This window comes from Melospiza melodia, chromosome 3, assembly GCF_035770615.1.
Source record: "Melospiza melodia melodia isolate bMelMel2 chromosome 3, bMelMel2.pri, whole genome shotgun sequence".
NCBI classification, from domain to species: Eukaryota; Metazoa; Chordata; class Aves; order Passeriformes; family Passerellidae; genus Melospiza; species Melospiza melodia.
In genome coordinates, this window is record NC_086196.1 from 91,379,203 (window position 1) to 91,450,115 (window position 70,913).

The following is a 70,913-nucleotide window of genomic DNA, read 5'->3' on the forward strand; positions in this document are numbered from 1 at the left end:
GGGGTGGTTTGATAGTACCAAGTGGCTCCTGCAATCTGCCATCAAGAAGTTGGCAGGCGAGTTTTGTTTTCCAGGGAAAAGCGCCGTTGTTTTTGTTTAGAGGCCTGTGGCTGGGAGTGGCCGCCTGTCCTCGTAGAATCTACGTTACGCAGCATGGTTCCCAGAGCCAAGGTGGCACCAGGGCCAAGTCGGGCTGGTTTGTAAGTACCAAGTGCATCCTGCAATCTGCCATCCAAAAGCGGGGCAGCTTACTTTTGTTTGCCAGGGAAACGGGCCGAGGTTTGTGTCCGGGGGCCTATGGCAGGGAGTGACCGGCTGGCTCCTGAAAAGCTACGATAGGCAGGATGTTTACCAGACCCATGGTGGCACCAGTGCCAAGTTGGGCTGATTTGATAGTACCAAGTGGCTCCTGCAATCTGCCATCCAGAATCGGGGTAACTTACTTTTGTTTTCCAGGGAAACGGGCCGAGGTTTGTGTCTGGGGGTCTATGGCTGGGAGTGACCGGCTGGCTCCTGAAAAGCTACAATAGGCAGGATGGTTCCCAGACCAGAGGTGGCACCAGTGCCAAGTTGGGCTGGTTTGATAGTACCAAGTGGCTCCTGCAATCTGCCATCAAAAAGTTGGCAGGCGAGTTTTGTTTTCCAGGGAAAAGCGCCGTTGTTTGTGTTTGGGGGCCTGTGGCTCAGAGTGGCCGGGTGGCTCCTTAGAATCCACGTTACGCAGGATGGTTCCCAGACCCAAGGTGGCACCAGTGCCAAGTCGGGCTGGTTTGACACAACCAAGTGGCTCCTGCAATCTGCCATCCAGAATCGGGGCAGCTTAATTTTGTTTGCCAGGGAAACGGTCCGAGGTTTGTGTCTGGGGGCCTATGGCTGGGAGTGACCGGCTGGCTCCTGAAATGCTACAATAGGCAGGATGGTTCCCAGACCCATAGTGGCACCAGTGCCAAGTTGGGATGATTTGATAGTACCAAGTGGCTCCTGCAATCTGCCATCAAAAAGCTGGCAGGCGAATTTTGTTTTCCAGGGAAAAGCGCCGTTGTTTGTGTTTGGGGGCCTGTGGCAGGGAGTGGCCGGCTGGCTCCTTAGAATCCACGATATGCAGGATTGTTCCCAGACCCAAGGTGGCACCAGTGCCAAGTCGGGCTGGTTTGATGGTGCAAAGTGGCTCCTGCAATCTGCCATACAGACGCGGGGCAGCGGATTTTTGTTTCCAAGAGAAATGGTCCGTGGTTTGTTTTTGGGGGTATATGGCTGGGCGTGGCCGGCTGGCTCCTTAAAAAGCTCGATATGCAGGATGGTTCCCTGACACAAGGTGGCACCAGTGCCACGTCGGGCGGTTTTCGTAGTACAAAGTGCGTCCTAAAATTTGCCATCCAGAAGAGGGGCAGTTGAGTTTTGTTTGCCAGAGAAAAGGGCCGTGGTTTGTTTTTGGGGCATATGGCTGAGAGTGGCCGGCTGGCCCCTGAAAATCCACGATAGGCAGGATGGTTCCCAGACCAGAGGTGTCACCAGTGCCAAGTCGGGTGGTTTGATAGTACTAAGTAGCTCCTGCAATCTGCCATGCAGAAGCGGGGCAGCTTACTTTTGTTTGCCAGGGAAACGGGCCGAGGTTTGTGTCTGGGGGCCTATGGCTGGGAGTGACCGGCTGGCTCCTGAAAAGCTACGATAGGCAGGATGGTGACCAGACCCATGGTGGCAGCAGTGCCAAGTTGGGCTGGTTTGATAGTACCAAGTGGCTCCTGCAATCTGCCATCAAAAAGTTGGCAGGCGAGTTTTGTTTTCCAGGGAAAAGCGCCGTTGTTTGTGTTTGGGGGCCTGTGGCTGGGAGTGGCCAGCTGGCTCCTTAGAACCCACGATACGCAGGATGGTTCCCAGACCTGAGTTGGCACCAGTGCCAAGTTGGGCTGGTTTGATAGTACCAAGTGGCTCCTGCAATCTGCCATGCAGAAGCGGGGCAGCTTACTTTTGTTTGCCAGGGAAACGGGCCGAAATATTTGTCTGGGGGCCTCTGGCTGGGGGTGGCTGGCTGGCTCCTGAAAAGCTACGATAGGCAGGATGGTGACCAGACCCATGGTGGCACCAGTGCCAAGTTGGGCTGGTTTGATAATACCAAGTGGCTCCTGCAATCTGCCATCAAATGTTTGGCAGGCGAGTTTTGTTTTCCAGGGAAAAGCACCGTTGTGTGTGTTTTGGGGCCTGTGGCTGGGAGTGGCCAGCTGGCTCCTTTGAATCCACGATACGCAGGATGGTTCCCAGACCCAAGGTGGCATCAGTGCCAAGTCGGGCTGGTTTGTTAGTACCAAGTGGTTCCTGCAATCTGCCATCCAGAAGCGGGGCAGCTGAATTTTGTTTGCCAGAGAAAAAGGCTGTTGTTTGTGTTTCGGGGCCTGTGGCTGGCAGTGGCCGGCTGGCTCCTGAAAATCCATGATACGCAGCATGGTTCCCAGACCCAAGGTGGCATCAGTGCCAAGTAGGGCTGATTTCATAGTACCCAGTGGCTCCTGCAATCTGCCATCCAGAAGAGGGGCAGTTGAGTTTTGTTTTCCAGAGAAAAGGGCCGTGGTTTGTGTTTGGGGCCTATGGCTGAGAGTGACCGGCTGGCCCCTGAAAATCCACGATAGGAAGGATGGTTCCCAGATCCAAGGTGGCAGCAGTGCCATGTTGTGCTGGTGTGATAGTCCCAAGTGGCTCCTGCAATCTGCCATCCAGAAGCGGGGCAGCTGAATTTTGTTTGCCAGACAAAAAGTCTGTGGTTTGTGTTTGGGGGCCTGTGGCTGGGAGTGGCCGGCTGGCTCCTGAAAATCCATGATACGCAGCATGGTTCCCAGACCCAAGGTGGCACCAGTGCCAAGTGGGGCTGGTTTCACAGTGTCAAGTGCCTCCTGCAATCTCCCATCCAGAAGCGGGGCAGCTGAGTTTTGTTTGCCTGTGAAACGGGCCGTTGTTTTTAATTGGGGTCTGTGGCCGAGAGTGTTCGGCTGGCTCCTGACAACCCACAATACGCAGGATGGTTCCCAGACCCAAGGTGGCACCAGTGCCAAGTCGGGCTGGTTTGATAGTACCAAGTGGCTCCTGCAATCTGCCATCCAGAAGCGGTGCAGTTGAGTTTTGTTTGCCAGAGAAAAGGGCCGTGGGTTGTGTTTGGGGGCATATGGCTGGGAGCGGCCGGCTGTCTCATTAAAAAGATCGATACGCAGGATGGTTCCCAGACCCAAGGGGGCACCAGTGCCAAGTCGGGCTGTTTTTATAGTACCAAGTGCGTCCTGCAATTTGCCATCCAGAAGAGGGGCAGTTGAGTTTTGTTTGCCAGAGAATAGCGCCGTTGTTTGTGTTTGGGGGCTTGTGGCTCGTAGTGGCCGACTGGCGCCTTAGAATCTGTGTTACGCAGCATGGTTCCCAGACCCAAGGTGGCACCAGTGCCAAGTTGGGCTGGTTTGATAGTACCAAGTGGCTCCTGCAATCTGCCATCCAGAAGCGGGGTAGCTTACTTTTGTTTGCCAGGGAAACGGGCCGAGGTTTGTGACTGGGGACCTATGGCTGGGAGTGACCGGCTGGCTCCTGGAAAGCTACAATAGGCAGGATGGTTACCAGACCCATGGTGGCACCAGTGCCAAGTTGGGCTGGTTTGATAGTACCAAGTGGCTCCTGCAATCTGCCATCAAAAAGTTGGCAGGCGAGTTTTGTTTTCCAGGGAAAAGCGCCGTTGTTTGTGTTTGGGGGCCTGTGGCTGGGAGTGGCCAGCTGGCTCCTTAGAACCCACGATACGCAGGATGGTTCCCAGACCTGAGTTGGCACCAGTGCCAAGTTGGGCTGGTTTGATAGTACCAAGTGGCTCCTGCAATCTGCCATGCAGAAGCGGGGCAGCTTACTTTTGTTTGCCAGGGAAACGGGCCGAAATATTTGTCTGGGGGCCTCTGGCTGGGGGTGGCTGGCTGGCTCCTGAAAAGCTACGATAGGCAGGATGGTGACCAGACCCATGGTGGCACCAGTGCCAAGTTGGGCTGGTTTGATAATAACAAGTGGCTCCTGCAATCTGCCATCAAAAGTTTGGCAGGCGAGTTTTGTTTTCCAGGGAAAAGCACCGTTGTGTGTGTTTTGGGGCCTGTGGCTGGGAGTGGCCAGCTGGCTCCTTTGAATCCACGATACGCAGGATGGTTCCCAGACCCAAGGTGGCATCAGTGCCAAGTCGGGCTGGTTTGTTAGTACCAAGTGGTTCCTGCAATCTGCCATCCAGAAGCGGGGCAGCTGAATTTTGTTTGCCAGAGAAAAAGGCTGTTGTTTGTGTTTCGGGGCCTGTGGCTGGCAGTGGCCGGCTGGCTCCTGAAAATCCATGATACGCAGCATGGTTCCCAGACCCAAGGTGGCATCAGTGCCAAGTAGGGCTGGTTTCATAGTACCCAGTGGCTCCTGCAATCTGCCATCCAGAAGAGGGGCAGTTGAGTTTTGTTTTCCAGAGAAAAGGGCCGTGGTTTGTGTTTGGGGCCTATGGCTGAGAGTGACCGGCTGGCCCCTGAAAATCCACGATAGGAAGGATGGTTCCCAGATCCAAGGTGGCACCAGTGCCAAGTTTTGCTGGTTTGATACTACCAAGTGGCTCCTGCAATCTGCCATCCAGAAGCGGGGCAGCTTAATTTTGTTTGCCAGGGAAACGGGCCGTGGGTTTTGTTTGGGGGCATATAGCTGAGAGTGGCCGGCTGGCTCCTGAAAATCCACGCTAGGCAGCATGGTTCCCAGATGCAATGTGGCACCAGTGCCAAGTCGGGCTGGTTTGATGGTGCAAAGTGGCTCCTGCAATCTGCCATCCAGAAGCGAGGCAGCTGATTTTTGTTTGCCAGAGGAAAATTCCGTGGATTGTTTTTGGGGGCATATTGCTGGGAGTGGCCGGCTGGCTCCTTAAAATGCTCGATACGCATGATGGTTCCCAGGCCCAAGGTGTCACCACTACCAAGTCGGCCTGCGGTTTTAGTATCAAGTTCATCCTGCAATTTGCCATCCAGAAGAGGGGCAGTTGAGTTTTGTTTGCCAGAGAAACGGGCCGAGGTTTCTGTTTGGGGACATATGGCTGAGAGTGGCCGGCTGGCCCCTGAATATCCACGATACAGAGCATGGTTCCCAGATCCAAGGTGGCACCAGTGCCAAGTCGGGCTGGTTTGATAGTACCAAGTGTCTCCTGCAATCTGCCATCCAGAAGCAGGGCAGCTTACTTTTGTTTGCCAGAGAAATAGGCCTAGGTTTTTGTTTGGGGGCCTGTGGCTAGGAGTGGCCGGCTGGCTCCTTAGAATCCACGATACGCAGGATGGTTCCCAGACCCAAGGTGGCACCAGTGCCAAGTCGGGCTGGTTTGATTACACCAAGTGCCTCCTGCAATCTCCCATCCAGAAGCGGGGCAGCTGAGTTTTGTTTGCCTGTGAAACGGGCCGTTGTTTTTAATTGGGGTCTGTGGCCGAGAGTGTTCGGCTGGCTCCTGACAACCCACAATACGCAGGATGGTTCCCAGACCCAAGGTGGCACCAGTGCCAAGTCGGGCTGGTTTGATAGTACCAAGTGGCTCCTGCAATCTGCCATCCAGAAGCGGTGCAGTTGAGTTTTGTTTGCCAGAGAAAAGGGCCGTGGGTTGTGTTTGGGGGCATATGGCTGGGAGTGGCCGGCTGTCTCAGTAAAAAGATCGATACGCAGGATGGTTCCCAGACCCAAGGGGGCACCAGTGCCAAGTCGGGCTGTTTTTATAGTACCAAGTGCGTCCTGCAATTTGCCATCCAGAAGAGGGGCAGTTGAGTTTTGTTTGCCAGAGAATAGCGCCGTTGTTTGTGTTTGGGGGCTTGTGGCTCGTAGTGGCCGACTGGCGCCTTAGAATCTGTGTTACGCAGCATGGTTCCCAGACCCAAGGTGGCACCAGTGCCAAGTTGGGCTGGTTTGATAGTACCAAGTGGCTCCTGCAATCTGCCATCCAGAAGCGGGGTAGCTTACTTTTGTTTGCCAGGGAAACGGGCCGAGGTTTGTGACTGGGGACCTATGGCTGGGAGTGACCGGCTGGCTCCTGGAAAGCTACAATAGGCAGGATGGTTACCAGACCCATGGTGGCACCAGTGCCAAGTTGGGCTGGTTTGATAGTACCAAGTGGCTCCTGCAATCTGCCATCAAAAAGTTGGCAGGCGAGTTTTGTTTTCCAGGGAAAAGCGCCGTTGTTTGTGTTTGGGGGCCTGTGGCTGGGAGTGGCCAGCTGGCTCCTTAGAACCCACGATACGCAGGATGGTTCCCAGACCTGAGTTGGCACCAGTGCCAAGTTGGGCTGGTTTGATAGTACCAAGTGGCTCCTGCAATCTGCCATCCAGAAGCGGGGCAGCTTACTTTTGTTTGCCAGGGAAACGGGCCGAAATATTTGTCTGGGGGCCTCTGGCTGGGGGTGGCTGGCTGGCTCCTGAAAAGCTACGATAGGCAGGATGGTGACCAGACCCATGGTGGCACCAGTGCCAAGTTGGGCTGGTTTGATAATAACAAGTGGCTCCTGCAATCTGCCATCAAAAGTTTGGCAGGCGAGTTTTGTTTTCCAGGGAAAATCACCGTTGTGTGTGTTTTGGGGCCTGTGGCTGGGAGTGGCCAGCTGGCTCCTTTGAATCCACGATACGCAGGATGGTTCCCAGACCCAAGGTGGCATCAGTGCCAAGTCGGGCTGGTTTGTTAGTACCAAGTGGTTCCTGCAATCTGCCATCCAGAAGCGGGGCAGCTGAATTTTGTTTGCCAGAGAAAAAGGCTGTTGTTTGTGTTTCGGGGCCTGTGGCTGGCAGTGGCCGGCTGGCTCCTGAAAATCCATGATACGCAGCATGGTTCCCAGACCCAAGGTGGCATCAGTGCCAAGTAGGGCTGGTTTCATAGTACCCAGTGGCTCCTGCAATCTGCCATCCAGAAGAGGGGCAGTTGAGTTTTGTTTTCCAGAGAAAAGGGCCGTGGTTTGTGTTTGGGGCCTATGGCTGAGAGTGACCGGCTGGCCCCTGAAAATCCACGATAGGAAGGATGGTTCCCAGATCCAAGGTGGCACCAGTGCCAAGTTTTGCTGGTTTGATACTACCAAGTGCGTCCTGCAATCTGCCATCCAGAAGCGGGGCAGCTTAATTTTGTTTGCCAGGGAAACGGGCCGTGGGTTTTGTTTGGGGGCATATAGCTGAGAGTGGCCGGCTGGCTCCTGAAAATCCACGCTAGGCAGCATGGTTCCCAGATGCAATGTGGCACCAGTGCCAAGTCGGGCTGGTTTGATGGTGCAAAGTGGCTCCTGCAATCTGCCATCCAGAAGCGAGGCAGCTGATTTTTGTTTGCCAGAGGAAAATTCCGTGGATTGTTTTTGGGGGCATATTGCTGGGAGTGGCCGGCTGGCTCCTTAAAATGCTCGATACGCATGATGGTTCCCAGGCCCAAGGTGTCACCACTACCAAGTCGGCCTGCGGTTTTAGTATCAAGTTCATCCTGCAATTTGCCATCCAGAAGAGGGGCAGTTGAGTTTTGTTTGCCAGAGAAACGGGCCGAGGTTTCTGTTTGGGGACATATGGCTGAGAGTGGCCGGCTGGCCCCTGAATATCCACGATACAGAGCATGGTTCCCAGATCCAAGGTGGCACCAGTGCCAAGTCGGGCTGGTTTGATAGTACCAAGTGTCTCCTGCAATCTGCCATCCAGAAGCAGGGCAGCTTACTTTTGTTTGCCAGAGAAATAGGCCTAGGTTTTTGTTTGGGGGCCTGTGGCTAGGAGTGGCCGGCTGGCTCCTTAGAATCCACGATACGCAGGATGGTTCCCAGACCCAAGGTGGCACCAGTGCCAAGTCGGGCTGGTTTGATTACACCAAGTGCCTCCTGCAATCTCCCATCCAGAAGCGGGGCAGCTGAGTTTTGTTTGCCTGTGAAACGGGCCGTTGTTTTTAATTGGGGTCTGTGGCCGAGAGTGTTCGGCTGGCTCCTGACAACCCACAATACGCAGGATGGTTCCCAGACCCAAGGTGGCACCAGTGCCAAGTCGGGCTGGTTTGATAGTACCAAGTGGCTCCTGCAATCTGCCATCCAGAAGCGGTGCAGTTGAGTTTTGTTTGCCAGAGAAAAGGGCCGTGGGTTGTGTTTGGGGGCATATGGCTGGGAGTGGCCGGCTGTCTCAGTAAAAAGATCGATACGCAGGATGGTTCCCAGACCCAAGGGGGCACCAGTGCCAAGTCGGGCTGTTTTTATAGTACCAAGTGCGTCCTGCAATTTGCCATCCAGAAGAGGGGCAGTTGAGTTTTGTTTTCCAGAGAATAGCGCCGTTGCTTGTGTTTGGGGGCTTGTGGCTCGTAGTGGCCGACTGGCGCCTTAGAATCTGTGTTACGCAGCATGGTTCCCAGACCCAAGGTGGCACCAGTGCCAAGTTGGGCTGGTTTGATAGTACCAAGTGGCTCCTGCAATCTGCCATCCAGAAGCGGGGTAGCTTACTTTTGTTTGCCAGGGAAACGGGCCGAGGTTTGTGACTGGGGACCTATGGCTGGGAGTGACCGGCTGGCTCCTGGAAAGCTACAATAGGCAGGATGGTTACCAGACCCATGGTGGCACCAGTGCCAAGTTGGGCTGGTTTGATAGTATCAAGTGGCTCCTGCAATCTGCCATCAAAAAGTTGGCAGGCGAGTTTTGTTTTCCAGGGAAAAGCGACATTGTTTGTATTTGGGGGCCTGTGGCTGGGAGTGACCGGCTGGCTCCTTTGAACCCACGATACGCAGGATGGTTCCCAGACCCAAGGTGGCACCAGTGCTAAGTTTTGCTGGTTTGATACTACCAAGTGCGTCCTGCAATCTGCCATCCAGAAGCGGGGCAGCTTAGTTTTGTTTGCCAGGGAAACGGGCCGTGGGTTTTGTTTGGGGGTATATAGCTGAGAGTGGCCGGCTGGCTCCTGAAAATCCACGCTAGGCAGCATGGTTCCCAGATGCAATGTGGCACCAGTGCCAAGTCGGGCTGGTTTGATGGTGCAAAGTGGCTCCTGCAATCTGCCATCCAGAAGCGAGGCAGCTGATTTTTGTTTGCCAGAGGAAAATTCCGTGGATTGTTTTTGGGGGCATATTGCTGGGAGTGGCCGGCTGGCTCCTTAAAATGCTCGATACGCATGATGGTTCCCAGGCCCAAGGTGTCACCACTACCAAGTCGGCCTGCGGTTTTAGTATCAAGTTCATCCTGCAATTTGCCATCCAGAAGAGGGGCAGTTGAGTTTTGTTTGCCAGAGAAACGGGCCGAGGTTTCTGTTTGGGGACATATGGCTGAGAGTGGCCGGCTGGCCCCTGAATATCCACGATACAGAGCATGGTTCCCAGATCCAAGGTGGCACCAGTGCCAAGTCGGGCTGGTTTGATAGTACCAAGTGTCTCCTGCAATCTGCCATCCAGAAGCAGGGCAGCTTACTTTTGTTTGCCAGAGAAATAGGCCTAGGTTTTTGTTTGGGGGCCTGTGGCTAGGAGTGGCCGGCTGGCTCCTTAGAATCCACGATACGCAGGATGGTTCCCAGACCCAAGGTGGCACCAGTGCCAAGTCGGGCTGGTTTGATTACACCAAGTGCCTCCTGCAATCTCCCATCCAGAAGCGGGGCAGCTGAGTTTTGTTTGCCTGTGAAACGGGCCGTTGTTTTTAATTGGGGTCTGTGGCCGAGAGTGTTCGGCTGGCTCCTGACAACCCACAATACGCAGGATGGTTCCCAGACCCAAGGTGGCACCAGTGCCAAGTCGGGCTGGTTTGATAGTACCAAGTGGCTCCTGCAATCTGCCATCCAGAAGCGGTGCAGTTGAGTTTTGTTTGCCAGAGAAAAGGGCCGTGGGTTGTGTTTGGGGGCATATGGCTGGGAGTGGCCGGCTGTCTCATTAAAAAGATCGATACGCAGGATGGTTCCCAGACCCAAGGGGGCACCAGTGCCAAGTCGGGCTGTTTTTATAGTACCAAGTGCGTCCTGCAATTTGCCATCCAGAAGAGGGGCAGTTGAGTTTTGTTTGCAAGAGAATAGCGCCGTTGTTTGTGTTTGGGGGCTTGTGGCTCGTAGTGGCCGACTGGCGCCTTAGAATCTGTGTTACGCAGCATGGTTCCCAGACCCAAGGTGGCACCAGTGCCAAGTTGGGCTGGTTTGATAGTACCAAGTGGCTCCTGCAATCTGCCATCCAGAAGCGGGGTAGCTTACTTTTGTTTGCCAGGGAAACGGGCCGAGGTTTGTGACTGGGGACCTATGGCTGGGAGTGACCGGCTGGCTCCTGGAAAGCTACAATAGGCAGGATGGTTACCAGACCCATGGTGGCACCAGTGCCAAGTTGGGCTGGTTTGATAGTACCAAGTGGCTCCTGCAATCTGCCATCAAAAAGTTGGCAGGCGAGTTTTGTTTTCCAGGGAAAAGCGACATTGTTTGTATTTGGGGGCCTGTGGCTGGGAGTGACCGGCTGGCTCCTTTGAACCCACGATACGCAGGATGGTTCCCAGACCCAAGGTGGCACCAGTGCCAAGTTTTGCTGGTTTGATACTACCAAGTGCGTCCTGCAATCTGCCATCCAGAAGCGGGGCAGCTTAATTTTGTTTGCCAGGGAAACGGGCCGTGGGTTTTGTTTGGGGGTATATAGCTGAGAGTGGCCGGCTGGCTCCTGAAAATCCACGCTAGGCAGCATGGTTCCCAGATGCAATGTGGCACCAGTGCCAAGTCGGGCTGGTTTGATGGTGCAAAGTGGCTCCTGCAATCTGCCATCCAGAAGCGAGGCAGCTGATTTTTGTTTGCCAGAGGAAAATTCCGTGGATTGTTTTTGGGGGCATATTGCTGGGAGTGGCCGGCTGGCTCCTTAAAATGCTCGATACGCATGATGGTTCCCAGGCCCAAGGTGTCACCACTACCAAGTCGGCCTGCGGTTTTAGTATCAAGTTCATCCTGCAATTTGCCATCCAGAAGAGGGGCAGTTGAGTTTTGTTTGCCAGAGAAACGGGCCGAGGTTTCTGTTTGGGGACATATGGCTGAGAGTGGCCGGCTGGCCCCTGAATATCCACGATACAGAGCATGGTTCCCAGATCCAAGGTCGCACCAGTGCCAAGTCGGGCTGGTTTGATAGTACCAAGTGTCTCCTGCAATCTGCCATCCAGAAGCAGGGCAGCTTACTTTTGTTTGCCAGAGAAATAGGCCTAGGTTTTGGTTTGGGGGCCTATGGCTGAGAGTGGCCGGCTGGCCCCTGAAAATCAACGATAGGCAGGATGGTTCCCAGATCCAAGGTGGCACCAGTGCCAAGTAAGGCTGGTTGTATGGTTCAAAGTGACTCCTGCAATCTGCCATCCAGAAGCGGGACAGCTGAGTTTTTTTTGCCAGAGAAAAGGTCCATGGTTTCTTTTTGGGGCATACGGCTGGGAATTGCCGGCTGGCTCCTTAAAATGCTCGATACGCAGGATGGTTCCCAGAGCCAAGGTGGCACCACTGCCAAGTCGGGCTCTTTTTGTAGTACCAAGTGCGTCCTGCAATTTGCCATCCAGAAGAGGGGCAGTTGAGTTTTGTTTGCCAGAGAAAAGGGCCGTTGTTTGTGTTTGGGGGCCTGTGGCTGGGAGTGTTCGGCTGGTTCCTGAATATGTACAATACGCAGGATTGTTCCCAGATCCAAGGTGGCAGCAGTGCCATGTTGTGCTGGTGTGATAGTACCAAGTGGCTCCTGCAATCTGCCATCCAGAAGTGGGGCAGCTGATTTTTGTTTGCCAGAGAAAAGGTCCGTGGTTTGTTTTTGGGGGCATGTGGCTGAGAGTGGCCGGCTGGCCCCTGAAAATCCACGATACACAGGATGGTTCCCAGATCCAAGGTGGCACCTGTGCCAAGTCGGGCTGATTTGATAGTACTAAGTAGCTCCTGCAATCTGCCATGCAGAAGCGGGGCAGCTTACTTTTGTTTGCCAGGGAAACGGGCCGAGGTTTGTGTTTGGGGGCCTATGGCTGAGAGTGACCGGCTGGCTCCTGAAAAGCTACAATAGGCAGGATGGTGACCAGACCCATGGTGGCACCAGTGCCAAGTTGGGCTGGTTTGATAGTACCAAGTGGTTCCTGCAATCTGCCATCCAGAAGCAGGGCAGCTGAGTTTTGTTTGCCAGAGAAAAGGGCCTTGGTTTGTGTTTGGGGGCATATGGCTGGGTGTGGCCAGCTGGCTCCTTAAAATGCACGATATGCAACATGGCTCCCAGACCCAAGGTGGCACAAGTGCCAAGTTGGGCTGGTTTGATAGTACCAAGTGGCTCCTGCAATCTTCCATGATCACGTGGAGAAATACTTTCTGGTTTCAGCCTCATGCTCTTTCTTCTCTCCCTCAACTTCTCTATCACCTCTCATCTGGTTCACATGCGCTGTCTTCAAGGTCCACAGGCTACTTTTCACAGAATCTTCTGGCCTGATGAAGTAAGGATGATGAATAGAACAGAGCTGGGATCTATTTTCCAGTTTGGATAAAATGCATTCTGCACACAAATCCAAGGAGAACGGGCTGCCCCGATGCCCAGAAAATCTTTCACTCCTGCTAGTGTTCTACGTCAACCGCAACTTAGTCTGAAAGAAAAGCTTTTTCTCTGAGAGCATCTGAGAGGTTTGCATGAAGCACTGATATCTGACATATGCAATTTTGAATAGGAGAGGAAAAAGAAAATGGCAAGGAGTTTTTAATTTTAGTGGTTTCAATTTTAATTTCCGTGCACTTTTTCAAAACTTGTCAGCTCAAATGCCCATCAACATCTTTTAGTCATCTGTAAGTCAGTATTCATATAAAATGTGCTTCAAATCCAAAGAATTTCAAATTTGCACTCCAAGCTTCTATGCCTAGATTTATGATTTCCTACACATATTAGATGAAAGGAAGGCCTTTTTTACTGTGGGAGTGCTGGAACACTGGAACAGGTTGCCCAGAGAAGTTGTGGGTGTCCCATCCCTGAAAGTATTCAAGGTCACCTTGGACGGGGCTTGGAGCAGCAACAAAGGAGAAGCTTGATGGTAGAGAAACAAAGTTGGACTATAGAAGAAACTCGGATTGAAGTATAGGATCAAGTTTTCTCTCAGCTCTTGGGGTAAATTCAAAGTTGTACAAAATGACATTTATCTGTGCTATTCACTACTGTAACAGAAAGTTTCATGAAAACTGTACAGAAGATAGTAAATTTTAAAAGAGATAAGAATTACAGCATAAAATCCATGGGATAGGTTACAACATGAGACACTCTCTAAGAGAAAATCTCTGTGTTTCAGCACTTCATCGGGGTAAGATTTCATGAAGTGCCAAAGAAGGCGGCAAAATATCATTCGGGACATTATTTACTGGAATTCAGCCTGGCCATTAGTAGGAACTGCCTTTGAACATATCATGTAGATATACCACACACACTTTCCCTTCACTGAAAAATTACTGTTTACAACAAATAAGCAATTGACGATCAAAATTGATTGAAAGCATCTTAAACATGTCAAGTATTTCATTGTAGATGATCTGTGATCCAAATGCTTCTTCCACCTTCGAGTGGGACAGAAGAATTCTTCCATATCATGATGGTTTAAAATTGTATCAACCAATGTTTTCTGCTGAAAAGATATCATCTATTTTTTTCTATTTTTGGAAGAAAATATTCCTAGACATACAACAGGTGAGAACTAAGTAATTTTAAAGAAACAAATGAAATGAAAATATTCTGTAAATAGAATGAAATGAAAAGCTGTGTTTTAAATAGGAGCTAAATATTAAACAGAATTTTTGTACCAGGCATTTGAATTACTGCACCAGCTCTTTTGCCCATCAAGAGAGGCATTTAGCATTTCAGTCTTTTCCAAGGTGTTCATGATCTGCTATGCTGATCTCTGTGTGTGCCTAGGTGTGTGTGGAGGGGGGGGCATATGAAGGGGAGTGTGTATGTTTGCTTTACAATTGTTGTGGCAGATTCATGCCTCAGCTCCACATTTTGTTTTAAAAAGGTCACACCGAGTGGATATGAAGTTTACTATCAACAAGAGATCGATTCCCAAATCATCCATTTGACTCTCCCTTATAAATCATGTGCTTTGTTGCATATTTTATCAAATATACTTTCAAGCCAGATGGAGGAAGGAGGATGTGGGAATCCCTCCACCATCTTGCAACTTTTATGTAAGTAGGTTTTCAAGAAAATCATCATTTCTCTTTTAAATATGTCTGGAACAGGCATGATGGTAGTGTCAACCTGTTGGAGTTTTTGTTGCTGGAAGAAGTTGTACAAAAGGATTGGTTTTTACATTGACCAGTTACTGAATCAAGCGCAGGAATACATTGGAAATTTAGCTGGGGGTTCCTTTTCCCAGCAGACTACTTCTAGAACGAGCTTGTACACTGAAGCTGACTCTTTTGCTCTCTTTTTGTTTCTTTCCTATTTTCTTGGCTTCTTTGCCACTATCTAGACAATTTTGGAACTTTGTTCCCAACTAAAATGGTTTCAATAGTCTGATTGTGATCATACATTTTTACAAGGAATTTTTAAAATCTTTCCTCGAGTCCAGAAAGTCAAGGACTTAGATCTTTTTCTTCCCTTATCAATATTGCCATGAAATTGATAAATAAAGACCAACTCTTTATTTTTGTTTTTAACCCACGTAGATAATTCCCATCCATTAATCCATTTTGTGGACCAATAGCTGCCATTCTGATGGAAGCTGTCACTTCTTAACAATAGGCATTCTGTGACTATGTTGACAGCACTTTGGGTGAAGATCCTAACTGGTCTTAGATATACATAGGGAGAAATTTGCTCAGCCAGTGTCAGTCTTAAGCATGCGTATCAGAAGATCTTTCTAGAGCTGGGAATTTTCCCATGAAAGGGATTCAGTTAGGGAAGAGACACTTGTGCCAGAGTTTTACATTCTTCTTGAACACTGCTTAAGGAACTTAGATGCCATGTCCATTTGGATCTCTGTCTGCACAGAACTTTGTCATGCCAGTGCTTTGAAATGCATCTTGAAGAGAATTCACTAGCACAGAATGAAAGAGAGTGGAAGGGGTTGGTGGGGCTAACCAGGCCCAACCCCCCTGCCTAAACCAGGATACCTAGAGCCTCTTGCCCAGGATTCTATCTGGGTGTACTTTTAATGTCTTCAAAGATCCAGGCTCCACAATCTTTCTGGGCAGTCTGTGCCGTGGTTCAGTCACCCTGACAGTAAAGAAACATTTACTGATGTTCAAAGGCAATCTCCTGTATTTCAGTGTGTGCCCACTGCCTCTTGTCTTTTCCCTCAGCATCACTGAAAAGACACTGATTCCCTCCCCTTTGCACTATTGCTTCCATATATATGTGTGATGCCATGTAGAGGTATGTCAAAAACCTCCCTGAAGCCCAGGCAGATAATATTCCCTTCATCTACCAGTCAAGTTGATTCATCAGAGGAGTTTAAAGTGATGTTCAGCATGAAATTCCCCTGAAAAATCATGCTAACTACATTATTTGGTCATCTGTCATGTGCCTGGCAAGGATTTCCAGGAAGAGCTGCTTCATCAACTTCCTGGGGATAAAAAAGAGGCTGGCTGGTTTGTACTATGGCGAGTCCTCTTAATTGCCTTTTTTGAAGATGGGTGTCATTTGCTAACATCCACTCTTTAGCCTCTCTTGTCGTCTACATCTTAGCAAAACGCTTTTCCACTATGTCTGGCTAGGAAAAACTGTGCCAGCACAGAAAACATCTCCCATCGTGTTCTAGAAGTTGCACGGATGTCTGCCAAGTGTTTGGCAGGAAGAAAAGAAAAGTTGTCCAAAACAGCTTCCAATCGAATGTTCCTGTGATTGGAAAAGTCAGGAGAGTGCAAAGGTACTGTTTTCTATCAGTTGGCAAGGTGCGCACACAATCCCAGTGTTGTACAGCTTGCTTCTTCACCTTCCCGAAGCTGCCGCTCTCGCCGGCTGCCGGAGCCCAAGAAGCGGCTTCTTCGCGCAAAGACGATTGTGCCGCTCACAGTGCTCTCCTTAGCGCGGCTTCTGCCGAAAGACGCCCGGCAGCGGCTCTTACCTCCGGAGAGCATCCTACCTTCGTCTTTCGCGTCTTTTGTAGTCTACATCTTAGCAAAACGCTTTTCCACTATGTCTGGCTAGGAAAAACTGTGCCAGCACAGAAAACATCTCCCATCGTGTTCTAGAAGTTGCACGGATGTCTGCCAAGTGTTTGGCAGGAAGAAAAGAAAAGTTGTCCAAAACAGCTTCCAATCGAATGTTCCTGTGATTGGAAAAGTCAGGAGAGTGCAAAGGTACTGTTTTCTATCAGTTGGCAAGGTGCGCACACAATCCCAGTGTTGTACAGCTTGCTTCTTCACCTTCCCGAAGCTGCCGCTCTCGCCGGCTGCCGGAGCCCAAGAAGCGGCTTCTTCGCGCAAAGACGATTGTGCCGCTCACAGTGCTCTCCTTAGCGCGGCTTCTGCCGAAAGACGCCCGGCAGCGGCTCTTACCTCCGGAGAGCATCCTACCTTCGTCTTTCGCGTCTTTTGTAGTCTACATCTTAGCAAAACGCTTTTCCACTATGTCTGGCTAGGAAAAACTGTGCCAGCACAGAAAACATCTCCCATCGTGTTCTAGAAGTTGCACGGATGTCTGCCAAGTGTTTGGCAGGAAGAAAAGAAAAGTTGTCCAAAACAGCTTCCAATCGAATGTTCCTGTGATTGGAAAAGTCAGGAGAGTGCAAAGGTACTGTTTTCTATCAGTTGGCAAGGTGCGCACACAATCCCAGTGTTGTACAGCTTGCTTCTTCACCTTCCCGAAGCTGCCGCTCTCGCCGGCTGCCGGAGCCCAAGAAGCGGCTTCTTCGCGCAAAGACGATTGTGCCGCTCACAGTGCTCTCCTTAGCGCGGCTTCTGCCGAAAGACGCCCGGCAGCGGCTCTTACCTCCGGAGAGCATCCTACCTTCGTCTTTCGCGTCTTTTGTAGTCTACATCTTAGCAAAACGCTTTTCCACTATGTCTGGCTAGGAAAAACTGTGCCAGCACAGAAAACATCTCCCATCGTGTTCTAGAAGTTGCACGGATGTCTGCCAAATGTTTGGCAGGAAGAAAAGAAAAGTTGTCCAAAACAGCTTCCAATCGAATGTTCCTGTGATTGGAAAAGTCAGGAGAGTGCAAAGGTACTGTTTTCTATCAGTTGGCAAGGTGCGCACACAATCCCAGTGTTGTACAGCTTGCTTCTTCACCTTCCCGAAGCTGCCGCTCTCGCCGACTGCCGGAGCCGATGAATCGGCCTCTTCGCGCAAAGACGATTGTGCCGCTCACAGTGCTCTCCTTAGCGCGGCTTCTGCCGAAAGACGCCCGGCAGCGGCTCTTACCTCCGGAGAGCATCCTACCTTCGTCTTTCTCGTCTTTTGTAGTCTACATCTTAGCAAAACGCTTTTCCACTATGTCTGGCTAGGAAAAACTGTGCCAGCACAGAAAACATCTCCCATCGTGTTCTAGAAGTTGCACGGATGTCTGCCAAGTGTTTGGCAGGAAGAAAAGAAAAGTTGTCCAAAACAGCTTCCAATCGAATGTTCCTGTGATTGGAAAAGTCAGGAGAGTGCAAAGGTACTGTTTTCTATCAGTTGGCAAGGTGCGCACACAATCCCAGTGTTGTACAGCTTGCTTCTTCACCTTCCCGAAGCTGCCGCTCTCGCCGGCTGCCGGAGCCCAAGAAGCGGCTTCTTCGCGCAAAGACGATTGTGCCGCTCACAGTGCTCTCCTTAGCGCGGCTTCTGCCGAAAGACGCCCGGCAGCGGCTCTTACCTCCGGAGAGCATCCTACCTTCGTCTTTCGCGTCTTTTGTAGTCTACATCTTAGCAAAACGCTTTTCCACTATGTCTGGCTAGGAAAAACTGTGCCAGCACAGAAAATATCTCCCATCGTGTTCTAGAAGTTGCACGGATGTCTGCCAAGTGTTTGGCAGGAAGAAAAGAAAAGTTGTCCAAAACAGCTTCCAATCGAATGTTCCTGTGATTGGAAAAGTCAGGAGAGTGCAAAGGTACTGTTTTCTATCAGTTGGCAAGGTGCGCACACAATCCCAGTGTTGTACAGCTTGCTTCTTCACCTTCCCGAAGCTGCCGCTCTCGCCGGCTGCCGGAGCCCAAGAAGCGGCTTCTTCGCGCAAAGACGATTGTGCCGCTCACAGGGCTCTCCTTAGCGCGGCTTCTGCCGAAAGACGCCCGGCAGCGGCTCTTACCTCCGGAGAGCATCCTACCTTCGTCTTTCGCGTCTTTTGTAGTCTACATCTTAGCAAAACGCTTTTCCACTATGTCTGGCTAGGAAAAACTGTGCCAGCACAGAAAACATCTCCCATCGTGTTCTAGAAGTTGCACGGATGTCTGCCAAGTGTTTGGCAGGAAGAAAAGAAAAGTTGTCCAAAACAGCTTCCAATCGAATGTTCCTGTGATTGGAAAAGTCAGGAGAGTGCAAAGGTACTGTTTTCTATCAGTTGGCAAGGTGCGCACACAATCCCAGTGTTGTACAGCTTGCTTCTTCACCTTCCCGAAGCTGCCGCTCTCGCCGACTGCCGGAGCCGATGAATCGGCTTCTTCGCGCAAAGACGATTGTGCCGCTCACAGTGCTCTCCTTAGCGCGGCTTCTGCCGAAAGACGCCCGGCAGCGGCTCTTACCTCCGGAGAGCATCCTACCTTCGTCTTTCTCGTCTTTTGTAGTCTACATCTTAGCAAAACGCTTTTCCACTATGTCTGGCTAGGAAAAACTGTGCCAGCACAGAAAACATCTCCCATCGTGTTCTAGAAGTTGCACGGATGTCTGCCAAGTGTTTGGCAGGAAGAAAAGAAAAGTTGTCCAAAACAGCTTCCAATCGAATGTTCCTGTGATTGGAAAAGTCAGGAGAGTGCAAAGGTACTGTTTTCTATCAGTTGGCAAGGTGCGCACACAATCCCAGTGTTGTACAGCTTGCTTCTTCACCTTCCCGAAGCTGCCGCTCTCGCCGGCTGCCGGAGCCCAAGAAGCGGCTTCTTCGCGCAAAGACGATTGTGCCGCTCACAGTGCTCTCCTTAGCGCGGCTTCTGCCGAAAGACGCCCGGCAGCGGCTCTTACCTCCGGAGAGCATCCTACCTTCGTCTTTCGCGTCTTTTGTAGTCTACATCTTAGCAAAACGCTTTTCCACTATGTCTGGCTAGGAAAAACTGTGCCAGCACAGAAAACATCTCCCATCGTGTTCTAGAAGTTGCACGGATGTCTGCCAAGTGTTTGGCAGGAAGAAAAGAAAAGTTGTCCAAAACAGCTTCCAATCGAATGTTCCTGTGATTGGAAAAGTCAGGAGAGTGCAAAGGTACTGTTTTCTATCAGTTGGCAAGGTGCGCACACAATCCCAGTGTTGTACAGCTTGCTTCTTCACCTTCCCGAAGCTGCCGCTCTCGCCGGCTGCCGGAGCCCAAGAAGCGGCTTCTTCGCGCAAAGACGATTGTGCCGCTCACAGGGCTCTCCTTAGCGCGGCTTCTGCCGAAAGACGCCCGGCAGCGGCTCTTACCTCCGGAGAGCATCCTACCTTCGTCTTTCGCGTCTTTTGTAGTCTACATCTTAGCAAAACGCTTTTCCACTATGTCTGGCTAGGAAAAACTGTGCCAGCACAGAAAACATCTCCCATCGTGTTCTAGAAGTTGCACGGATGTCTGCCAAGTGTTTGGCAGGAAGAAAAGAAAAGTTGTCCAAAACAGCTTCCAATCGAATGTTCCTGTGATTGGAAAAGTCAGGAGAGTGCAAAGGTACTGTTTTCTATCAGTTGGCAAGGTGCGCACACAATCCCAGTGTTGTACAGCTTGCTTCTTCACCTTCCCGAAGCAGCCGCTTTCGCCGGCTGCCGGAGCCCAAGAAGCGGCTTCTTCGCGCAAAGACGATTGTGCCGCTCACAGTGCTCTCCTTAGCGCAGCTTCTGCCGAAAGACGCCCGGCAGCGGCTCTTACCTCCTGAGAGTGGCAGCTTCGGGAAGATGAAGAAGCAAGCTGTACAACACTGGGATTGTGTGCGTACCTTGCCAACTGATAGAAAACAGTACCTTTGCACTCTCCTGACTTTTCCAATCACATGAACATTCGATTGGAAGCTGTTTTGGACAACTTTTCTTTTCTTCCTCCCAAACACTTGGCAGACATCCGTGCAACTTCTAGAACACGATGGGAGATGTTTTCTGTGCTGGCACAGTTTTTCCTAGCCAGACATAGTGGAAAAGCGTTTTGCTAAGATGTAGACTACAAAAGACGCGAAAGACGAAGGTAGGATGCTCTCCGGAGGTAAGAGCCGCTGCCGGGCGTCTTTCGGCAGAAGCCGCGCTAAGGAGAGCACTGTGAGCGGCACAATCGTCTTTGCGCGAAGAAGCCGCTTCTTGGGCTCCGGCAGCCGGCGAGAGCGGCAGCTTCGGGAAGGTGAAGAAGCAAGCTGTACAACACTGGGATTGTGTGCGCACCTTGCCAACTGATAGAAAACAGTATCTTTGCACTCTCCTGACTTTTCCAATCACAGGAACATTCGATTGGAAGCTGTTTTGGACAACTTTTCTTTTCTTCCTGCCAAACACTTGGCAGACATCCGTGCAACTTCTAGAACACGATGGGAGATGTTTTCTGTGCTGGCACAGTTTTTCCTAGCCAGACATAGTGGAAAAGCTTTTTGCCGAGGTGTAGATGAGAAGAGGAGCTAAAGACGAAGGTAGGATGCTCTCCGGAGGTAAGAGCCGCTGCCGGGCGTCTTTCGGCAGAAGCCGCGCTAAGGAGAGCACTGTGAGCGGCACAATCGTCTTTGCGCGAAGAAGCCGCTTCTTGGGCTCCGGCAGCCGGCGAGAGCGGCAGCTTCGGGAAGGTGAAGAAGCAAGCTGTACAACACTGGGATTGTGTGCGCACCTTGCCAACTGATAGAAAACAGTACCTTTGCACTCTCCTGACTTTTCCAATCACAGGAACATTCGATTGGAAGCTGTTTTGGACAACTTTTCTTTTCTTCCTGCCAAACACTTGGCAGACATCCGTGCAACTTCTAGAACACGATGGGAGATGTTTTCTGTGCTGGCACAGTTTTTCCTAGCCAGACATAGTGGAAAAGCGTTTTGCTAAGATGTAGACTACAAAAGACGCGAAAGACGAAGGTAGGATGCTCTCCGGAGGTAAGAGCCGCTGCCGGGCGTCTTTCGGCAGAAGCCGCGCTAAGGAGAGCACTGTGAGCGGCACAATCGTCTTTGCGCGAAGAAGCCGCTTCTTGGGCTCCGGCAGCCGGCGAGAGCGGCAGCTTCGGGAAGGTGAAGAAGCAAGCTGTACAACACTGGGATTGTGTGCGCACCTTGCCAACTGATAGAAAACAGTACCTTTGCACTCTCCTGACTTTTCCAATCACAGGAACATTCGATTGGAAGCTGTTTTGGACAACTTTTCTTTTCTTCCTGCCAAACACTTGGCAGACATCCGTGCAACTTCTAGAACACGATGGGAGATGTTTTCTGTGCTGGCACAGTTTTTCCTAGCCAGACATAGTGGAGAAGCTTTTTGCCGAGGTGTAGATGAGAAGAGGAGCTAAAGACGAAGGTAGGGTGCTCTCCGGAGGTAAGAGCCGCTGCCGGGCGTCTTTCGGCAGAAGCCGCGCTAAGGAGAGCACTGTGAGCGGCACAATCGTCTTTGCGCGAAGAAGCCGCTTCTTGGGCTCCGGCAGCCGGCGAGAGCGGCAGCTTCGGGAAGGTGAAGAAGCAAGCTGTACAACACTGGGATTGTGTGCGCACCTTGCCAACTGATAGAAAACAGTACCTTTGCACTCTCCTGACTTTTCCAATCACAGGAACATTCGATTGGAAGCTGTTTTGGACAACTTTTCTTTTCTTCCTGCCAAACACTTGGCAGACATCCGTGCAACTTCTAGAACACGATGGGAGATGTTTTCTGTGCTGGCACAGTTTTTCCTAGCCAGACATAGTGGAAAAGCGTTTTGCTAAGATGTAGACGACAAGAGAGGCTAAAGAGTGGATGTTAGCATATGACACCCATCTTCAAAAAAGGCAATTAAGAGGACTCGCCATAGTACAAACCAGCCAGCCTCTTTTTTATCCCCAGGAAGTTGATGAAGCAGCTCTTCCTGGAAATCCTTGCCAGGCACATGACAGATGACCAAATAATGTAGTTAGCATGATTTTTCAGGGGAATTTCATGCTGAACATCACTTTAAACTCCTCTGATGAATCAACTTGACTGGTAGATGAAGGGAATATTATCTGCCTGGGCTTCAGGGAGGTTTTTGACATACCTCTACATGGCATCACACATACATATGGAAGCAATAGTGCAAAGGGGAGGGAATCAGTGTCTTTTCAGTGATGCTGAGGGTAAAGACAAGAGGCAGTGGGCACACACTGAAATACAGGAGATTGCCTTTGAACATCAGTAAATGTTTCTTTACTGTCAGGGTGACTGAACCACGGCACAGACTGCCCAGAAAGATTGTGGAGCCTGGATCTTTGAAGACATTAAAAGTACACCCAGATAGAATCCTGGGCAAGAGGCTCTAGGTATCCTGGTTTAGGCAGGGGGGTTGGGCCTGGTTAGCCCCACCAACCCCTTCCACTCTCTTTCATTCTGTGCTAGTGAATTCTCTTCAAGATGCATTTCAAAGCACTGGCATGACAAAGTTCTGTGCAGACAGAGATCCAAATGGACATGGCATCTAAGTTCCTTAAGCAGTGTTCAAGAAGAATGTAAAACTCTGGCACAAGTGTCTCTTCCCTAACTGAATCCCTTTCATGGGAAAATTCCCAGCTCTAGAAAGATCTTCTGATACGCATGCTTAAGACTGACACTGGCTGAGCAAATTTCTCCCTATGTATATCTAAGACCAGTTAGGATCTTCACCCAAAGTGCTGTCAACATAGTCACAGAATGCCTATTGTTAAGAAGTGACAGCTTCCATCAGAATGGCAGCTATTGGTCCACAAAATGGATTAATGGATGGGAATTATCTACGTGGGTTAAAAACAAAAATAAAGAGTTGGTCTTTATTTATCAATTTCATGGCAATATTGATAAGGGAAGAAAAAGATCTAAGTCCTTGACTTTCTGGACTCGAGGAAAGATTTTAAAAATTCCTTGTAAAAATGTATGATCACAATCAGACTATTGAAACCATTTTAGTTGGGAACAAAGTTCCAAAATTGTCTAGATAGTGGCAAAGAAGCCAAGAAAATAGGAAAGAAACAAAAAGAGAGCAAAAGAGTCAGCTTCAGTGTACAAGCTCGTTCTAGAAGTAGTCTGCTGGGAAAAGGAACCCCCAGCTAAATTTCCAATGTATTCCTGCGCTTGATTCAGTAACTGGTCAATGTAAAAACCAATCCTTTTGTACAACTTCTTCCAGCAACAAAAACTCCAACAGGTTGACACTACCATCATGCCTGTTCCAGACATATTTAAAAGAGAAATGATGATTTTCTTGAAAACCTACTTACATAAAAGTTGCAAGATGGTGGAGGGATTCCCACATCCTCCTTCCTCCATCTGGCTTGAAAGTATATTTGATAAAATATGCAACAAAGCACATGATTTATAAGGGAGAGTCAAATGGATGATTTGGGAATCGATCTCTTGTTGATAGTAAACTTCATATCCACTCGGTGTGACCTTTTTAAAACAAAATGTGGAGCTGAGGCATGAATCTGCCACAACAATTGTAAAGCAAACATACACACTCCCCTTCATATGCCCCCCCCTCCACACACACCTAGGCACACACAGAGATCAGCATAGCAGATCATGAACACCTTGGAAAAGACTGAAATGCCTCTCTTGATGGGCAAAAGAGCTGGTGCAGTAATTCAAATGCCTGGTACAAAAATTCTGTTTAATATTTAGCTCCTATTTAAAACACAGCTTTTCATTTCATTCTATTTACAGAATATTTTCATTTCATTTGTTTCTTTAAAATTACTTAGTTCTCACCTGTTGTATGTCTAGGAATATTTTCTTCCAAAAATAGAAAAAAATAGATGATATCTTTTCAGCAGAAAACATTGGTTGATACAATTTTAAACCATCATGATATGGAAGAATTCTTCTGTCCCACTCGAAGGTGGAAGAAGCATTTGGATCACAGATCATCTACAATGAAATACTTGACATGTTTAAGATGCTTTCAATCAATTTTGATCGTCAATTGCTTATTTGTTGTAAACAGTAATTTTTCAGTGAAGGGAAAGTGTGTGTGGTATATCTACATGATATGTTCAAAGGCAGTTCCTACTAATGGCCAGGCTGAATTCCAGTAAATAATGTCCCGAATGATATTTTGCCGCCTTCTTTGGCACTTCATGAAATCTTACCCCGATGAAGTGCTGAAACACAGAGATTTTCTCTTAGAGAGTGTCTCATGTTGTAACCTATCCCATGGATTTTATGCTGTAATTCTTATCTCTTTTAAAATTTACTATCTTCTGTACAGTTTTCATGAAACTTTCTGTTACAGTAGTGAATAGCACAGATAAATGTCATTTTGTACAACTTTGAATTTACCCCAAGAGCTGAGAGAAAACTTGATCCTATACTTCAATCCGAGTTTCTTCTATAGTCCAACTTTGTTTCTCTACCATCAAGCTTCTCCTTTGTTGCTGCTCCAAGCCCCGTCCAAGGTGACCTTGAATACTTTCAGGGATGGGACACCCACAACTTCTCTGGGCAACCTGTTCCAGTGTTCCAGCACTCCCACAGTAAAAAAGGCCTTCCTTTCATCTAATATGTGTAGGAAATCATAAATCTAGGCATAGAAGCTTGGAGTGCAAATTTGAAATTCTTTGGATTTGAAGCACATTTTATATGAATACTGACTTACAGATGACTAAAAGATGTTGATGGGCATTTGAGCTGACAAGTTTTGAAAAAGTGCACGGAAATTAAAATTGAAACCACTAAAATTAAAAACTCCTTGCCATTTTCTTTTTCCTCTCCTATTCAAAATTGCATATGTCAGATATCAGTGCTTCATGCAAACCTCTCAGATGCTCTCAGAGAAAAAGCTTTTCTTTCAGACTAAGTTGCGGTTGACGTAGAACACTAGCAGGAGTGAAAGATTTTCTGGGCATCGGGGCAGCCCGTTCTCCTTGGATTTGTGTGCAGAATGCATTTTATCCAAACTGGAAAATAGATCCCAGCTCTGTTCTATTCATCATTCTTACTTCATCAGGCCAGAAGATTCTGTGAAAAGTAGCCTGTGGACCTTGAAGACAGCGCATGTGAACCAGATGAGAGGTGATAGAGAAGTTGAGGGAGAGAAGAAAGAGCATGAGGCTGAAACCAGAAAGTATTTCTCCACGTGATCATGGAAGATTGCAGGAGCCACTTGGTACTATCAAACCAGCCCAACTTGGCACTGGTGCCACCTTGGGTCTGGGAGCCATGTTGCATATCGTGCATTTTAAGGAGCCAGCTGGCCACACCCAGCCATATGCCCCCAAACACAAACCAAGGCCCTTTTCTCTGGCAAACAAAACTCAGCTGCCCTGCTTCTGGATGGCAGATTGCAGGAACCACTTGGTACTATCAAACCAGCCCAACTTGGCACTGGTGCCACCATGGGTCTGGTCACCATCCTGCCTATTGTAGCTTTTCAGGAGCCAGCCGGTCACTCTCAGCCATAGGCCCCCAAACACAAACCTCGGCCCGTTTCCCTGGCAAACAAAAGTAAGCTGCCCCGCTTCTGCATGGCAGATTGCAGGAGCTACTTAGTACTATCAAATCAGCCCGACTTGGCACAGGTGCCACCTTGGATCTGGGAACCATCCTGTGTATCGTGGATTTTCAGGGGCCAGCCGGCCACTCTCAGCCATATGCCCCCAAAAACAAACCACGGACCTTTTCTCTGGCAAACAAAAATCAGCTGCCCCACTTCTGGATGGCAGATTGCAGGAGCCACTTGGGACTATCACACCAGCACAACATGGCACTGCTGCCACCTTGGATCTGGGAACAATCCTGCGTATCGTACATATTCAGGAACCAGCCGAACACTCCCAGCCACAGGCCCCCAAACACAAACAACGGCCCATTTCCCTGGCAAACAAAACTCAGCTGCCCCGCTTCTGGATGGCAGTTTGCAGGAGCCACTTGGGACTATCAAACCAGCCCGACTTGGTAATGGTACCACCTTGGATCTGGGAACCATCCTTCCTATCGTGGATTTTCAGGGGCCAGCCGGTCATTCCCAGCCATATGCCCCCAAACACAAACCTCGGCCCTTTCCTCTGGCAAACAAAACTCAACTGCCCCTCTTCTGGATGGCAAATTGCAGGACGCACTTGGTACTACAAAAAGAGCCCGACTTGGCAGTGGTGCCACCTTGGCTCTGGGAACCATCCTGCGTATCGAGCATTTTAAGGAGCCAGCCGGCAATTCCCAGCCGTATGCCCCAAAAAGAGACCATGGACATTTTCTCTGGCAAAAAAAACTCAGCTGTCCCGCTTCTGGATGGCAGATTGCAGGAGTCACTTTGAACCATACAACCAGCCTTACTTGGCACTGGTGCCACCTTGGATCTGGGAACCATCCTGCCTATCGTTGATTTTCAGGGGCCAGCCGGCCACTCTCAGCCATAGGCCCCCAAACACAAACCACAGCCCTTTTCTCTAGCAAACAAAATTCAACTGCCCCGCTTCTGGATGGCAAATTGCAGGAGCCACTGGGTACTACAAAAACAGCCTGACTTGGCACTGGTGCCACCTTGCGTCTGGTTACCATGCGGCGTATCGTGCATTTTAAGGAGCCAGGTGGCCACTCCCAGCCATATGCCCCCAAACACAACCCACGGCCCTTTTCTCTGGCAAACAAAACTCAGCTGCCCCGCTTCTGGATGGCAGATTGCAGGAGACACTTGGTACTATCAAACCAGCCCGACTTGGCACTGGTGCCACCTTGGGTCTGGGAACCATCCTGCGTATTGTGGATTGTCCGGAGACAGCCGACCACTCTCGGCCACAGAGCCCAATCAAAAACAAAGGTCCGTTTCCCTGGCAAAAAAAACTCAGCTGCCCCGCTTCTGGATGGGAGATTGCAGGAGGCACTTGACACTGTCAAACGAGCCCCACTTGGCACTGGTGCCACCTTGGGTCTGGGAACCATGCTGCGTATCGTGGATTTTCAGGAGCCAGCCGGCCACTGCCAGCCACAGGCCCCCAAACACAAACCACAGCCTTTTCCTCTGGCAAACAAAACTCAGCTGCCCCGCTTCTGGATGGCAGATTGCAGGAGCCACTTGGTACTATCAAACCAGCCCGACTTGGCACTGGTGCCACCTTGGGTCTGGGAACCATCCTGCCTATCGTGGATTTTAAGGAGCCAGCCGGCTACTCCCAGCCACAGGCCCCCAACAAAAACCACGGCCCTTTTTTCTCGCAAACAAAACTTAGCTGCCTCACTTCTGGATGGCAGATTGCAGGAGCCACTTGGTGTAATCAAACCAGCCCGACTTGGCACTGGTGCCACCTTGGGTCTGGGAACCATCCTGCGTATCGTGGATTCTAAGGAGCCAGCCGGCCACTCCCAGCCACAGGCCCCCAAACAAAATCAACGGCGCTGTTCCCTGGAAAACAAAACACGCCTGCCAACTTTTTGATGGAGTTTGCAGGAGCCACTTGGTACTATCAAACCAGCCCGACTTGGCACTGGTGCCACCTTGGGTCTGGGAAACATCCTGCGTATCGTGGATTCTTAGGAGCCAGCCGGCCACTCCTAGCCACAGACCCCCAAACAAAAACCTAGGCCTATTTCTCTGGCAAACAAAAGTAAGCTGCCCTGCTTCTGGATGGCAGATTGCAGGAGACACTTGGTACTATCAAACCAGCCCGACTTGGCACTGGTGCCACCTTGGATCTGGGAACCATGCTGTGTATCGTGGATATTCAGGGGCCAGCTGGCCACTCTCAGCCATATGTCCCCAAACAGAAACCTCGGCCCGTTTCTCTGGCAAACAAAACTCAACTGCCCCTCTTCTGGATGGCAAATTGCAGGATGAACTTGATACTAAAACCGCAGGCCGACTTGGTAGTGGTGACACCTTGGGCCTGGGAACCATCATGCGTATCGAGCATTTTAAGGAGCCAGCCGGCCACTCCCAGCAATATGCCCCCAAAAACAATCCACGGAATTTTTCTCTGGCAAACAAAAATCAGCTGCCCCGCTTCTGGATGGCAGATTGCAGGAGCCACTTTGCACCATCAAACCAGCCCGACTTGGCACTGGTGCCACCTTGCATCTGGGAAGCATGCTGCCTAGCGTGGATTTTCAGGAGCCAGCCGGCCACTCTCAGCTATATGCCCCCAAACAAAACCCACGGCCCGTTTCCCTGGCAAACAAAATTAAGCTGCCCCGCTTCTGGATGGCAGATTGCAGGACGCACTTGGTAGTATCAAACCAGCCCGACTTGGCACTGGTGCCACCTTGGGTCTGGGAACCATCCTGCGTATCGTGGGTTCAAAGGAGCCAGCCGGCCACTCCCAGCCACAGGCCCCCAAATACAAACAATGGCGCTTTTCCCTGGAAAACAAAACTCGCCTGCCAACTTTTTGATGGCAGATTGCAGGAGCCACTTGGTACTATCAAATCAGCCCAACTTGGCACTGCTGCCACCATGGGTCTGGTAACCATCCTGCCTATTGTAGCTTTTCAGGAGCCAGCCGGTCACTCCCAGCCATAGGTCCCCAGTCACAAACCTCGGCCCGTTTCCCTGGCAAACAAAAGTAAGCTGCCCCGCTTCTGGATGGCAGATTGCAGGAGCCACTTGGTACTATCAAACCAGCCCAACTTGGCACTGGTGCCACCTTGGGTCTGGGAACCATGCTGCGTAACACAGATTCTAAGGAGCCAGTCGGCCACTCCCAGCCACAAGCCCCCAAACACAAACAACGGCGCTATTCTCTGGCAAACAAAACTCAACTGCCCCTCTTCTGGATGGCAAATTGCAGGACGCACTTGGTACTATAAAAACAGCCCGACTTGGCACTGGTGCCACCTTGGGTCTGGGAACCATCCTGCGTATTGTGGGTTGTCAGGAGCCAGCCGAACACTCTCGGCCACAGACCCCAATTAAAAACAACGGCCCGTTTCACAGGCAAACAAAACTCAGCTGCCCCGCTTCTGGATGGGAGATTGCAGGAGGCACTTGACACTGTGAAACCAGCCCCACTTGGCACTGGTGCCACCTTGGGTCTGGGAACCATGCTGCGTATCATGGATTTTCAGGAGCCAGCCGGTCACTCTCAGCCATAGGCCCCCAAACACAAACCTCGGCCCGTTTCCCTGGCAAACAAAAGTAAGCTGCCCCGCTTCTGCATGGCAGATTGCAGGAGCTACTTAGTACTATCAAATCAGCCCGACTTGGCACAGGTGCCACCTTGGATCTGGGAACCATCCTGTGTATCGTGGATTTTCAGGGGCCAGCCGGCCACTCTCAGCCATATGCCCCCAAAAACAAACCACGGACCTTTTCTCTGGCAAACAAAAATCAGCTGCCCCACTTCTGGATGGCAGATTGCAGGAGCCACTTGGGACTATCACACCAGCACAACATGGCACTGCTGCCACCTTGGATCTGGGAACAATCCTGCGTATCGTACATATTCAGGAACCAGCCGAACACTCCCAGCCACAGGCCCCCAAACACAAACAACGGCCCATTTCCCTGGCAAACAAAACTCAGCTGCCCCGCTTCTGGATGGCAGTTTGCAGGAGCCACTTGGGACTATCAAACCAGCCCGACTTGGTAATGGTACCACCTTGGATCTGGGAACCATCCTTCCTATCGTGGATTTTCAGGGGCCAGCCGGTCATTCCCAGCCATATGCCCCCAAACACAAACCTCGGCCCTTTCCTCTGGCAAACAAAACTCAACTGCCCCTCTTCTGGATGGCAAATTGCAGGACGCACTTGGTACTACAAAAAGAGCCCGACTTGGCAGTGGTGCCACCTTGGCTCTGGGAACCATCCTGCGTATCGAGCATTTTAAGGAGCCAGCCGGCAATTCCCAGCCGTATGCCCCAAAAAGAGACCATGGACATTTTCTCTGGCAAAAAAAACTCAGCTGTCCCGCTTCTGGATGGCAGATTGCAGGAGTCACTTTGAACCATACAACCAGCCTTACTTGGCACTGGTGCCACCTTGGATCTGGGAACCATCCTGCCTATCGTTGATTTTCAGGGGCCAGCCGGCCACTCTCAGCCATAGGCCCCCAAACACAAACCACAGCCCTTTTCTCTAGCAAACAAAATTCAACTGCCCCGCTTCTGGATGGCAAATTGCAGGAGCCACTGGGTACTACAAAAACAGCCTGACTTGGCACTGGTGCCACCTTGCGTCTGGTTACCATGCGGCGTATCGTGCATTTTAAGGAGCCAGGTGGCCACTCCCAGCCATATGCCCCCAAACACAACCCACGGCCCTTTTCTCTGGCAAACAAAACTCAGCTGCCCCGCTTCTGGATGGCAGATTGCAGGAGACACTTGGTACTATCAAACCAGCCCGACTTGGCACTGGTGCCACCTTGGGTCTGGGAACCATCCTGCGTATTGTGGATTGTCCGGAGACAGCCGACCACTCTCGGCCACAGACCCCAATCAAAAACAAAGGTCCGTTTCCCTGGCAAAAAAAACTCAGCTGCCCCGCTTCTGGATGGGAGATTGCAGGAGGCACTTGACACTGTCAAACGAGCCCCACTTGGCACTGGTGCCACCTTGGGTCTGGGAACCATGCTGCGTATCGTGGATTTTCAGGAGCCAGCCGGCCACTGCCAGCCACAGGCCCCCAAACACAAACCACAGCCTTTTCCTCTGGCAAACAAAACTCAGCTGCCCCGCTTCTGGATGGCAGATTGCAGGAGCCACTTGGTACTATCAAACCAGCCCGACTTGGCACTGGTGCCACCTTGGGTCTGGGAACCATCCTGCCTATCGTGGATTTTAAGGAGCCAGCCGGCTACTCCCAGCCACAGGCCCCCAACAAAAACCACGGCCCTTTTTTCTCGCAAACAAAACTTAGCTGCCTCACTTCTGGATGGCAGATTGCAGGAGCCACTTGGTGTAATCAAACCAGCCCGACTTGGCACTGGTGCCACCTTGGGTCTGGGAACCATCCTGCGTATCGTGGATTCTAAGGAGCCAGCCGGCCACTCCCAGCCACAGGCCCCCAAACAAAATCAACGGCGCTGTTCCCTGGAAAACAAAACACGCCTGCCAACTTTTTGATGGAGTTTGCAGGAGCCACTTGGTACTATCAAACCAGCCCGACTTGGCACTGGTGCCACCTTGGGTCTGGGAAACATCCTGCGTATCGTGGATTCTTAGGAGCCAGCCGGCCACTCCTAGCCACAGACCCCCAAACAAAAACCTAGGCCTATTTCTCTGGCAAACAAAAGTAAGCTGCCCTGCTTCTGGATGGCAGATTGCAGGAGACACTTGGTACTATCAAACCAGCCCGACTTGGCACTGGTGCCACCTTGGATCTGGGAACCATGCTGTGTATCGTGGATATTCAGGGGCCAGCTGGCCACTCTCAGCCATATGTCCCCAAACAGAAACCTCGGCCCGTTTCTCTGGCAAACAAAACTCAACTGCCCCTCTTCTGGATGGCAAATTGCAGGATGAACTTGATACTAAAACCGCAGGCCGACTTGGTAGTGGTGACACCTTGGGCCTGGGAACCATCATGCGTATCGAGCATTTTAAGGAGCCAGCCGGCCACTCCCAGCAATATGCCCCCAAAAACAATCCACGGAATTTTTCTCTGGCAAACAAAATCAGCTGCCCCGCTTCTGGATGGCAGATTGCAGGAGCCACTTTGCACCATCAAACCAGCCCGACTTGGCACTGGTGCCACCTTGCATCTGGGAACCATGCTGCCTAGCGTGGATTTTCAGGAGCCAGCCGGCCACTCTCAGCTATATGCCCCCAAACAAAACCCACGGCCCGTTTCCCTGGCAAACAAAATTAAGCTGCCCCGCTTCTGGATGGCAGATTGCAGGACGCACTTGGTAGTATCAAACCAGCCCGACTTGGCACTGGTGCCACCTTGGGTCTGGGAACCATCCTGCGTATCGTGGGTTCAAAGGAGCCAGCCGGCCACTCCCAGCCACAGGCCCCCAAATACAAACAATGGCGCTTTTCCCTGGAAAACAAAACTCGCCTGCCAACTTTTTGATGGCAGATTGCAGGAGCCACTTGGTACTATCAAATCAGCCCAACTTGGCACTGCTGCCACCATGGGTCTGGTACCCATCCTGCCTATTGTAGCTTTTCAGGAGCCAGCCGGTCACTCCCAGCCATAGGTCCCCAGTCACAAACCTCGGCCCGTTTCCCTGGCAAACAAAAGTAAGCTGCCCCGCTTCTGGATGGCAGATTGCAGGAGCCACTTGGTACTATCAAACCAGCCCAACTTGGCACTGGTGCCACCTTGGGTCTGGGAACCATGCTGCGTAACACAGATTCTAAGGAGCCAGTCGGCCACTCCCAGCCACAAGCCCCCAAACACAAACAACGGCGCTATTCTCTGGCAAACAAAACTCAACTGCCCCTCTTCTGGATGGCAAATTGCAGGACGCATTTGGTACTATAAAAACAGCCCGACTTGGCACTGGTGCCACCTTGGGTCTGGGAACCATCCTGCGTATTGTGGGTTGTCAGGAGCCAGCCGAACACTCTCGGCCACAGACCCCAATTAAAAACAACGGCCCGTTTCACAGGCAAACAAAACTCAGCTGCCCCGCTTCTGGATGGGAGATTGCAGGAGGCACTTGACACTGTGAAACCAGCCCCACTTGGCACTGGTGCCACCTTGGGTCTGGGAACCATGCTGCGTATCATGGATTTTCAGGAGCCAGCCGGTCACTCTCAGCCATAGGCCCCCAAACACAAACCTCGGCCCGTTTCCCTGGCAAACAAAAGTAAGCTGCCCCGCTTCTGCATGGCAGATTGCAGGAGCTACTTAGTACTATCAAATCAGCCCGACTTGGCACAGGTGCCACCTTGGATCTGGGAACCATCCTGTGTATCGTGGATTTTCAGGGGCCAGCCGGCCACTCTCAGCCATATGCCCCCAAAAACAAACCACGGACCTTTTCTCTGGCAAACAAAAATCAGCTGCCCCACTTCTGGATGGCAGATTGCAGGAGCCACTTGGGACTATCACACCAGCACAACATGGCACTGCTGCCACCTTGGATCTGGGAACAATCCTGCGTATCGTACATATTCAGGAACCAGCCGAACACTCCCAGCCACAGGCACCCAAACACAAACAACGGCCCATTTCCCTGGCAAACAAAAGTAAGCTGCCCCGCTTCTGGATGGCAGTTTGCAGGAGCCACTTGGGACTATCAAACCAGCCCGACTTGGTAATGGTACCACCTTGGATCTGGGAACCATCCGGCGTATCGTGGATTTTCAGGGGCCAGCCGGTCATTCCCAGCCATATGCCCCCAAACACAAACCTCGGCCCTTTTCTCTGGCAAACAAAACTCAACTGCCCCTCTTCTGGATGGCAAATTGCAGGACGCACTTGGTACTACAAAAAGAGCCCGACTTGGCAGTGGTGCCACCTTGGCTCTGGGAACCATCCTGCGTATCGAGCATTTTAAGGAGCCAGCCGGCAATTCCATGCCGTATGCCCCAAAAAGAAACCATGGACATTTTCTCTGGCAAAAAAAACTCAGCTGTCCCGCTTCTGGATGGCAGATTGCAGGAGTCACTTTGAACCATACAACCAGCCTTACTTGGCACTGGTGCCACCTTGGATCTGGGAACCATCCTGCCTATCGTTGATTTTCAGGGGCCAGCCGGCCACTCTCAGCCATAGGCCCCCAAACACAAACCACAGCCCTTTTCTCTAGCAAACAAAATTCAACTGCCCCGCTTGTGGATGGCAAATTGCAGGAGCCACTGGGTACTACAAAAACAGCCTGACTTGGCACTGGTGCCACCTTGCGTCTGGTTACCATGCGGCGTATCGTGCATTTTAAGGAGCCAGGTGGCCACTCCCAGCCATATGCCCCCAAACACAACCCACGGCCCTTTTCTCTGGCAAACAAAACTCAGCTGCCCCGCTTCTGGATGGCAGATTGCAGGAGACACTTGGTACTATCAAACCAGCCCGACTTGGCACTGGTGCCACCTTGGGTCTGGGAACCATCCTGCGTATTGTGGATTGTCAGGAGACAGCCGACCACTCTCGGCCACAGAGCCCAATCAAAAACAAAGGTCCGTTTCCCTGGCAAAAAAAACTCAGCCGCCCCGCTTCTGGATGGGAGATTGCAGGAGGCACTTGACACTGTCAAACGAGCCCCACTTGGCACTGGTGCCACCTTGGGTCTGGGAACCATGCTGCGTATCGTGGATTTTCAGGAGCCAGCCGGCCACTGCCAGCCACAGGCCCCCAAACACAAACCACAGCCTTTTTCTCTGGCAAACAAAATTCAGCTGCCCCGCTTCTGGATGGCAGATTGCAGGAGCCACTTGGTACTATCAAACCAGCCCGACTTGGCACTGGTGCCACCTTGGGTCTGGGAACCATCCTGCCTATCGTGGATTTTAAGGAGCCAGCCGGCTACTCCCAGCCACAGGCCCCCAACAAAAACCACGGCCCTTTTTTCTCGCAAACAAAACTTAGCTGCCTCACTTCTGGATGGCAGATTGCAGGAGCCACTTGGTGTAATCAAACCAGCCCGACTTGGCACTGGTGCCACCTTGGGTCTGGGAACCATCCTGCGTATCGTGGATTCTAAGGAGCCAGCCGGCCACTCCCAGCCACAGGCCCCCAAACAAAATCAACGGCGCTGTTCCCTGGAAAACAAAACACGCCTGCCAACTTTTTGATGGAGTTTGCAGGAGCCACTTGGTACTATCAAACCAGCCCGACTTGGCACTGGTGCCACCTTGGGTCTGGGAAACATCCTGCGTATCGTGGATTCTTAGGAGCCAGCCGGCCACTCCTAGCCACAGGCCCCCAAACAAAAACCTAGGCCTATTTCTCTGGCAAACAAAAGTAAGCTGCCCCGCTTCTGGATGGCAGATTGCAGGAGACACTTGGTACTATCAAACCAGCCCGACTTGGCACTGGTGCCACCTTGGATCTGGGAACCATGCTGTGTATCGTGGATATTCAGGGGCCAGCTGGCCACTCTCAGCCATATGTCCCCAAACAGAAACCTCGGCCCGTTTCTCTGGCAAACAAAACTCAACTGCCCCTCTTCTGGATGGCAAATTGCAGGATGAACTTGATACTAAAACCGCAGGCCGACTTGGTAGTGGTGACACCTTGGGCCTGGGAACCATCATGCGTATCGAGCATTTTAAGGAGCCAGCCGGCCACTCCCAGCAATATGCCCCCAAAAACAATCCACGGAATTTTTCTCTGGCAAACAAAAGTAAGCTGCCCTGCTTCTGGATGGCAGATTGCAGGAGACACTTTGCACCATCAAACCAGCCCGACTTGGCACTGGTGCCACCTTGCATCTGGGAACCATGCTGCCTAGCGTGGATTTTCAGGAGCCAGCCGGCCACTCTCAGCTATATGCCCCCAATCAAAACCCACGGCCCGTTTCCCTGGCAAACAAAAGTAAGCTGCCCCGCTTCTGGATGGCAGATTGCAGGACGCACTTGGTAGTATCAAACCAGCCCGACTTGGCACTGGTGCCACCTTGGGTCTGGGAACCATCCTGCGTATCGTGGGTTCAAAGGAGCCAGCCGGCCACTCCCAGCCACAGGCCCCCAAATACAAACAATGGCGCTTTTCCCTGGAAAACAAAACTCGCCTGCCAACTTTTTGATGGCAGATTGCCGGAGCCACTTGTTACTATCAAACCAGCCCAACTTGGCACTGGTGCCACCATGGGTCTGGTAACCATCCTGCCTATTGTAGATTTTCAGGAGCCAGCCGGTCACTCCCAGCCATAGGTCCCCAGTCACAAACCTCGGCCCGTTTCCCTGGCAAACAAAAGTAAGCTGCCCCGCTTCTGGATGGCAGATTGCAGGAGCCACTTGGTACTATCAAACCAGCCCAACTTGGCACTGGTGCCACCTTGGGTCTGGGAACCATGCTGCGTAACACAGATTCTAAGGAGCCAGTCGGCCACTACCAGCCACAAGCCCCCAAACACAAACAACGGCGCTATTCTCTGGCAAACAAAACTCAACTGCCCCTCTTCTGGATGGCAAATTGCAGGACGCACTTGGTACTATAAAAACAGCCCGACTTGGCACTGGTGCCACCTTGGGTCTGGGAACCATCCTGCGTATTGTGGGTTGTCAGGAGCCAGCCGAACACTCCCAGCCACAGGCCCCCAAATACAAACCAAAGCCTTTTTCTCTGGCAAACAAAACTCAGCTGCCCCGCTTCTGGATGGCAGATTGCAGGAGCCACTTGGGACTATCACACCAGAACAACATGGCACTGCTGCCACCTTGGATCTGGGAACCATCCTTCCTATCGTGGATTTTCAGGGGCCAGCCGGTCACTCTCAGCCATAGGCCCCAAACAAAAACCACGGCCCTTTTCTCTGGAAAACAAAACTCAACTGCCCCTCTTCTGGATGGCAGATTGCAGGAGCCACTGGGTACTATGAAACCAGCCCTACTTGGCACTGATGCCACCTTGGGTCTGGGAACCATGCTGCGTATCATGGATTTTCAGGAGCCAGCCGGCCACTGCCAGCCACAGGCCCCGAAACACAAACAACAGCCTTTTTCTCTGGCAAACAAAATTCAGCTGCCCCGCTTCTGGATGGCAGATTGCAGGAACCACTTGGTACTAACAAACCAGCCCGACTTGGCACTGGTGCCACCTTGGGTCTGGGAACCATCCTGCGTATCGTGGATTCTAAGGAGCCAGCTGGCCACTCCCAGCCACAGGCCCCAAAACACGCACAACGGTGCTTTTCCCTGGAAAACAAAACTCGCCTGCCAAACTTTTGATGGCAGATTGCAGGAGCCACTTGGTACTATCAAACCAGCCCAACTTGGCACTGGTGCCACCATGGGTCTGGTCACCATCCTGCCTATCGTAGCTTTTCAGGAGCCAGCCAGCCACCCCAATCCAGAGGCCCCCAGACAAATATTTCGGCCCGTTTCCCTGGCAAACAAAAGTAAGCTGCCCCGCTTCTGCATGGCAGATTGCAGGAGCCACTTTGCACCATCAAACCAGCCCAACTTGGCACTGGTGCCACCTCAGGTCTGGGAACCATCCTGCGTATCGTGGGTTCTAAGGAGCCAGCCGGCCACTCCCAGCCACAGGCCCCCAAACACAAACAACGGCGCTTTTCCCTGGAAAACACAACTCGCCTGCCAACTTTTTGATGGCAGATTGCAGGAGCCACTTGGTACTATCAAACCAGCCCAACTTGGCACTGGTGCCACCATGGGTCTGGTCACCATCCTGCCTATCGTAGCTTTTCAGGAGCCAGCCAGCCACCCCCAGCCAGAGGCACCTAGACACAAACCTCGGCCCGTTTCCCTGGCAAACAAAAGTAAGCTGCCCCGCTTCTGCATGGCAGATTGCAGGAGCTGCTTAGTACTATCAAACCAGCCCGACATGGCACTGGTGCCACCTCAGGTCTGGGAACCATCCTGCCTATCGTGGATTTTCAGGGGCCAGCCGGCCACTCTCAGCCATATGCCCCCAAAAACAAACCACGGCCCTTTTCTCTGGCAAACAAAACTCAACTGCCCCTCTTCTGGATGGCAAATTTTAGGACGCCCTTAGTACTACGAACACCGCCCGACGTGGCCCTGGTGCCACCTTGTGTCAGGGAACCATCCTGCATATCGAGCTTTTTAAGGAGCCAGACGGCCACGCCCAGCCATAAACCCCCAAAAACAAACCACGGACTATTTCTCTTGGAAACAAAAATCCGCTGCCCCGCGTCTGGATGGCAGATTGCAGGAGCCACTTTGCACCATCAAACCAGCCCGACTTGGCACTGGTGCCACCTTGGGTCTGGGAACAATCCTGCATATCGTGGATTCTAAGGAGCCAGCCGGCCACTCCCAGCCACAGGCCCCCAAACACAAACAACGGCGCTTTTCCCTGGAAAACAAAATTCGCCTGCCAACTTTTTGATGGCAGATTGCAGGAGCCACTTGGTACTATCAAACCAGCCCAACTTGGCACTGGTGCCACCTCTGGTCTGGGAACCATCCTGCCTATCGTAGCTTTTCAGGAGCCAGCGGGTCACTCCCAGCCATAGACCCCCAGACACAAACCTCGGCCCGTTTCCCTGGAAAACAAAAGTAAGCTACCCCAATTCTGGATGGCAGATTGCAGGAGCCACTTGGTACTATCAAATCAGCCCAACTTGGCACTGGTGCCGCCATGGGTCTGGTAAACATCCTGCCTATCGTAGCTTTTCAGGAGCCAGCCGGTCACTCCCTGCCATAGGCCCCTGGACACAAACCTCGGCCCGTTTCCCTGGCAAACAAAAGTAAGCTGCCCCGCTTTTGGATGGCAGATTGCAGGATGCACTTGGTACTTACAAACCAGCCCGACTTGGCCCTGGTGCCACCTTGGCTCTGGGAACCATGCTGCGTAACGTAGATTCTACGAGGACAGGCGGCCACTCCCAGCCACAGGCCTCTAAACAAAAACAACGGCGCTTTTCCCTGGAAAACAAAACTCGCCTGCCAACTTCTTGATGGCAGATTGCAGGAGCCACTTGGTACTATCAAACCAGCCCAACTTGGCACTGGTGCCACCATGGGTCTGGTCACCATCCTGCCTATCGTAGCTTTTTAGGAGCCAGCAGCTCACTCCCAGCCATAGGCCTCCAGACAAATACCTCGGCACGTTTCCCTGGCAAACAAAAGTAGGCTGCCCCGCTTCTGGATGGCAAATTGCAGGACGCACTTGGTACTACGAAAACAGCCCGACTTGGCACTGATGCCACCTTGGGTCAGGGAACAATCCTGCGTATAGAGCTTTTTAAGGAGCCAGCCGGCCACGTCCAGTCATATACCCCCAAAAAAAACCACGGAACATTTCTCCAGCAAACAAAAATCCGCTGCCCCGCGTCTGGATGGCAGATTGCAGGAGCTATTTAGTATTATCAAACCAGGCCGACTTGGCACTGGTGGCACCATGAGTCTGGTAACCATCCTGCCTATCGTAGCTTTTCAGTAGCCAGCCGGTCACTCCCAGCCATAGGCCCCCAGACAAATACCTCGGCCCGTTTCCCTGGGAAACAAAAGTAAGCTGTCCCGCTTCTGGATGGAAGATTGCAGGAGCCACTTGGTACTCTCAAACCAGCCCAACTTGTTCCCAGACCCAAGGTGGCACCAGTGCCAAGTCGGGCTGGTTTGATGGTGCAACGTGGCTCCTGCAATCTGCCATCCAAAAGCGGGGCAGCTTACTTTTGTTTGCCAGGGAAACGGGCCGAGGTTTGTGTCTGGGGGCCTATGGCAGGGAGTGACCGGCTGGCTCCTGAAAAGCTACGATAGGCAGGATGGTGACCAGACCCATGGTGGCACCAGTGCCAAGTTGGGCTGGTTTGATAGTACCAAGTGGCTCCTGCAATCTGCCATCAAAAAGTTGTCAGGCGAGTTTTGTTTTCCAGGGAAAAGCGCCGTTGTTTGTGTTTGGGTGCCTGTGGCTGGGAGTGGCCGGCTGGCTCCTTAGAATCCACGATACGCAGGATGGTTCCCAGACCAGTGGTGGCACCAGTGCCAAGTCGGGCTGGTTTGATAGTAAAAAGTGCGTCCTACTATCTGCCATCCAGAAGCGGGGCAGCTTACTTTTGTTTGCCAGGGAAACGGGCCGAGCTTTGTGTCTGGGGGCCTATGGCTGGGAGTGACCGGCTGGCTCCTGAAAAGCTACGATAGGCAGGATGGTGACCAGACCCATGGTGGCACCAGTGCCAAGTTGGCCTGGTTTGATAGTACCAAGTGGCTCCTGCAATCTGCCATCAAAAAGTTGTCAGGCGAGTTTTGTTTTCCAGGGAAAAGCGCCGTTGTTTGTGTTTGGGAGCCTGTGGCTGGGAGTGGCCGGCTGGCTCCTTAGAATCCACGATACGCAGGATGGTTCCCAGACCAGAGGTGGCAACAGTGACAAGTCGGGCCAGTTTGATGGTGCAAAGTGGCTCCTGCAATCTGCCATCCAGAAGCAGGGCTGCTTACTTTTGTTTGCCAGGGAAAGGAGCCGAGGTTTGTGTCTGGGGGCCTATGGCTGGGAGTGACCAGCTGGCTCGTGAAAAGGTACGATAGGCAGGATGGTTACCAGACCCATGGTGGCACCAGTGCCAAGTTCGGCTGATTTGATAGTACCAAGTGGCTCCTGCAATCTGCCATCAAAATGTTGGTAGGCGAGTTTTGTTTTCCAGAGAAAAGCGCCGTTGTTTGTGTTTGGGGGCCTGTGGGTGGGAGTGGCCGGATGGCTAATTAGAATCCACGATACGCAGGATGGTTCCCAGACCTAAAGTGGCACCAGTGACAAGTCGGGCCAGTTTGATGGTGCAAAGTTGCTACTGAAATCTGCCATCCAGAAACGGGGCAGCTTACTTTTGTTTGCCAGGGAAACGGGCCAAGGTTTGTGTCTGGGGGCCTATGGCTGTGCGTGACCGGCTAGGTCCTGAAAAGCTACGAGAGGCATGATGGTGACCAGACCCATGGTGGCACCAGTGCCAAGTTGGGCTGGTTTGATAGTACCAAGTGGCTCCTGCAATCTGCCATCAAAAAGTCGGGAAGCGAGTGTTGATTTCCAGGGAAAAGCGCCGTTGTTTTTGTTTGGGGGCCTATGGGTGGGAGTGGCCGGCTGGCTCCTTAGAATCCACGAGACGCAGGATGGTTCCCAGACCTGAGGTGGCACCAGTGCCAAGTTGGGCTGGTTTGATAGTACCAAGTGCGTCCTGCAATCTGCCATCCAGAAGCGGGGTAGCTTACTTTTGTTTGCCAGGGAAACGGTCCGAGGTTTGTGTCTCGGGGCCTATGGCTGGGAGTGACCGGCTGGCTCCTGAAAAGCTACGATAGGCAGGATGGTGACCAGACCCATGGTGGCACCAGTGCCAAGTTGGGCTGGTTTGATAGTACCAAGTGGCTCCTGCAATCTGCCATCAAAAATTTGGCAGGCGAGTTTGTTATCCAGAGAAAAGCGCCGTTGTTTGTGCCTGGGGCCCTATGGCCTGGAGTGGACGGATGGCTAATTAGAATCCACGATACACAGGATGGTTCCCAGACCCATGGTGGCACCAGTGCCAAGTTGGGCTGGTTTGATAGTACCAAGTGGTTCCTGCAATCTGCCATCCAGAAGCGGGGCAGCTTACTTTTGTTTGCCAGGGAAACGGTCCGAGGATTGTGTCTGGGGGCCTAAGCCTGGAAGTGACCGGCTGGCTCGTGAAAAGCTACGATAGGCAGGATGGAGACCAGACCCATGACGGCACCAGTGCCAAGTTGGGCTGGTTTGATAGTACCAAGTGGCTCCTGCAATCTGCCATCAAAAACTTGGCAGGCGAGTTTTGTTTTCCAGGGAAAAGCGCCGTTGTTTGTGTTTGGGGGCCTGTGGCTGGGAGTGGCCGGCTGGCTCCTTAGAATCCACGATACTCAGCATGGTTCCCAGACCAGAGGTGGCACCAGTGCCAAGTTGGGCTGGTTTGATTGTAACAAGTGCGTCCGGGAATCTGCCATCCAGAAGCGGGGCAGCTTACTTTTGTTTGCCAGGGAAACGGGCCGAGGTTTGTGTCTGGGGGCCTATGGCTGGGAGTGGCCGGCTGGCTCATGAAAAGCTACGATAGGCAGGATGGTGACCAGACCCATGGTGGCACCAGTGCCAAGTTGGGCTGGTTTGATAGTACCAAGTGGCTCCTGCAATCTGCCATCAAAAACTCGGCAAGCGAGTGTTGATTTCCAGGGAAAAGCGTCGTTGTTTGTGTTTGGGGGCCTGTGGCTGGGAGTGGCCGGCTGGCTCCTTAGAATCCACGATACGCAGCATGGTTCCCAGACCCAAGGTGGCACCAGTGCCAAGTCGGGCTGGCTTGATAATACCAAGTGGTTCCTGCAATCGGCCATCAAAATGTTCGCAGGCGAGTTTTGTTTTCCAGGGAAAAGCGCCGTTGTTTGTGCCTGGGGCCCTATGGCCTGGAGTGGACGGATGGCTAATTAGAATCCACGATACACAGGATGGTTCCCAGACCCATGGTGGCACCAGTGCCAAGTTGGGCTGGTTTGATAGTACCAAGTGGTTCCTGCAATCTGCCATCCAGAAGCGGGGCAGCTTACTTTTGTTTGCCAGGGAAACGGTCCGAGGTTTGTGTCTGGGGGCCTATGGCTGGGAGTGACCGGCTGGCTCCTGAAAAGCTACGATAGGCAGGATGGTGACCAGACCCATGGTGGCACCAGTGCCAAGTTGGGCTGGCTTGATAATACCAAGTGGTTCCTGCAATCGGCCATCAAAAAGTTGGCAGGCGAGTTTTGTTTTCCAGGGAAAAGCGCCGTTGTTTGTGCCTGGGGCCCTATGGCCTGGAGTGGACGGATGGCTAATTAGAACCCACGAGACGCAGGATGGTTCCCAGACCTGAGGTGGCACCAGTGCCAAGTTGGGCTGGTTTGACGGTGCAAAGTGGCTCCTGCAATCTGCCATGCAGAAGCGGGGCAGCTTACTTTTGTTTGCCAGGGAAACGGGCCGAAATATTTGTCTGGGGGCCTCTGGCTGGGGGTGGCTGGCTGGCTCCTGAAAAGCTACGATAGGCAGGATGGTGACCAGACCCATGGTGGCACCAGTGCCAAGTTGGGCTGGCTAGATAATACCAAGTGGTTCCTGCAATCGGCCATCAAAATGTTGGCAGGCGAGTTTTGTTTTCCAGGGAAAAGCGCTGTTGTTTGTGCCTGGGGCCCTATGGCCTGGAGTGGACGGATGGCTAATTAGAATCCACGATACACAGGATGGTTCCCAGACCCATGGTGGCACCAGTGCCAAGTTGGGCTGGTTTGATAGTACCAAGTGGTTCCTGCAATCTGCCATCCAGAAGCGGGGCAGCTTACTTTTGTTTTCCAGCGAAACGGGCCGAGGTTTTTGTCTGGGGGCCTATGGCTGGGAGTGACCGGCTGGCTCGTGAAAAGCTACGATAGGCAGGATGGTGACCAGACCCATGACGGCACCAGTGCCAAGTTGGGCTGGTTTGATAGTACCAAGTGGCTCCTGCAATCTGCCATCACAAACTTGGCGGGCGAGTTTTGTTTTCCAGGGAAAAGCGCCGTTGTTTGTGTTTGGGGGCCTGTGGCTGGGAGTGGCCGGCTGGCTCCTTAGAATCCACGATACTCAGCATGGTTCCCAGATCAGAGGTGGAACCAGTGCCAAGTTGGGCTGGTTTGATAGTACCAAGTGCGTCCGGGAATCTGCCATCCAGAAGCGGGGCAGCTTACTTTTGTTTGCCAGGGAAACGGGCCGTGGGTTTTGTTTGGGGGCCTATGGCTGAGAGTGACCGGCTGGCTCCTGAAAAGTTACGATAGGCAGGATGGTGACCAGACCCATGGTGGCACCAGTGCCAAGTTGGGCTGGTTTGATAGTACCAAGTTGCTCCTGCAATCTGCCATCAAAAAGTTGTCAGGCGAGTTTTGTTTTCCAGGGAAAAGCGCCGTTGTTTGTGTTTGGGGGCCTGTGGCAGGGAGTGGCCGGCTGGCTCCTTAGAATCCACGATACGCAGGATGGTTCCCAGACTTGACGTGGCACCAGTGCCAAGTCGGGCTGGTTTGATAGTACCAAGTGCGTCCTGCAATCTGCCATCCAGAAGCGGGGCAGCTTAATTTTGTTTTCCAGGGAAACGGGCCGAGGTATTTGTCTGGGGGCCTATGGCTGGGAGTGACCGGCTGGCTCCTGAAAAGCTACGATAGGCAGGATGGTGACCAGACCCATGGTGGCACCAGTGCCAAGTTGGGCTGGTTTGATAGTACCAAGTGGCTCCTGCAATCTGCCATCAAAAATTTGGCAGGCGAGTTTTGTTTTCCAGGGAAAAGCGCAGTCGTTTGTGTTTGGGTGCCTGTGGCTGGGAGTGGCCAGCTGGCTAATTAGAATCCACGATACGCAGGATGGTTCCCAGACCAGTGGTGGCACCAGTGCCAAGTCGGGCTGGTTTGATAGTACCAAGTGGCTCCTGCAATCTGCCATCCAGAAGCGGGGCAGCTTACTTTTGTTTGCCAGGGAAACGGGCCGAGGTTTGTGTCTCGGGGCCTATGGCTGGGAGTGACCGGCTGGCTCCTGAAAAGCTACGATAGGCAGGATGGTGACCAGACCCATGGTGGCACCAGTGCCAAGTTGGGCTGGTTTGATAGTACCAAGTGGCTCCTGCAATCTGCCATCAAAAATTTGGCAGGCGAGTTTGTTATCCAGGGAAAAGCGCCGTTGTTTGTGCCTGGGGCCCTATGGCCTGGAGTGGACGGATGGCTAATTAGAATCCACGATACCCAGGATGGTTCCCAGACCCATGGTGGCACCAGTGCCAACTTGGGCTGGTTTGATAGTACCAAGTGGTTCCTGCAATCTGCCATCCAGAAGCGGGGCAGCTTACTTTTGTTTGCCAGGGAAACGGTCCGAGGATTGTGTCTGGGGGCCTAAGCCTGGAAGTGACCGGCTGGCTCGTGAAAAGCTACGATAGGCAGGATGGTGACCAGACCCATGACGGCACCAGTGCCAAGTTGGGCTGGTTTGATAGTACCAAGTGGCTCCTGCAATCTGCCATCAAAAACTTGGCAGGCGAGTTTTGTTTTCCAGGGAAAAGCGCCGTTGTTTGTGTTTGGGGGCCTGTGGCTGGGAGTGGCCGGCTGGCTCCTTAGAATCCACGATACTCAGCATGGTTCCCAGACCAGAGGTGGCACCAGTGCCAAGTTGGGCTGGTTTGATTGTAACAAGTGCGTCCGGGAATCTGCCATCCAGAAGCGGGGCAGCTTACTTTTGTTTGCCAGGGAAACGGGCCGAGGTTTGTGTCTGGGGGCCTATGGCTGGGAGTGGCCGGCTGGCTCATGAAAAGCTACGATAGGCAGGATGGTGACCAGACCCATGGTGGCACCAGTGCCAAGTTGGGCTGGTTTGATAGTACCAAGTGGCTCCTGCAATCTGCCATCAAAAAGTCGGCAAGCGAGTGTTGATTTCCAGGGAAAAGCGTCGTTGTTTGTGTTTGGGGGCCTGTGGCTGGGAGTGGCCGGCTGGCTCCTTAGAATCCACGATACGCAGCATGGTTCCCAGACCCAAGGTGGCACCAGTGCCAAGTCGGGCTGGCTTGATAATACCAAGTGGTTCCTGCAATCGGCCATCAAAAAGTTGGCAGGCGAGTTTTGTTTTCCAGGGAAAAGCGCCGTTGTTTGTGCCTGGGGCCCTATGGCCTGGAGTGGACGGATGGCTAATTAGAATCCACGATACACAGGATGGTTCCCAGACCCATGGTGGCACCAGTGCCAAGTTGGGCTGGTTTGATAGTACCAAGTGGTTCCTGCAATCTGCCATCCAGAAGCGGGGCAGCTTACTTTTGTTTGCCAGGGAAACGGTCCGAGGTTTGTGTCTGGGGGCCTATGGCTGGGAGTGACCGGCTGGCTCGTGAAAAGCTACGATAGGCAGGATGGTGACCAGACCCATGGTGGCACCAGTGCCAAGTTGGGCTGGCTTGATAATACCAAGTGGTTCCTGCAATCGGCCATCAAAATGTTGGCAGGCGAGTTTTGTTTTCCAGGGAAAAGCGCCGTTGTTTGTGCCTGGGGCCCTATGGCCTGGAGTGGACGGATGGCTAATTAGAACCCACGAGACGCAGGATGGTTCCCAGACCTGAGGTGGCACCAGTGCCAAGTTGGGCTGGTTTGACGGTGCAAAGTGGCTCCTGCAATCTGCCATGCAGAAGCGGGGCAGCTTACTTTTGTTTGCCAGGGAAACGGGCCGAAATATTTGTCTGGGGGCCTCTGGCTGGGGGTGGCTGGCTGGCTCCTGAAAAGCTACGATAGGCAGGATGGTGACCAGACCCATGGTGGCACCAGTGCCAAGTTGGGCTGGTTTGATAGTACCAAGTGGCTCCTGCAATCTGCCATCAAAAACTTGGCAGGCGAGTTTTGTTTTCCAGGGAAAAGCGCCGTTGTTTGTGTTTGGGGGCCTGTGGTTGGGAGTGGCCAGCTGGCTCCTTAGAATCCACGATACGCAGGATGGTTCCCAGACCCAAGGTGGCACCAGTGCCAAGTCGGGCTGGCTTGATAATACCAAGTGGTTCCTGCAATCGGCCATCAAAAAGTTGGCAGGCGAGTTTTGTTTTCCAGGGAAAAGCGCCGTTGTTTGTGCCTGGGGCCCTATGGCCTGGAGTGGACGGATGGCTAATTAGAATCCACGATACACAGGATGGTTCCCAGACCCATGGTGGCACCAGTGCCAAGTTGGGCTGGTTTGATAGTAACAAGTGGTTCCTGCAATCTGCCATCCAGAAGCGGGGCAGCTTACTTTTGTTTGCCAGGGAAACGGTCCGAGGTTTGTGTCTGGGGGCCTATGGCTGGGAGTGACCGGCTGGCTCCTGAAAAGCTACGATAGGCAGGATGGTGACCAGACCCATGGTGGCACCAGTGCCAAGTTGGGCTGGCTAGATAATACCAAGTGGTTCCTGCAATCGGCCATCAAAATGTTGTCAGGCGAGTTTTGTTTTCCAGGGAAAAGCGCTGTTGTTTGTGCCTGGGGCCCTATGGCCTGGAGTGGACGGATGGCTAATTAGAATCCACGATACAAAGGATGGTTCCCAGACCCATGGTGGCACCAGTGCCAAGTTGGGCTGGTTTGATAGTACCAAGTGGTTCCTGCAATCTGCCATCCAGAAGCGGGGCAGCTTACTTTTGTTTTCCAGGGGAACGGGCCGAGGTTTTTGTCTGGGGGCTTGTGGCTGGGAGTGACCGGCTGGCTCGTGAAAAGCTACGATAGGCAGGATGGTGACCAGACCCATGACGGCACCAGTGCCAAGTTGGGCTGGTTTGATAGTACTAAGTGGCTCCTGCAATCTGCCATCACAAACTTGGCGGGCGAGTTTTGTTTTCCAGGGAAAAGCGCCGTTGTTTGTGTTTGGGGGCCTGTGGCTGGGAGTGGCCGGCTGGCTCCTTAGAATCCACGATACTCAGCATGGTTCCCAGATCAGAGGTGGAACCTGTGCCAAGTTGGGCTGGTTTGATAGTACCAAGTGCGTCCGGGAATCTGCCATCCAGAAGCGGGGCAGCTTACTTTTGTTTGCCAGGGAAACGGGCCGTGGGTTTTGTTTGGGGGCCTATGGCTGAGAGTGACCGGCTGGCTCCTGAAAAGTTACGATAGGCAGGATGGTGACCAGACCCATGGTGGCACCAGTGCCAAGTTGGGCTGGTTTGATAGTACCAAGTTGCTCCTGCAATCTGCCATCAAAAAGTTGGCAGGCGAGTTTTGTTTTCCAGGGAAAAGCGCCGTTGTTTGTGTTTGGGGGCCTGTGGCTGGGAGTGGCCGGCTGGCTCCTTAGAATCCACGATACGCAGGATGGTTCCCAGACTTGACGTGGCACCAGTGCCAAGTCGGGCTGGTTTGATAGTACCAAGTGGCTCCTGCAATCAGCCATCCAGAAGCGGGGCAGCTTACTTTTGTTTGCCAGGGAAACGGGCCGAGCTTTGTGTCTGGGGGCCTATGGCTGGGAGTGACCGGCTGGCTCCTGAAAAGCTACGATAGGCAGGATGGTGACCAGACCCATGGTGGCACCAGTGCCAAGTTGGGCTGGTTTGATAGTACCAAGTGGCTCCTGCAATCTGCCATCAAAAAGTTGTCAGGCGAGTTTTGTTTTCCAGGGAAAAGCGCCGTTGTTTGTGTTTGGGGGCCTGTGGCTGGGAGTGGCCGGCTGGCTAATTAGAACCCACGATACGCAGGATGGTTCCCAGACCAGAGGTGGCAACAGTGACAAGTCGGGCCAGTTTGATGGTGCAAAGTGGCTCCTGCAATCTGCCATCCAGAAGCAGGGCTGCTTACTTTTGTTTGCCAGGGAAAGGAGCCGAGGTTTTTGTCTGGGGGCCTATGGCTGGGAGTGACCAGCTGGCTCCTGAAAAGGTACGATAGGCAGGATGGTTACCAGACCCATGGTGGCACCAGTGCCAAGTTCGGCTGATTTGATAGTACCAAGTGGCTCCTGCAATCTGCCATCAAAATGTTGGTAGGCGAGTTTTGTTTTCCAGGGAAAAGCGCCGTTGTTTGTGTTTGGGGGCCTGTGGGTGGGAGTGGCCGGATGGCTAATTAGAATCCACGATACGCAGGATGGTTCCCAGACCTAAAGTGGCACCAGTGACAAGTCGGGCCAGTTTGATGGTGCAAAGTGGCTCCTGCAATCTGCCATCCAGAAACGGGGCAGCTTACTTTTGTTTGCCAGGGAAACGGGCCAAGGTTTGTGTCTGGGGGCCTATGGCTGTGAGTGACCCGCTAGGTCCTTAAAAGCTACGAGAGGCATGATGGTGACCAGACCCATGGTGGCACCAGTGCCAAGTTGGGCTGGTTTGATAGTACCAAGTGGCTCCTGCAATCTGCCATCAAAAAGTCGGCAAGCGAGTGTTGATTTCCAGGGAAAAGCGCCGTTGTTTGTGTTTGGGGGCCTGTGGCAGGGAGTGGCCGGCTGGCTCCTTAGAATCCACGATACGCAGCATGGTTCCCAGACCCAAGGTGGCACCAGTGCCAAGTCGGGCTGGCTTGATAATACCAAGTGGTTCCTGCAATCGGCCATCAAAAAGTTGGCAGGCGAGTTTTGTTTTCCCGGGAAAAGCGCCGTTGTTTTTGTTTGGGGGCCTATGGGTGGGAGTGGCCGGCTGGCTCCTTAGAATCCACGAGACGCAGGATGGTTCCCAGACCTGAGGTGGCACCAGTGCCAAGTTGGGCTGGTTTGATAGTACCAAGTGCGTCCTGCAATCTGCCATCCAGAAGCGGGGTAGCTTACTTTTGTTTGCCAGGGAAACGGGCCGAGGTTTGTGTCTCGGGGCCTATGGCTGGGAGTGACCGGCTGGCTCCTGAAAAGCTACGATAGGCAGGATGGTGACCAGACCCATGGTGGCACCAGTGCCAAGTTGGGCTGGTTTGATAGTACCAAGTGGCTCCTGCAATCTGCCATCAAAAAGTTGGCAGGTGAGTTTTGTTTTCCAGGGAAAAGCGCCGTTGTTTGTGTTTGGGGGCCTGTGGTTGGGAGTGGCCAGCTGGCTCCTTAGAATCCACGATACGCAGGATGGTTCCCAGACCAGAGGTCGCAGCAGTGCCAAGTCGGGCTGGTTTGATGGTGCAAAGTGGCTCCTGCAATCTGCCATCCAGAAGCGGGGTAGCTTACTTTTGTTTGCCAGGGAAACGGGCCGAGGTTTGTGACTGGGGGCCTATGGCTGGGAGTGACCGGCTGGCGCCTGAAAAGCTACGATAGGCAGGATGGTGACCAGACCCATGGTGGCACCAGTGCCAAGTTGGGCTGGTTTGATAGTACCAAGTGGCTCCTGCAATCTGCCATCAAAAACTTGGCAGGCCAGTTTTGTTTTCCAGGGAAAAGCGCCGTTGTTTCTGTTTGGGGGCCTGTGGCTGGGAGTGGCCGGCTGCCTCCTTTGAACCCAGGATACGCAGGATGGTTCCCAGAGCCAAGGTTACGCCAGTGCCAAGTTCGGCTGGTTTGATAGTACCAAGTGGATCCTGCAAACTGCCATCCAGAAGCGGGGCAGCTTACTTTTGTTTGCCAGGGAAACGGTCCGAGGTTTGTGTCTGGGGGCCTATGGCTGGGAGTGACCGGCTGGCTCCTGAAAAGCTACGATAGGCAGGATGGTGACCAGACCCATGGTGGCACCAGTGCCAAGTTGGGCTGGCTAGATAATACCAAGTGGTTCCTGCAATCGGCCATCAAAATGTTGTCAGGCGAGTTTTGTTTTCCAGGGAAAAGCGCTGTTGTTTGTGCCTGGGGCCCTATGGCCTGGAGTGGACGGATGGCTAATTAGAATCCACGATACAAAGGATGGTTCCCAGACCCATGGTGGCACCAGTGCCAAGTTGGGCTGGTTTGATAGTACCAAGTGGTTCCTGCAATCTGCCATCCAGAAGCGGGGCAGCTTACTTTTGTTTTCCAGGGGAACGGGCCGAGGTTTTTGTCTGGGGGCCTAAGGCTGGGAGTGACCGGCTGGCTCGTGAAAAGCTACGATAGGCAGGATGGTGACCAGACCCATGACGGCACCAGTGCCAAGTTGGGCTGGTTTGATAGTACTAAGTGGCTCCTGCAATCTGCCATCACAAACTTGGCGGGCGAGTTTTGTTTTCCAGGGAAAAGCGCCGTTGTTTGTGTTTGGGGGCCTGTGGCTGGGAGTGGCCGGCTGGCTCCTTAGAATCCACGATACTCAGCATGGTTCCCAGATCAGAGGTGGAACCTGTGCCAAGTTGGGCTGGTTTGATAGTACCAAGTGCGTCCGGGAATCTGCCATCCAGAAGCGGGGCAGCTTACTTTTGTTTGCCAGGGAAACGGGCCGTGGGTTTTGTTTGGGGGCCTATGGCTGAGAGTGACCGGCTGGCTCCTGAAAAGTTACGATAGGCAGGATGGTGACCAGACCCATGGTGGCACCAGTGCCAAGTTGGGCTGGTTTGATAGTACCAAGTTGCTCCTGCAATCTGCCATCAAAAAGTTGGCAGGCGAGTTTTGTTTTCCAGGGAAAAGCGCCGTTGTTTGTGTTTGGGGGCCTGTGGCTGGGAGTGGCCGGCTGGCTAATTAGAACCCACGATACGCAGGATGGTTCCCAGACCAGAGGTGGCAACAGTGACAAGTCGGGCCAGTTTGATGGTGCAAAGTGGCTCCTGCAATCTGCCATCCAGAAGCAGGGCTGCTTACTTTTGTTTGCCAGGGAAAGGAGCCGAGGTTTTTGTCTGGGGGCCTATGGCTGGGAGTGACCAGCTGGCTCCTGAAAAGGTACGATAGGCAGGATGGTTACCAGACCCATGGTGGCACCAGTGCCAAGTTCGGCTGATTTGATAGTACCAAGTGGCTCCTGCAATCTGCCATCAAAATGTTGGTAGGCGAGTTTTGTTTTCCAGGGAAAAGCGCCGTTGTTTGTGTTTGGGGGCCTGTGGGTGGGAGTGGCCGGATGGCTAATTAGAATCCACGATACGCAGGATGGTTCCCAGACCTAAAGTGGCACCAGTGACAAGTCGGGCCAGTTTGATGGTGCAAAGTTGCTACTGAAATATGCCATCCAGAAACGGGGCAGCTTACTTTTGTTTGCCAGGGAAACGGGCCAAGGTTTGTGTCTGGGGGCCTATGGCTGTGAGTGACCCGCTAGGTCCTTAAAAGCTACGAGAGGCATGATGGTGACCAGACCCATGGTGGCACCAGTGCCAAGTTGGGCTGGTTTGATAGTACCAAGTGGCTCCTGCAATCTGCCATCAAAAAGTCGGCAAGCGAGTGTTGATTTCCAGGGAAAAGCGCCGTTGTTTGTGTTTGGGGGCCTGTGGCAGGGAGTGGCCGGCTGGCTCCTTAGAATCCACGATACGCAGCATGGTTCCCAGACCCAAGGTGGCACCAGTGCCAAGTCGGGCTGGCTTGATAATACCAAGTGGTTCCTGCAATCGGCCATCAAAAAGTTGGCAGGCGAGTTTTGTTTTCCCGGGAAAAGCGCCGTTGTTTTTGTTTGGGGGCCTATGGGTGGGAGTGGCCGGCTGGCTCCTTAGAATCCACGAGACGCAGGATGGTTCCCAGACCTGAGGTGGCACCAGTGCCAAGTTGGGCTGGTTTGATAGTACCAAGTGCGTCCTGCAATCTGCCATCCAGAAGCGGGGTAGCTTACTTTTGTTTGCCAGGGAAACGGGCCGAGGTTTGTGTCTCGGGGCCTATGGCTGGGAGTGACCGGCTGGCTCCTGAAAAGCTACGATAGGCAGGATGGTGACCAGACCCATGGTGGCACCAGTGCCAAGTTGGGCTGGTTTGATAGTACCAAGTGGCTCCTGCAATCTGCCATCAAAAAGTTGGCAGGCGAGTTTTGTTTTCCAGGGAAAAGCGCCGTTGTTTGTGTTTGGGGGCCTGTGGTTGGGAGTGGCCAGCTGGCTCCTTAGAATCCACGATACGCAGGATGGTTCCCAGACCAGAGGTCGCAGCAGTGCCAAGTCGGGCTGGTTTGATGGTGCAAAGTGGCTCCTGCAATCTGCCATCCAGAAGCGGGGTAGCTTACTTTTGTTTGCCAGGGAAACGGGCCGAGGTTTGTGACTGGGGGCCTATGGCTGGGAGTGACCGGCTGGCGCCTGAAAAGCTACGATAGGCAGGATGGTGACCAGACCCATGGTGGCACCAGTGCCAAGTTGGGCTGGTTTGATAGTACCAAGTGGCTCCTGCAATCTGCCATCAAAAACTTGGCAGGCCAGTTTTGTTTTCCAGGGAAAAGCGCCGTTGTTTCTGTTTGGGGGCCTGTGGCTGGGAGTGGCCGGCTGCCTCCTTTGAACCCAGGATACGCAGGATGGTTCCCAGAGCCAAGGTTACGCCAGTGCCAAGTTCGGCTGGTTTGATAGTACCAAGTGGATCCTGCAAACTGCCATCCAGAAGCGGGACAGCTTAATTTTGTTTCCCAGGGAAACGGGCCGAGGTATTTGTCTGGGGGCCTATGGCTGGGCGTGACTGGCTGGCTACTGAAAAGCTACGATAGGCAGGATGGTTACCAGGCTCATGGTGGCCCCACTGCCAAGTCGGGCTGGTTTGATAATACTAAATAACTCCTGAAATCTGCCATCCAGACGCGGGGCAGCGGATTTCTCTTTGCTGGAGAAAAGTTCCGTGGTTTTTTTTTGGGGGTATATGGCTGGACGTGGCCGGCTGGCTCCTTAAAAATCTCGATACGCAGGATTGTTCCCTGACCCAAGGTGGCATGAGTGCCAAGTCGGGCTGTTTTCGTAGTACCAAGTGCGTCCTGCAATTTGCCATCCAGAAGAGGGGCAGTTGAGTTTTGTTTGCCAGAGAAAAGGACCGTGGTATATGTTTGGGGGCATATGGCTGAGAGTGGCCGGCTGGCCCCTGAAAATCCACGATAGGCAGGATGGTTCCCAGAACCAAGGTGGCACCAGTGCCATGTTGGCCTGGTTTGATAGTACCATGTGGCTCCTGCAATCTGCCATCCAGAAGCGGGGCTGCTTACTTTTGCTTGCCAGGGAAACGGGCCGAGATATTTGTCTGGGGGCCTATGGCTGGGAGTGACCGGCTGGCTCCTGAAAAGCTACGATAGGCAGGATGGTGACCAGACCCATGGTGGCACCAGTGCCAAGTTGGGCTGGTTTGATAGTACCAAGTGGCTCCTGCAATCTGCCATCCAAAAGTTGTCAGGCGAGTTTTGTTTTCCAGGGAAAAGCGCCGTTGTTCTTGTTTAGAGGCCTGTGGCTGGGAGTGGCCGGCTGCCTCCTTTGAACCCAGGATACGCAGGATGGTTCCCAGAGCCAAGGTGGCACCAGTGCCAAGTTGGGCTGGCTTGATAGTACCAAGTGGCTCCTGCAATCTGCCATCCAGAAGCGGGACAGCTTACTTTTGTTTCCCAGGGAAACGGGCCGAGGTATTTGTCTGGGGGCCTATGGCTGGGAGTGACCGGCTGGCTACTGAAAAGCTACGATAGGCAGGATGGTTACCAGACTCATGGTGGCACCAGTGCCAAGTCGGGCTGGTTTGATAATACTAAATAGCTCCTGAAATCTGCCATTCAGACGCGGGGCAGCGGATTTTTGTTTGCTGGAGGAAAGTTCCGTGGTTTTTTTTTGGGGGTATATGGCTGGACGTGGCCGGCTGGCTCCATAAAAAGATCGATACGCAGGATTGTTCCCTGACCCAAGGTGGCATCAGTGCCAAGTCGGGCTGTTTTCGTAGTACCAAGTGCGTCCTGCAATTTGCCATCCAGAAGAGGGGCAGTTGAGTTTTGTTTGTCAGAGAAAAGGGCCGTGGTATGTGTTTGGATCCATATGGCTGAGATTGGCCGGCTGGCCCCTGAAAATCCACGATAGGCAGTATGGTTTCCAGAGCCAAGGTGGCACCAGTGCCATGTTTGCCTGGTATGATAGTACCATGTGCCTCCTGCTATCTGCCATCAAAATGTTGGCAGGCGAGTTTTGTTTTCCAGGGAAAACGCCGTTGTTTGTGTTTGGGCGCCTGTGGCTCAGAGTGGCCGGGTGGCTGCTTAGAATCCACGATACGCAGGATGGTTCCCAGACCCAAGGTGGCACCAGTGCCAAGTCGGGCTGGTTTGACACTACCAAGTGGCTCCTGCAATCTGCCATCCAGAATCGGGGCAGCTTAATTTTGTTTGCCAGGGAAACGGTCCGAGGTTTGTGTCTGGGGGCCTATGGCTGGGAGTGACCGGCTGGCTCCTGAAATGCTACAATAGGCAGGATGGTTCCCAGACCCATAGTGCCACCAGTACCAAGTTGGGATGATTTGATAGTACCAAGTGGCTCCTGCAAACTGCCATCAAAAAGCTGGCAGGCGAGTTTTGTTTTCCAGGGAAAAGCGCCGTTGTTTGTGTTTGGGGGCCTGTGGCTGGGAGTGGCCGGCTGGCTCCTTAGAATCCACGATACGCAGGATGGTTCCCAGACTTGACGTGGCACCAGTGCCAAGTCGGGCTGGTTTGATGGTGCAAAGTGGCTCCTGCAATCTGCCATCCAGACGCGGGGCAGCGGATTTTTGTTTCCATGAGAAATGGTCCGTGGTTTGTTTTTGGGGGTATATGGCTCGGCGTGGCCGGCTGGCTCCTTAAAAAGCTCGATATGCAGGATGGTTCCCTGACACAAGGTGGGACCAGTGCCACGTCGGGCGGTTTTCGTAGTACAATGTGCGTCCTAAAATTTGCCATCCAGAAGAGGGGCAGTTGAGTTTTGTTTGCCTGTGAAACGGGCCGTTGTTTTTGATTGGGGTCTGTGGCCGAGAGTGTTCGGCTGGCTCCTGACAACCCACAATACGCAGGATGGTTCCCAGACCCAAGGTGGCACCAGTGCCAAGTCGGGCTGGTTTGATAGTACCAAGTGGCTCCTGCGATCTGCCATCAAAAAGTTGGCAGGCGAGTTTTGTTTTCCAGGGAAAAGCGCTGTTGTTTGTATTTGGGGGCCTGTGGCTGGGAGTGACCGGCTGGCTCCTTAGAATCCACGATACGCAGGATGGTTCCCAGACCCAAGGTGGCACCAGTGCCAAGTTGGGCTGGTTTGATTATACCAAGTGGTTCCTGCAATCTGCCATCCAGAAGCGGGGCAGCTTACTTTTGTTTGCCAGGGAAACGGGCCGAGCTTTGTGTCTGGGGGCCTATGGCTGGGAGTGACCTGCTAGGTCCTGAAAAGCTACGATAGGCAGGATGGTGACCAGACCCATGGTGGCACCAGTGCCAAGTTGGGCTGGTTTGATAGTACCAAGTGGCTCCTGCAATCTGCCATCAAAAAGTTGGCAGGCGAGTTTTGTTTTCCAGGAAAAAGCGCCGTTGTTTGTGTTTGGGGGCCTGTGGCTGGGAGTGGCCGGCTGGCTCCTTAGAATCCACGATACGCAGCATTGTTCCCAGACCAGAGGTGGCACCAGTGCCAAGTCGGGCTAGTTTGATGGTGCAAAGTGGCTCCTGCAATCTGCCATCCAGTAGCGGGGTAGCTTACTTTTTTTTGCCAGGGAAACGGGCCGAGGTTTTTGTCTGGAGGCCTATGGCTGGGAGTGACCGGCTAGGTCCTGAAAAGCTACGATAGGCAGGATGGTGACCAGACCCATGGTGGCACAAGTGCCAAGTTGGGCTGGTTTGATAGTACCAAGTGGCTCCTGCAATCTGCCATCAAAACGTTGTCAGGCGAGTTTTGTTTTCCAGGGAAAAGCGCCGTTGTTTGTGTTTGCGGGCCTGTGGCTGGGAGTGGCCGGCTGACTCCTTAGAATCCACGATACGCAGGATGGTTCCCAGACCCAAGATGGCACCAGTGCCAAGTCGGGCTGGTTTGATAGTACCAAGTGGTTCCTGCAATCTGCCATCCAGAAGCGGGGTAGCTTACTTTTGTTTGCCAGGGAAACGGGCCGAGCTTTGTTTTTGGGGGCCTGTGGCTGGCAGTGGCCAGCTGGCTCCTGAAAATCCATGATACGCAGCATGGTTCCCAGACCCAAGATGGCACCAGTGCCAAGTGGGGCTGGTTTGACAGTGTCAAGTGCCTCATGCAATCTCCCATCCAGAAACGGGGCAGCTGAGTTCTTTTGCCTGTGAACCGGCCGTTGTTTTTGATTGGGGTCTGTGGCCGAGAATGGTCGACTGGCTACTGACAATCCACAATACGCAGGATGGTTCCCAGACTCAAGGTGGCACCAGGGCCAAGTCGGGCTCGTTTGATAGTACCAAGTGGCTCCTGCAATCTGCCATCCTGACGCGGGGCAGCGGATCTTTGTTTGCCAGAGTAAAGTTCCGTGGTTTGTTTTTGGGGGCATATGGCTGGGAGTGGCCGGCTGGCTCCTTAAGAAGCTCGATACGCAGGATGGTTCCCAGATCCATGGTGGCACCATTGCCTAGTTTGGCTGTTTTTGTAGTACCAAGTGCGTCCTGCAATTTTCCATCCAGAAGAAGGGCAGTTGAGTTTTGTTTTCCAGGGAAAAGCGCCGTTGTTTTTGTTTGGAGGCCTGTGGCTGGGAGTGGCCGGCTGGCTCCTTTCAACACACGATACGCCGGATGGTTCCCAACCCAAGGTGGCACCAGTGCCAAGTTGGGCTGGTTTGATAGTACCAAGTGGCTCCTGCAATCTGCCATCCAGAAGCGGGGCAGCTTACTTTTGTTTGCCAGGGAAACGGGCCGAGGTTTGTGACTGGGGGCCTATGGCTGGGAGTGACCGGCTGGCTCCTGAAAAGCTACGATAATCAGGATGGTGACCAGACCCATGGTGGCACCAGTGCCAAGTTGGGCTGATTTGATAGTACCAAGTGGCTCCTGCGATCTGCCATCAAAAAGTTGGCAGGCGAGTTTTGTTTTCCAGGGAAAAGCGCTGTTGTTTGTATTTGGGGGCCTGTGGCTGGGAGTGACCGGCTGGCTCCTTAGAATCCACGATACGCAGGATGGTTCCCAGACCCAAGGTGGCACCAGTGCCAAGTTGGGCTGGTTTGATTATACCAAGTGGTTCCTGCAATCTGCCATCCAGAAGCGGGGCAGCTTACTTTTGTTTGCCAGGGAAACGGGCCGAGCTTTGTGTCTGGGGGCCTATGGCTGGGAGTGACCTGCTAGGTCCTGAAAAGCTACGATAGGCAGGATGGTGACCAGACCCATGGTGGCACCAGTGCCAAGTTGGGCTGGTTTGATAGTACCAAGTGGCTCCTGCAATCTGCCATCAAAAAGTTGGCAGGCGAGTTTTGTTTTCCAGGAAAAAGCGCCGTTGTTTGTGTTTGGGGGCCTGTGGCTGGGAGTGGCCGGCTGGCTCCTTAGAATCCACGATACGCAGCATTGTTCCCAGACCAGAGGTGGCACCAGTGCCAAGTCGGGCTAGTTTGATGGTGCAAAGTGGCTCCTGCAATCTGCCATCCAGTAGCGGGGTAGCTTACTTTTTTTTGCCAGGGAAACGGGCCAAGGTTTTTGTCTGGAGGCCTATGGCTGGGAGTGACCGGCTAGGTCCTGAAAAGCTACGATAGGCAGGATGGTGACCAGACCCATGGTGGCACCAGTGCCAAGTTGGGCTGGTTTGATAGTACCAAGTGGCTCCTGCAATCTGCCATCAAAACGTTGTCAGGCGAGTTTTGTTTTCCAGGGAAAAGCGCCGTTGTTTGTGTTTGCGGGCCTGTGGCTGGGAGTGGCCGGCTGGCTCCTTAGAATCCACGATACGCAGGATGGTTCCCAGACCCAAGATGGCACCAGTGCCAAGTCGGGCTGGTTTGATAGTACCAAGTGGTTCCTGCAATCTGCCATCCAGAAGCGGGGTAGCTTACTTTTGTTTGCCAGGGAAACGGGCCGAGCTTTGTTTTTGGGGGCCTGTGGCTGGCAGTGGCCAGCTGGCTCCTGAAAATCCATGATACGCAGCATGGTTCCCAGACCCAAGATGGCACCAGTGCCAAGTGGGGCTGGTTTGACAGTGTCAAGTGCCTCATGCAATCTCCCATCCAGAAACGGGGCAGCTGAGTTCTTTTGCCTGTGAACCGGCCGTTGTTTTTGATTGGGGTCTGTGGCCGAGAATGGTCGACTGGCTACTGACAATCCACAATACGCAGGATGGTTCCCAGACTCAAGGTGGCACCAGGGCCAAGTCAGGCTCGTTTGATAGTACCAAGTGGCTCCTGCAATCTGCCATCCTGACGCGGGGCAGCGGATCTTTGTTTGCCAGAGTAAAGTTCCGTGGTTTGTTTTTGGGGGCATATGGCTGGGAGTGGCCGGCTGGCTCCTTAAGAAGCTCGATACGCAGGATGGTTCCCAGATCCATGGTGGCACCATTGCCTAGTTTGGCTGTTTTTGTAGTACCAAGTGCGTCCTGCAATTTTCCATCCAGAAGAAGGGCAGTTGAGTTTTGTTTTCCAGGGAAAAGCGCCGTTGTTTTTGTTTGGAGGCCTGTGGCTGGGAGTGGCCGGCTGGCTCCTTTCAACACACGATACGCCGGATGGTTCCCAACCCAAGGTGGCACCAGTGCCAAGTTGGGCTGGTTTGATAGTACCAAGTGGCTCCTGCAATCTGCCATCCAGAAGCGGGGCAGCTTACTTTTGTTTGCCAGGGAAACGGGCCGAGGTTTGTGACTGGGGGCCTATGGCTGGGAGTGACCGGCTGGCTCCTGAAAAGCTACGATAATCAGGATGGTGACCAGACCCATGGTGGCACCAGTGCCAAGTTGGGCTGATTTGATAGTACCAAGTGGCTCCTGCGATCTGCCATCAAAAAGTTGGCAGGCGAGTTTTGTTTTCCAGGGAAAAGCGCTGTTGTTTGTATTTGGGGGCCTGTGGCTGGGAGTGACCGGCTGGCTCCTTAGAATCCACGATACGCAGGATGGTTCCCAGACCCAAGGTGGCACCAGTGCCAAGTTGGGCTGGTTTGATTATACCAAGTGGTTCCTGCAATCTGCCATCCAGAAGCGGGGCAGCTTACTTTTGTTTGCCAGGGAAACGGGCCGAGCTTTGTGTCTGGGGGCCTATGGCTGGGAGTGACCTGCTAGGTCCTGAAAAGCTACGATAGGCAGGATGGTGACCAGACCCATGGTGGCACCAGTGCCAAGTTGGGCTGGTTTGATAGTACCAAGTGGCTCCTGCAATCTGCCATCAAAAAGTTGGCAGGCGAGTTTTGTTTTCCAGGAAAAAGCGCCGTTGTTTGTGTTTGGGGGCCTGTGGCTGGGAGTGGCCGGCTGGCTCCTTAGAATCCACGATACGCAGCATTGTTCCCAGACCAGAGGTGGCACCAGTGCCAAGTCGGGCTAGTTTGATGGTGCAAAGTGGCTCCTGCAATCTGCCATCCAGTAGCGGGGTAGCTTACTTTTTTTTGCCAGGGAAACGGGCCGAGGTTTTTGTCTGGAGTCCTATGGCTGGGAGTGACCGGCTAGATCCTGAAAAGCTACGATAGGCAGGATGGTGACCAGACCCATGGTGGCACCAGTGCCAAGTTGGGCTGGTTTGATAGTACCAAGTGGCTCCTGCAATCTGCCATCAAAACGTTGTCAGGCGAGTTTTGTTTTCCAGGGAAAAGCGCCGTTGTTTGTGTTTGCGGGCCTGTGGCTGGGAGTGGCCGGCTGGCTCCTTAGAATCCACGATACGCAGGATGGTTCCCAGACCCAAGATGGCACCAGTGCCAAGTCGGGCTGGTTTGATAGTACCAAGTGGTTCCTGCAATCTGCCATCCAGAAGCGGGGCAGCTTACTTTTGTTTGCCAGGGAAACGGGCCGAGCTTTGTTTTTGGGGGCCTGTGGCTGGCAGTGGCCAGCTGGCTCCTGAAAATCCATGATACGCAGCATGGTTCCCAGACCCAAGATGGCACCAGTGCCAAGTGGGGCTGGTTTGACAGTGTCAAGTGCCTCATGCAATCTCCCATCCAGAAACGGGGCAGCTGAGTTCTTTTGCCTGTGAACCGGCCGTTGTTTTTGATTGGGGTCTGTGGCCGAGAATGGTCGACTGGCTACTGACAATCCACAATACGCAGGATGGTTCCCAGACTCAAGGTGGCACCAGGGCCAAGTCGGGCTCGTTTGATAGTACCAAGTGGCTCCTGCAATCTGCCATCCTGACGCGGGGCAGCGGATCTTTGTTTGCCAGAGTAAAGTTCCGTGGTTTGTTTTTGGGGGCATATGGCTGGGAGTGGCCGGCTGGCTCCTTAAGAAGCTCGATACGCAGGATGGTTCCCAGATCCATGGTGGCACCATTGCCTAGTTTGGCTGTTTTTGTAGTACCAAGTGCGTCCTGCAATTTTCCATCCAGAAGAAGGGCAGTTGAGTTTTGTTTTCCAGGGAAAAGCGCCGTTGTTTTTGTTTGGAGGCCTGTGGCTGGGAGTGGCCGGCTGGCTCCTTTCAACACACGATACGCCGGATGGTTCCCAACCCAAGGTGGCACCAGTGCCAAGTTGGGCTGGTTTGATAGTACCAAGTGGCTCCTGCAATCTGCCATCCAGAAGCGGGGCAGCTTACTTTTGTTTGCCAGGGAAACGGGCCGAGGTTTGTGACTGGGGGCCTATGGCTGGGAGTGACCGGCTGGCTCCTGAAAAGCTACGATAGGCAGGATGGTGACCAGACCCATGGTGGCACCAGTGCCAAGTTGGGCTGGTTTGATAGTACCAAGTGGCTCCTGCAATCTGCCATCAAAAACTTGGCAGGCGAGTTTTGTTTTCCAGGGAAAAGCGCCGTTGTTTGTGTTTGGGGGCCTGTGGGTGGGAGTGGCCGGCTGGCTCCTTAGAATCCACGATATGCAGGATGGTTCCCAGACCCAAGGTGGCACCAGTGCCAAGTCGGACTGGTTTGATAGTACCAAGTGGCTCCTGCAATCTGCCATCCAGAAGTGGGGTAGCTTACTTTTGTTTGCCAGGGAAACGGGCCGAGGTTTGTGTCTGGGGGCCTATGGTTGGGAGTAACCGGCTGGCTCCTGAAAAGCTACGATAGGCAGGATGGTTCCCAGATCCAAGGTGGCACCAGTGCCAAGTCGGGCTGGTTTGATGGTGCAAAGTGGCTCCTGCAATCTGCCATCCAGACGCAGGGCAGCAGATTTTTGTTTCCAAGAGAAATGGTCCGTGGTTTGTTTTTGGGGGTATATGGCTGGGCGTGGCCTGCTGGCTCCTTAAAAAGCTACGATAGGCAGGATGGTTCCCTGACCCAAGGTGGCACCAGTGCCAAGTCGGGCGGTTTTCGTAGTACAAAGTGCGTCCTAAAATTTGCCATCCAGAAGAGGGGCAGTTGAGTTTTGTTTATCAGAGAAAAGGGCCGTGGTTTTTTTTTGGGGGCATATGGCTGAGAGTGGCCGTCTGGCCCCTGAAAATCCACGATAGGCAGGATGGTTCCCAGACCAGAGGTGGCACCAGTGCCAAGTCGGGCTGGTTTGATAGTACTAAATAGCACCTGCAATCTGCCATCAAAAAGTTGGCAGGCCAGTTTTCTTTTCCAGGGAAAAGCACCGTTGTTTGTGTTTGGGGGACTGTGGCTGGGAGTGGCCGGCTGGCTCCTTAGAACACACGATACGCAGGATGGTTCCCAGACCCAAGGTGGCACCAGTGCCACGTCGGGCTGGTTTGATGGTGAAAAGTGGCTCCTGCAATCTGCCATCCTGAAGCGGGGTAGCTTACTTTTGTGTGCCAGGGAAACGGGCCGAGGTTTATGACTGGGGGCCTAGGGCTAGGAGTGACAGGCTGGCTCCTGAAAAGCTACAATAGGCAGGATGGTTCCCAGACCCAAGGTGGCACCAGTGCCAAGTTGGGCTGGTTTGATGGTACCAAGTGGCTCCTGCAATCTGCCATCAAAAAGTTGGCAGGCCAGTTTTGTTTTCCAGGGAAAAGCGCCGTTGTTTGTGTTTGGGGGACTGTGGCTGGGAGTGGCCGGCTGGCTCCTTAGAACACAAGATACGCAGGATGGTTCCCAGACCAGAGGTGGCACCAGTGCCAAGTTGGGCTGGTTTGATAGTCCCAAGTGTCTCCTGCAATCTGTCATCCAGAAGCGGGGCAGCTTACTTTTGTTTGCCAGAGAAATAGGCCTAGGTTTTTGTTTGGGGGCCTGTGGCTAGGAGTGGCCGGCTGGCTCCTAAGAATCCACGATACGCAGGATGTTTACATGACCCATGGTGGCACCAGTGCCAAGTTGGGCTGGTTTGATAGTACCAAGTGGCTCCTGCAATCTGCCATCAAAAAGTTGGCAGGCGAGTTTTGTTTTCCAGGAAAAAGCGCCGTTGTTTGTGTTTGGGGGCCTGTGGCTGGGAGTGGCCGGCTGGCTCCTTAGAATCCACGATACGCAGCATTGTTCCCAGACCAGAGGTGGCACCAGTGCCAAGTCGGGCTAGTTTGATGGTGCAAAGTGGCTCCTGCAATCTGCCATCCAGTAGCGGGGTAGCTTACTTTTTTTTGCCAGGGAAACGGGCCGAGGTTTTTGTCTGGAGTCCTATGGCTGGGAGTGACCGGCTAGATCCTGAAAAGCTACGATAGGCAGGATGGTGACCAGACCCATGGTGGCACCAGTGCCAAGTTGGGCTGGTTTGATAGTACCAAGTGGCTCCTGCAATCTGCCATCAAAACGTTGTCAGGCGAGTTTTGTTTTCCAGGGAAAAGCGCCGTTGTTTGTGTTTGCGGGCCTGTGGCTGGGAGTGGCCGGCTGGCTCCTTAGAATCCACGATACGCAGGATGGTTCCCAGACCCAAGATGGCACCAGTGCCAAGTCGGGCTGGTTTGATAGTACCAAGTGGTTCCTGCAATCTGCCATCCAGAAGCGGGGCAGCTTACTTTTGTTTGCCAGGGAAACGGGCCGAGCTTTGTTTTTGGGGGCCTGTGGCTGGCAGTGGCCAGCTGGCTCCTGAAAATCCATGATACGCAGCATGGTTCCCAGACCCAAGATGGCACCAGTGCCAAGTGGGGCTGGTTTGACAGTGTCAAGTGCCTCATGCAATCTCCCATCCAGAAACGGGGCAGCTGAGTTCTTTTGCCTGTGAACCGGCCGTTGTTTTTGATTGGGGTCTGTGGCCGAGAATGGTCGACTGGCTACTGACAATCCACAATACGCAGGATGGTTCCCAGACTCAAGGTGGCACCAGGGCCAAGTCGGGCTCGTTTGATAGTACCAAGTGGCTCCTGCAATCTGCCATCCTGACGCGGGGCAGCGGATCTTTGTTTGCCAGAGTAAAGTTCCGTGGTTTGTTTTTGGGGGCATATGGCTGGGAGTGGCCGGCTGGCTCCTTAAGAAGCTCGATACGCAGGATGGTTCCCAGATCCATGGTGGCACCATTGCCTAGTTTGGCTGTTTTTGTAGTACCAAGTGCGTCCTGCAATTTTCCATCCAGAAGAAGGGCAGTTGAGTTTTGTTTTCCAGGGAAAAGCGCCGTTGTTTTTGTTTGGAGGCCTGTGGCTGGGAGTGGCCGGCTGGCTCCTTTCAACACACGATACGCCGGATGGTTCCCAACCCAAGGTGGCACCAGTGCCAAGTTGGGCTGGTTTGATAGTACCAAGTGGCTCCTGCAATCTGCCATCCAGAAGCGGGGCAGCTTACTTTTGTTTGCCAGGGAAACGGGCCGAGGTTTGTGACTGGGGGCCTATGGCTGGGAGTGACCGGCTGGCTCCTGAAAAGCTACGATAGGCAGGATGGTGACCAGACCCATGGTGGCACCAGTGCCAAGTTGGGCTGGTTTGATAGTACCAAGTGGCTCCTGCAATCTGCCATCAAAAACTTGGCAGGCGAGTTTTGTTTTCCAGGGAAAAGCGCCGTTGTTTGTGTTTGGGGGCCTGTGGGTGGGAGTGGCCGGCTGGCTCCTTAGAATCCACGATATGCAGGATGGTTCCCAGACCCAAGGTGGCACCAGTGCCAAGTCGGACTGGTTTGATAGTACCAAGTGGCTCCTGCAATCTGCCATCCAGAAGTGGGGTAGCTTACTTTTGTTTGCCAGGGAAACGGGCCGAGGTTTGTGTCTGGGGGCCTATGGTTGGGAGTAACCGGCTGGCTCCTGAAAAGCTACGATAGGCAGGATGGTTCCCAGATCCAAGGTGGCACCAGTGCCAAGTCGGGCTGGTTTGATGGTGCAAAGTGGCTCCTGCAATCTGCCATCCAGACGCAGGGCAGCAGATTTTTGTTTCCAAGAGAAATGGTCCGTGGTTTGTTTTTGGGGGTATATGGCTGGGCGTGGCCTGCTGGCTCCTTAAAAAGCTACGATAGGCAGGATGGTTCCCTGACCCAAGGTGGCACCAGTGCCAAGTCGGGCGGTTTTCGTAGTACAAAGTGCGTCCTAAAATTTGCCATCCAGAAGAGGGGCAGTTGAGTTTTGTTTATCAGAGAAAAGGGCCGTGGTTTTTTTTTGGGGGCATATGGCTGAGAGTGGCCGTCTGGCCCCTGAAAATCCACGATAGGCAGGATGGTTCCCAGACCAGAGGTGGCACCAGTGCCAAGTCGGGCTGGTTTGATAGTACTAAATAGCACCTGCAATCTGCCATCAAAAAGTTGGCAGGCCAGTTTTCTTTTCCAGGGAAAAGCACCGTTGTTTGTGTTTGGGGGACTGTGGCTGGGAGTGGCCGGCTGGCTCCTTAGAACACACGATACGCAGGATGGTTCCCAGACCCAAGGTGGCACCAGTGCCACGTCGGGCTGGTTTGATGGTGAAAAGTGGCTCCTGCAATCTGCCATCCTGAAGCGGGGTAGCTTACTTTTGTGTGCCAGGGAAACGGGCCGAGGTTTATGACTGGGGGCCTAGGGCTAGGAGTGACAGGCTGGCTCCTGAAAAGCTACAATAGGCAGGATGGTTCCCAGACCCAAGGTGGCACCAGTGCCAAGTTGGGCTGGTTTGATGGTACCAAGTGGCTCCTGCAATCTGCCATCAAAAAGTTGGCAGGCCAGTTTTGTTTTCCAGGGAAAAGCGCCGTTGTTTGTGTTTGGGGGACTGTGGCTGGGAGTGGCCGGCTGGCTCCTTAGAACACAAGATACGCAGGATGGTTCCCAGACCAGAGGTGGCACCAGTGCCAAGTTGGGCTGGTTTGATAGTCCCAAGTGTCTCCTGCAATCTGTCATCCAGAAGCGGGGCAGCTTACTTTTGTTTGCCAGAGAAATAGGCCTAGGTTTTTGTTTGGGGGCCTGTGGCTAGGAGTGGCCGGCTGGCTCCTAAGAATCCACGATACGCAGGATGTTTACATGACCCATGGTGGCACCAGTGCCAAGTTGGGCTGGTTTGATAGTACCAAGTGGCTCCTGCAAACTCCATCAAAAAGTTGGCAGGCGTGTTTTGTTTTCCAGGGAACAGCGCCGTTGATTTTGTTTGGGGGCCTGTGGCTGGGAGTGGCCGGCTGGCTCCTTAGAATCCACGATACGCAGGATGGTTCCCAGACCCAAGGTGGCACCAGTGGCAAGTCGGGCTGGTTTGATTATACCAAGTGGCTCCGGCAATCTGCCATCCAGAAGTGAGGCAGCTAAGTTTTGTTTGCCAGAAAAAAGGGCCGTGGTTTTTGTTGGGGGCCTGTGGCTGGGAGTAGCCGGCTGGCTCCTTAAAATCCACGATAGGCAGGATGGTTCCCAGACCCAAGGTGGCACCAGTGCCAAGTCGGGCTGGTTTGATAGTACCAAGTGGCTCCTGCAATCTGCCATCCAGAAGCGGGGCAGCTGAGTTTTGTTTGCCAGAGAAAAAGGCTGTGGTTTGTGTTTGGGGGCCTGTGGCTGGCAGTGGCCGGCTGGCTCCTGAAAATCCACGATACGCAGCATGGTTCCCAGACCCAAGGTGGCACCAGTGCCAAGTGGGTCTCGTTTGACAGTGTAAAGTGCCTCCTGCAATCTCCCATCCAGAAGCGGGGCAGCTGAGTTTTTTTTGCCAGGGAAACGGACCTTTGTTTTTGATTGGGGTCTGTGGCCGAGAGTGGTCGGCTGTCTCCTGACAATCCACAATACGCAGGATGGTTCCCAGACCAAAGGTGGCACCAATGCCAAGTCGGGCTGGTTTGATAGTACCAAGTGTCTCCTGCAATCTGCCATCCAGAAGCGGGGCAGCTGAGTTTTGTTTGCCAGAGAAAAGGGCCGTGGGTTGTGTTTGGGGGCATATGGCTGGGAGTGGCCACCTGGCTCCTTAAAATGCACGATACGCCGCATGGTAACCAGACGCAAGGTGGCACCAGTGCCAAGTCGGGCTGTTTTTGTAGTACCCAGTGGCTTCTGCAATTTGCCATCCAGAAGCGGGGCAGCTAAATTTTGTTTGCTAGAGAAAAGGGCTGTGGTTTGTGTTTGGGGGCCTATGGCTGAGAGTGGCCGGCTGGCCCCTGAAAATCAACGATAGGCAGGATGGTTCCCAGATCCAAGGTGGCACCAGTGCCAAGTAAGGCTGGTTGTATGGTTCAAAGTGACTCCTGCAATCTGCCATCCAGAAGCGGGACAGCTGAGTTTTTTTTGCCAGAGAAAAGGTCCATGGTTTCTTTTTGGGGCATACGGCTGGGAATTGCCGGCTGGCTCCTTAAAATGCTCGATACGCAGGATGGTTCCCAGAGCCAAGGTGGCACCACTGCCAAGTCGGGCTCTTTTTGTAGTACCAAGTGCGTCCTGCAATTTGCCATCCAGAAGAGGGGCAGTTGAGTTTTGTTTGCCAGAGAAAAGGGCCGAGGTTTGTGTTTGGGGGCATATGGCTGGGAGTGTTCGGCTGGTTCCTGAATATGTACGATACGCAGGATTGTTCCCAGATCCAAGGTGGCAGCAGTGCCATGTTGTGCTGGTGTGATAGTCCCAAGTGGCTCCTGCAATCTGCCATCCAGAAGTGGGGCAGCTGATTTTTGTTTGCCAGAGAAAAGGTCCGTGGTTTGTGTTTGGGGGCATATGGCTGAGAGTGGCCGGCTGGCCCCTGAAAATCCACGATACACAGGATGGTTCCCAGATCCAAGGTGGCACCTGTGCCAAGTCGGGCTGATTTGATAGTACTAAGTAGCTCCTGCAATCTGCCATGCAGAAGCGGGGCAGCTTACTTTTGTTTTCCAGGGAAACGGGCCGAGGTTTGTGTTTGGGGGCCTATGGCTGAGAGTGACCGGCTGGCTCCTGAAAAGCTACAATAGGCAGGATGGTGACCAGACCCATGGTGGCACCAGTGCCAAGTTGGGCTGGTTTGATAGTACCAAGTGGCTCCTGCAATCTGCCATCCAGAAGCAGGGCAGCTGAGTTTTGTTTGCCAGAGAAAAGCGCCGTTGTTTGTGTTTGGGGGCATATGGCTGGGTGTGGCCAGCTGGCTCCTTAAAATGCACGATATGCAACATGGCTCCCAGACCCAAGGTGGCACAAGTGCCAAGTTGGGCTGGTTTGATAGTACCAAGTGGCTCCTGCCATCTTCCATGATCACGTGGAGAAATACTTTCTGGTTTCAGCCTCATGCTCTTTCTTCTCTCCCTCAACTTCTCTATCACCTCTCATCTGGTTCACATGCGCTGTCTTCAAGGTCCACAGGCTACTTTTCACAGAATCTTCTGGCCTGATGAAGTAAGGATGATGAATAGAACAGAGCTGGGATCTATTTTCCAGTTTGGATAAAATGCATTCTGCACACAAATCCAAGGAGAACGGGCTGCCCCGATGCCCAGAAAATCTTTCACTCCTGCTAGTGTTCTACGTCAACCGCAACTTAGTCTGAAAGAAAAGCTTTTTCTCTGAGAGCATCTGAGAGGTTTGCATGAAGCACTGATATCTGACATATGCAATTTTGAATAGGAGAGGAAAAAGAAAATGGCAAGGAGTTTTTAATTTTAGTGGTTTCAATTTTAATTTCCGTGCACTTTTTCAAAACTTGTCAGCTCAAATGCCCATCAACATCTTTTAGTCATCTGTAAGTCAGTATTCATATAAAATGTGCTTCAAATCCAAAGAATTTCAAATTTGCACTCCAAGCTTCTATGCCTAGATTTATGATTTCCTACACATATTAGATGAAAGGAAGGCCTTTTTTACTGTGGGAGTGCTGGAACACTGGAACAGGTTGCCCAGAGAAGTTGTGGGTGTCCCATCCCTGAAAGTATTCAAGGTCACCTTGGACGGGGCTTGGAGCAGCAACAAAGGAGAAGCTTGATGGTAGAGAAACAAAGTTGGACTATAGAAGAAACTCGGATTGAAGTATAGGATCAAGTTTTCTCTCAGCTCTTGGGGTAAATTCAAAGTTGTACAAAATGACATTTATCTGTGCTATTCACTACTGTAACAGAAAGTTTCATGAAAACTGTACAGAAGATAGTAAATTTTAAAAGAGATAAGAATTACAGCATAAAATCCATGGGATAGGTTACAACATGAGACACTCTCTAAGAGAAAATCTCTGTGTTTCAGCACTTCATCGGGGTAAGATTTCATGAAGTGCCAAAGAAGGCGGCAAAATATCATTCGGGACATTATTTACTGGAATTCAGCCTGGCCATTAGTAGGAACTGCCTTTGAACATATCATGTAGATATACCACACACGCTTTCCCTTCACTGAAAAATTACTGTTTACAACAAATAAGCAATTGACGATCAAAATTGATTGAAAGCATCTTAAACATGTCAAGTATTTCATTGTAGATGATCTGTGATCCAAATGCTTCTTCCACCTTCGAGAGGGACAGAAGAATTCTTCCATATCATGATGGTTTAAAATTGTATCAACCAATGTTTTCTGCTGAAAAGATATCATCTATTTTTTTCTATTTTTGGAAGAAAATATTCCTAGACATACAACAGGTGAGAACTAAGTAATTTTAAAGAAACAAATGAAATGAAAATATTCTGTAAATAGAATGAAATGAAAAGCTGTGTTTTAAATAGGAGCTAAATATTAAACAGAATTTTTGTACCAGGCATTTGAATTACTGCACCAGCTCTTTTGCCCATCAAGAGAGGCATTTAGCATTTCAGTCTTTTCCAAGGTGTTCATGATCTGCTATGCTGATCTCTGTGTGTGCCTAGGTGTGTGTGGAGGGGGGGGCATATGAAGGGGAGTGTGTATGTTTGCTTTACAATTGTTGTGGCAGATTCATGCCTCAGCTCCACATTTTGTTTTAAAAAGGTCACACCGAGTGGATATGAAGTTTACTATCAACAAGAGATCGATTCCCAAATCATCCATTTGACTCTCCCTTATAAATCATGTGCTTTGTTGCATATTTTATCAAATATACTTTCAAGCCAGATGGAGGAAGGAGGATGTGGGAATCCCTCCACCATCTTGCAACTTTTATGTAAGTAGGTTTTCAAGAAAATCATCATTTCTCTTTTAAATATGTCTGGAACAGGCATGATGGTAGTGTCAACCTGTTGGAGTTTTTGTTGCTGGAAGAAGTTGTACAAAAGGATTGGTTTTTACATTGACCAGTTACTGAATCAAGCGCAGGAATACATTGGAAATTTAGCTGGGGGTTCCTTTTCCCAGCAGACTACTTCTAGAACGAGCTTGTACACTGAAGCTGACTCTTTTGCTCTCTTTTTGTTTCTTTCCTATTTTCTTGGCTTCTTTGCCACTATCTAGACAATTTTGGAACTTTGTTCCCAACTAAAATGGTTTCAATAGTCTGATTGTGATCATACATTTTTACAAGGAATTTTTAAAATCTTTCCTCGAGTCCAGAAAGTCAAGGACTTAGATCTTTTTCTTCCCTTATCAATATTGCCATGAAATTGATAAATAAAGACCAACTCTTTATTTTTGTTTTTAACCCACGTAGATAATTCCCATCCATTAATCCATTTTGTGGACCAATAGCTGCCATTCTGATGGAAGCTGTCACTTCTTAACAATAGGCATTCTGTGACTATGTTGACAGCACTTTGGGTGAAGATCCTAACTGGTCTTAGATATACATAGGGAGAAATTTGCTCAGCCAGTGTCAGTCTTAAGCATGCGTATCAGAAGATCTTTCTAGAGCTGGGAATTTTCCCATGAAAGGGATTCAGTTAGGGAAGAGACACTTGTGCCAGAGTTTTACATTCTTCTTGAACACTGCTTAAGGAACTTAGATGCCATGTCCATTTGGATCTCTGTCTGCACAGAACTTTGTCATGCCAGTGCTTTGAAATGCATCTTGAAGAGAATTCACTAGCACAGAATGAAAGAGAGTGGAAGGGGTTGGTGGGGCTAACCAGGCCCAACCCCCCTGCCTAAACCAGGATACCTAGAGCCTCTTGCCCAGGATTCTATCTGGGTGTACTTTTAATGTCTTCAAAGATCCAGGCTCCACAATCTTTCTGGGCAGTCTGTGCCGTGGTTCAGTCACCCTGACAGTAAAGAAACATTTACTGATGTTCAAAGGCAATCTCCTGTATTTCAGTGTGTGCCCACTGCCTCTTGTCTTTTCCCTCAGCATCACTGAAAAGACACTGATTCCCTCCCCTTTGCACTATTGCTTCCATATGTATGTGTGATGCCATGTAGAGGTATGTCAAAAACCTCCCTGAAGCCCAGGCAGATAATATTCCCTTCATCTACCAGTCAAGTTGATTCATCAGAGGAGTTTAAAGTGATGTTCAGCATGAAATTCCCCTGAAAAATCATGCTAACTACATTATTTGGTCATCTGTCATGTGCCTGGCAAGGATTTCCAGGAAGAGCTGCTTCATCAACTTCCTGGGGATAAAAAAGAGGCTGGCTGGTTTGTACTATGGCGAGTCCTCTTAATTGCCTTTTTTGAAGATGGGTGTCATTTGCTAACATCCACTCTTTAGCCTCTCTTGTCGTCTACATCTTAGCAAAACGCTTTTCCACTATGTCTGGCTAGGAAAAACTGTGCCAGCACAGAAAACATCTCCCATCGTGTTCTAGAAGTTGCACGGATGTCTGCCAAGTGTTTGGCAGGAAGAAAAGAAAAGTTGTCCAAAACAGCTTCCAATCGAATGTTCCTGTGATTGGAAAAGTCAGGAGAGTGCAAAGGTACTGTTTTCTATCAGTTGGCAAGGTGCGCACACAATCCCAGTGTTGTACAGCTTGC